General features: G+C 39.6%; 2 protein-coding genes and 1 pseudogene across 2 annotated transcripts; all 3 read left to right on the top strand.

The window, feature by feature from the left end:
- Positions 1–773: 773 nt before the first annotated feature.
- LOC139732129 (ATP-binding cassette sub-family C member 9-like) lies at positions 774–35,123 on the top strand. The gene is made up of 32 exons (XM_071643001.1): positions 774–811; positions 1,352–1,952; positions 2,785–3,027; positions 3,920–4,108; positions 5,095–5,256; positions 5,618–5,773; positions 6,804–6,938; positions 8,706–8,868; positions 9,232–9,272; positions 9,915–10,151; positions 10,694–10,879; positions 12,078–12,156; positions 14,163–14,265; positions 14,910–15,008; positions 15,438–15,603; positions 16,022–16,159; positions 16,999–17,233; positions 18,588–18,796; positions 19,323–19,489; positions 19,918–19,987; positions 21,215–21,372; positions 23,978–24,070; positions 24,806–24,908; positions 25,896–26,009; positions 26,495–26,606; positions 27,164–27,291; positions 30,626–30,704; positions 31,273–31,381; positions 32,037–32,140; positions 32,877–33,010; positions 33,597–33,659; positions 34,487–35,123. The coding sequence occupies exons 2-32, from the start codon at positions 1,359–1,361 to the stop codon at positions 34,622–34,624; spliced, it is 4,707 nt and encodes a 1,568-aa protein (XP_071499102.1). The 5' UTR covers positions 774–811; positions 1,352–1,358; the 3' UTR covers positions 34,625–35,123.
- Positions 35,124–47,448: 12,325 nt separating this feature from the next.
- LOC139732141 (monocarboxylate transporter 9-like) lies at positions 47,449–51,894 on the top strand. Its single transcript, XM_071643014.1, has 3 exons — positions 47,449–47,746; positions 49,267–50,439; positions 51,767–51,894. The coding sequence occupies exons 1-3, from the start codon at positions 47,449–47,451 to the stop codon at positions 51,892–51,894; spliced, it is 1,599 nt and encodes a 532-aa protein (XP_071499115.1).
- A 3,428-nt stretch (positions 51,895–55,322) lies between these two features.
- On the top strand, positions 55,323–57,058 carry LOC139732142 (uncharacterized; annotated as a pseudogene).
- Positions 57,059–72,089: the final 15,031 nt, after the last annotated feature.

The raw sequence follows: 72,089 nt of genomic DNA on the forward strand, positions 1-72,089 counted from the left end.
ATTAGGGGGAGAATTTCCCTTACAACTGCACCTTCAGCATGGGCAGTTGAGAGTCATATTTCACGACATGCACGTTAGGATTTTACAATGTCATGGTTACAATGACAAACTGCCTTTTCAATGCTACCTTGTCGTATGTTAGACACTTAAAAAAAAAAAGATACCGGTAACTTTGTATGGGAGTGAATGGGACATCTGCTACAAAGTTATCGAGTTACATGCATTTCCCTTTTTTTTTCCTCAACTCCTTTCCCCTGCGTTTCGCACATTAATTTTTCAGACACGATTCCAGTACAGATGACGCACGATTGTTGCACCATAGCTTTGTAAGAAAGCCTTCACAAAAACCACACAGGGCAAGGTTTGGTACTGCAAAAGTCAAGTTCGCGGATCTCTTTGACCTCCGTGCCATACACAGCACACAGTCCGAAGTCCGCACAAAATATCTTTTGCGGCGTCGGTACTGATAGCAGCCGATCGCTGCCCACTTGGGAAAACATTGCAAATCATTTACGCTTCTGTATCTGTATTAAGCGAATGTTTGATGGTGCGGAGCGAATATTCATCTTGAACTTGGTTCTGTTTAGTTTGAATTGAATCGAGCTTCGCTGCATGCGCATTGTCGAGTCGAAGTGTCTAGTATTAATTCAGCAAAAACTGACTCGTTTGTTTATCTACAGAAGTGTAGCTGTGCCTGAGGAGTGAGATGGATGCTGCTGCTCTACAATCCTCATAGCATTTAATTCAAAACACATTTTGTGGCGTCGGTGAGAGTATATGCGCAGGATAATACAGAGTCTATAGAAGAAGTGTAAGAGCGCTCAAGATTTTTGTTTTTTACTGTCGCCCAGACTAGACACGTACCGGGTGTGGCCAGCCACTTACGAAAGTCGTCACTATTAAGCAAGAGCCAGCGTTTCTGTCTCGTGCAGTGGTGTGGGAAAAGTTATGCCGACATAACGTGGTGTAATAGCGTTGTATTCATTGGGCTGAGACGGAATTACTGATTGGCTACCACCACAGCGAATATTGCGCTTGTTCCGATTGAGCCATCATACTCTATAAACGTACCTCATGGTCTGATGGTACAATTACACCAACAAGTGTTCTGTTCCGCTTCTGTTAAGGTCCCTTCGACATGAGGGCCATACAAAGTTCATAGTTACATAGCATTCGAAAAACACGATAAGGCATGGAGTGATCACTTTTGTTGTGAAGCTCATTTCGGAGCAGTTGAAGCTTATATATTGCATGTGCCTGTAGAGTCTGCCTCATCCTCAATCAATTTCATACTTTGTTGTTTGAATGCTGTAACGATAAATGATTTTAATTTTTTGTATTACTTGCGCAGTGTCAAGATGTCTTCTGGACAGTGGGACTGGTTTTGTGGAGAAAACTCCACGGTTGAGCAAGAAAACTTTTTGGACAGCACCTGCAAAGTGAACGCCAGCATTGTGATATCGCAGGTCATATTTGCCGTCGGCTTTCCTCTCATCCTGGTCGTCCTCCAGTGCTGCACATCGTACGGCAGCCTCCCGTCGTCGAAATACCTCTTTCGACTACCGGGCCACTCGTCGCGATGGGTCCTCACGTTCCTCTTGCTCGTCGTGTCGCTTGCGGCCCTTGCCGAGGGCATTCTTACCAACGACACTTTCTTGAAGAACTCGTTGCCGATGCAGCCGTACCTTTTCGTGCCCGGGGCAGTGATGACGATAGCCGTGATCACCTCCCTCGTCTTCTACCACTGGCTGGAGACGTGGCGAGTCAAGCACATGGTATGGCCGCTCCTCCTGTACTGGGTCGCGTCTCTTCTGACGTCGATATTCAAGATGATCCACCTCGAGCGACAAGGCCTGATCGATGTGCACGTGTTCGTCTTCGACGTCGCACTGGCCGCCATCGTCCTTTTTGCCGTCATGCTCATCGAAGAAATTGTCCTCATCCGTTCAATAGTAAGCTGCTTCATATTTTTAGGGAGGGGTGGGGGTGAAATGAAAGGAAATGAAATGAAACGTTTCGCCTATTTACTATAATTCATATAACTTTAATAATGATAATAATATCAATATCAATACTACTACTACTACTATTATTACTACTAATAATAATAATACTTGGATATATATCCCATGGATCGACATTAGGGGTGGCCCGGTAGGCCCATATTATAGCCACCACGTCGGGTCGCCAAATGTGTCTTTCGGTGGCCCGATAAAGGCACTTCAGATTCAAAATGGATTGTCATGTTTTTGTTTATTTCAGGTCAACTGAATTTCAGATGTCAAGATTTTAGTGGTCCGATCAAAGGGTCACTAAAATTGCTCCATATGCAGTCATACCTGTTCGTACCTAGGGTAGAGTTGACGATCGCTGTGGTCACCTCCCTCATATACATGCATAAATATACATATATAATATATACATGTATATATAATATATATATATATATATATATATACATAAATATATATAATAAGTGTGTGTGTGTGTGTGTGTGTGTGTGTGTTATTGTTGTATGCACTTTTGATTCAGGCTAACATAAATATGCTTAAGGTAAAAATAAGACACCTTTAGTTGTAGCTGTCGAAAACTTTTCATTTTTTTATTTCCAGTATAATTCACATTCATTGTCTTAACATCCTCATTTCTTCCTTTTCATATGAGTTGAAGATAGAAATGGAAACCAAATTTGTTACTACATGTATTTTGAGCATTGACCGCTTTCTTAGAACGGCACTCACTTTTTTTACGCCTTGTGTGATTCAACGTGATTTTAACACAAAGGTGTTCCTCGGTTACGACAACCCGCTGTACGCGACATCGGACAGTACCACGATGAAGAAGGACATGAAGTACCTCCACGATCACAGTACTATCCTGTCAGCCATGACGTACTGGTGGGCCAACTGGATCTTCAAAGTCGGCTTCAAACAGACCATCGAGCCTTCCATGCTGGGTAGCGTGCCTGACTGCCACACGTCCGAGTACAATCACAAGATATTCAAGGAGAACTTTTTGAAAGAAAAGGTAAGCCGGACATCTACGCTAAAATAAATGTCCGTAAAGTACATGATAGTTACATTCCTAATGCAGGTATACTCACCTTCGTAATGTAATTATATGTATGTGTGCGTGTGTGCGTGTATGCGTGTGTTTGAGTGTTTGAGTGTGTGTGAGTGTTTTACGCATGTGTGTATCTATTCTCATGTGTAAGAGTACAGTATCAGTAAATTAGGAAGCTCTTCTGTATGTATGATGTAAGACTGAAGAAAGATATGTCTTCCCCTAGATAGCATATCTCAGTCGCGCATGATTAGAGTGAAACTATGAACATGATGCAGAGAATGTATTTGTGTATAGCATTCCATTCTTTCTTCTTTTTTTTGGGGGGGGGGGGGAAGCTTCATTCTTAAAGTTAATTGACAGCCAAAATAAAGAACACAATTATGAATGAAAATTTGTCACAATTACATCGATAGGAATTTAACCTCCGGATAGAATTGAATTGAAAAATGACAAAATTGGATGATGAGGACGGTGTGGAAATCAACGGGAAAACATAATTATTTTCATCTTGATTTCACCACGATTGTTATTATCACCAATATGACATCTTAATTATTGACTATTACTGTCATTATCTCTGCCATCCTAATTATCATCATGGCTATGGAGAATTATTAATCATTTTAGTCGTTATCATCAGTAGGCCTACTCTATAAGTATCCATTAGCATCTACTAATACTCTATTGGTATCTCGGTCATTTCAAAACTAATTTCCATCGATTAAACTCTGAATTCCTCTGAGTAGAATTGTAATGCTCTTTAGTATTTTATAAGTTGTTTATAATCATCTCGGAAACAAGTATATCATTTAATTTGTTTTATCACCTAACTCGTATCTATGGCGTATTACAGGCTAGAGCGGACAAGGCAGGGCAAGAAATCAACATGTACCGAATCTACTGGAACACGTACGGGACACGATGGGTCACTGGAGGCGTGTTCAAGCTCTGCGCAGACTTCTCCGTGTACGTTGCTCCACTCTGCATCAGCGGCATCATTCTCTTCGTTACCGACACCCTGTACGGCTCCGATGACGAAACGGTGAGAAATGAGAAGACATTTCAAGTGGGTATCTCATTAGACTGGAGACTAGTTGGCTACCTAGTAGCGACTCGAGTCTCCCTGGTTGCGGAGACGTCTCCGTGACGTCTCCTGGAATGTAGCCGAATGTCCGGGGAGTCGCGAGAGTATCGAACATGCTCAATTTCTTTGGAGACGTCTCCGTGACGTCTCCGTGACGTCTCCGAGACGTCTCAACGACCTCACGTAGACTCATTTGCGACCTACACCGGGAACCCCGGGGAGACATCTCGGAGACATCTCGGAGACATCACAGGGAGGGCTCCACGGCTTCCGGACGAAGCAGTTGTCATCTTATTTGGAGACGTCTCTGAAGTCGCTCCGGAGCGTCCGTCTTCGTGAGAATGCAAGTCATTTTTTGGTCTCTCGAGTTGCACGAGTCGCGGCGATGACCAGTCACGACGAAGTCTCCTCCTTTGAGATACGCCATTTATGAAGAAAACAAAATCTACTTTCTCGTTGTTACTCCACAGTGTTTTATGACTATACATGATGATATCATTATCTCACTGACAACACCGGAAATCCCAGAAATTACGTGCCCTATATAATCGGTGCTCTTTCTATATATCTCTTATTGAATTTTAAGAAATTTGACGGACTGTAGCACAAAAGGGTATGGAGTGCAAACTGGCACTGAAATGAGCCAGTTAACAAGTAGTGAAAGGCATCAGTGCCCTGTTGCATAAAACCCTTACCGCTGGACTTACCGCTCCTTTCTAGCGGTAAGTCTTCAAATTAGCGGTAAATTTTATAATCCTTGATGCTGATTGGCTGTGACGCCTAATTTTGACGGTAGTTACCACTGAAATTCAATGGTAAGTTTTATGCAACGGGCCACAGGTTGCAATATTGTAAGGAAAGGCGTTATGGCTAGTCATTTAAACATCGTTGAACATGAGTATGATTATGATATAACTGCGCTACATCTTCATCTCATCTCACAGGTTGATGTCACTCCTTATCACGTGACCGCCTCGGAGTTTTTCTCCAATGGCTACGTCCTGGTGGGATGCATATTCATAGCTGCCCTGATGAAGGGACTTCTGGAGCAAGCCTACTTCTACTGGAATTTGATGGAAGGGCTTCACGTCCGTTCTGCTATCCAGGTCGGTACACATACAGACAGTCACGCCAGACACACAGACATACACACTGCACAGACACAAACACATACACACACACCTGCACAGACACACACGCACATATATAGGCCTACCAATACTACACAGACATGACAGGTAGTACAAGAAGACACACTTTTGATTTAAACCTGTGAAAGGACACACACAAAAAGAAAAAGAAATCCTCATCTTATCACCGCTGCAATAATCATATGAGCTGTACCATATCCCATGTACTACTATAGATGATGCCATTTAATATGACTTCCTTGAAAGTCGTTTTCGTCCTGTAATCATGTTGTCCAGGCGTGTTCGAGTTCTATTTTGTCATTTTTTTTTTCCACAGAGCATGGTGTACGAGAAAGCACTTCGATTGTCGACGTACGCAATGTCGGGAGGGATGATGACCATGGGCCAGATCACCAACCACATGTCCATAGACGCCACCAATGTCCAGTTCTTCTTCAACTATGGTGTCGAAATCTTTACAATACCAGTGAAGGTATCATTAGATACTGATGGCAGTCTATCTCCAGATCAGTTCTGATTTGACACTTGGTTCAGACAGTGAAGAAATGAGTGCACACTAAATGCTCTTCATGCAGACAATCGGGGATTTTATGCGGGTCGTTGCCTTGTGTTTTAGAGCAAAAACATGGTACTCTTCATTTATCTTCCGCCATGTGGAATCTGCTGTCTATATACTAAGTATCGGAAAGCTCTACCAAAAAACTTGTCTGGCTAGCGAGATTAGCTAGGATATCGACTAGTTTGGTACCATCTTGAGATCAAAGGGTGATGTAGAGCAATGGATACCGCTATTGCCCGATATATTTGTGATCGATGTTATCGAATCTAAAATATTCCGTAGCAACCACGATCGGGTATCGAAGCTCTGAAACTTTGGTTGATATTTCGCATTTCCGTCATATAGGGCCTACCCAACGGCAATCGTGTTATTTATGGCGGTCTTTCACGCATTTCTCATACATAAGTGTTTGCGTGGTGTGAGGGTCCTTACCTAGTGTTGATCGACTGTGATGTTTTCATGACCATAATTTATTACATCTCATTTGGATTGTTTCGGCAGTTAGAGACGTGTCTTAAATGACTACTAGATATTGCATTCTGCCACATACGTTGCTGATTCTAAACATCATTATCTTCGTCATAATAGCTATTACAATAGGAGTCTTTTCCATATCCAGGCCTTATCTCAAATAATTCATTTAACACACATTTATTACACACACACACACACACACACACACATACAAACAAATACACACAGAAAAGAAGAAACAGTTAATCAGCTATTACATTCAAATCTGTACGTTGCCCTTTTGATGAATTTTCGCATTTGGTCATCTCTTAGCGTATCACATGGCGCATTATTTTGTGCAGCCCTTTCCCTTTTTACGAGTTTTAAAAAAGCATTATTCTGATTTCCTTGTTGACTGATGTGCAAAAAAGAAAAGCAAAATCCTCATGAAACACTGATTAATTTATGTCTTGCATTTTTTTTTCTCTAGATTGGAATGACTCTGTACCTCCTCTACGAGCAGTTGGGGTATCCGTCACTTATTGGCGCTTCAGTCTTCATCTTCGTAATTCCTTTCCAACTGGTCCTTGCATGGTTGACGTCCAAGTATATCAAAGAAGTTCTGGTAAAAAAAAATCACGTAATAGGGTGAACAAAAAAAAAATCGACAAAGCCAGGTAGACAATAACCATTTCATTCCACTTGATTAAAATCATACATTTCATGTCTGATATTTCGTTCATTACAACGCAACGAAAAATATGAATTGAACATCTAGTCATCTCTGCCTTATAAACCAAAATACTTACGCAGTGGCACGCGTGAACGCAAAATGCTTTAAATGTCATAGTGCATGTTTGGTTGTTCCTTGTTTTTTTTTTTTTAATTGGGTACTCAACAAGCAGTTCACACACACAAATAGTACAGGTCTATACAATTAAAATGAAAAATGCAAACTTTTAAAAACGTTGCCTAGTGTTATCGTGCTTAGCAGCAATAAGGTATTCCGATTTATGCTTTAATTTGATAAAAGAAATGAGAATGATGAGAATGGAAACTGGAATTTTCTTTTCTAAACTTACAACGATGAAGGTAAAAGCGGGTACAAAAAAAAACTTAATGCAAAGATGGTCTTTGCTCAACCAAATATTTCTTTTTGGAAAGATAACAATTGTGCTCCTCTCTTTTCACTTTTGAGTTTAAATACTTTTCTGAACATTTCCATAAAGGGATAATAAGTGCACAATAAAAACGGAAATGTTCAATGGAATCTGACATCTGATTGCATAAACTGCATAGGTCATTCTCTGATCTTTTCATCTTGTACAAAAATCGCTCGTGGCTATAGCGTTGTAAAATCTCTTGAAATAAAAGGATTTCAATTGTATTGCAATTGCACATTTGAAATTATTCTTGTGGATAACGGACCATTCTTCACTACTTAGATTTTACCGAAATTTACATTCCACTTTCTACATCATTCATGGGGTAAAAGAGGTTTAATGAAGAGTGAACAGGCAAATTTTGAAGGTTGTTAGCACTCAATAATATTTCCTTTAATCAGTCATATGGGCATTTTTATCGTTCGACCACAATCTATACAAAGGGTTTACCATTATTAAAGAATTGAACTTCCTCTCAACTCGAATTGGAATATAAAATTCCAACAGACTCTAAAAATTCTTTAAAGCGATTATTATTAATTACATCCTGTATTAATTCCTCTAATACCTTTATTATACCAGACGAGATAATATTTTGTTTTGTTTTGTTGTTTTCAAACAACTGTTCTTGTTATACCAGAACCATTGACAACAAAGTTGAGTTCAAGTTTGTTAATATTCTTTGACTTAAGCACTCGCCAAGATCTCAAAGTTTTTGTAAGTTGAAAATTAAGAGTTTAGAGAACACTTACGGGAGCTTGTGCTCCAAATAAGATCATGAAATCACGATATTCAGTGAAATTTTCTTCTCGTTTCCATTCACTATCCCCAACTATGAAAAGTATTATCTAAAATAAATTTGACCCACACAGATTTCCGATATCAACCATTTTCAAACCACATTGCTTAGCATGTTTTCCGCCGGAATAATCCTACTCATTTTAGTTTCACTTTCTATAACTTATTTGTTTCATCATCAAATATACACGAATGAAATCATTAATGAAAATCTAAAGAGTGAGTATGTAAATCAGCATGAGCAATGAGTATACTTGTGTACGGTGTATGGAGATATCTCTTTGTATTTGGGCTCTGTGTTGCGCTGTTTGTATCATACAGTTGCTGATATTGTGTCTGAGAGTTTATGAGTTTACTTTCGTGCATATGGGTTTCTGATGTATTCATCTGTTCTAACTGAAACATTTCTTGTTGATCTTCAATCCCCTCAGCTTCGTTCCGACCAGCGCATGAAGTTTTCTAATGAGATGCTTCAAGGAATTAAGATCCTGAAACTTTACGGCTGGGAACGTCTCTACTGTGAATCTGTAAAGGACACAAGAAAGGACGAGTTGAGCAAGCTTGTCAACGTCTTCATCATTCAGGCTGTGAATTGTAAGACCCATAAGCCCATTCGATTCCGTAAAATTATCTGTTCTCAAATCAAAAGAGAAAAAAAACACAAGAAAATTAGGGAGCAAAGACAATAATAGTAGATTTAAGACTAGATTTAAAACGCATCATCTAACAGTTTTCAAAACCTGCAGGGTGATAACAGTAAAAATTTTATTTTCCTCGATCGATTTGATATCTGCTGTCTGTCATGTATTCCAAATGGTTTCTTCTGGTCTGATTACAGCTATAACGTGGTATCGTAATCCTTGACACTTCCATATTGAGGCAGTAACCTGCAGCTCTCCTTTAAGAGCAGATTTTGCTTTGTGTTGAGAATCGCTTAATTTTCTCTCTCCTATATAGTTGTTGTCAACCTTGGAGTTCCGATCACTGTGAATCTGGTGGTAAGTTGTAAGTTCCTGTCAGATAACCCTGGCGTGAGTGGAAAATGTGACATCCGATGTGCCTAATTCTTTTTTCTTCCACATCGAGTGGTATGGTTTTTCCAGACTGCGGAAAGCTGATGAGGCAAAACAATAGTTGACATATCAAAGACGGAATAAAAAGGGGGGAGGGGGACATATCATAAAACAATATATCTATCATGCTTCTTAAAAGAATTACATATATTTCTTTTTAATGTCTTTGACCAATACAATCATGTTAAGAGAATTATGACGTCAATTGTAGCCTATATGTTGTGTGTCCGTGGTGAATATTAATTGATTATAATTTTAACATATTGAATATACTGAAATACTTAAATTAGGTGTGCAATCTCGACCCTGATGTCTCTGTCAAAGGCATTCCCCCACCAATCATGTTTGGAATTTTTTAGTACTTATTCGCAGTGTTCACCTTGTTTTTACTGTTTGATACCAGAATTAACTTTCAAGTTGTTTTCGTTGTGTGTAAATAACTCATTACTTTTATGGCTAAACCATGACCTGCAACAAAATGTAAAATGGCCTATTCTTCTTGCGGCCATGTATCTGTCACGTTCACACACCTTTCGCCTGTCTGCCATTTTCACTATCCTTCTGAAGTCATTCAGCATTTATACAGCCATCACTGGCGAAGTTCTTTCTCCCGACGTCGCCTTCTCTTCGCTCTATCTCTTCAACTCCCTCGTGGACCCGATGTTCGTTTTCCCTTACGTCATCAGTCTCTACGTCAGCTCACACATTAGCACAAAGCGCGTGAAGTTCTTCCTCGTCGCTCCGGAGGTCGAGGGAAGGGAACCCCAAACTGCTCACCATCAAGACAATAATGGGTCGAACAAGGTATTTCTCTCACTTCGCAAAACAAGAAAGAGAAAGAGCGAGAGATAGAGAGAGAGAGAGAGAGAGAGAGAGAGAGTGAGGGAGAGGGGGGCAGGGAATTAAGCTAAGACTATTGTAGTTCATTTAGTTTACCCTTTCCTTTATGAATACTTGGACAGCTATGATCGAGGTTGATAGCTATCATTAAGTACAGTGAAACAAAGGCAACGGTTACTGTTTGGAACGCAGTACTCATGTACTTATCAAAGCGTTAATTTTTGACTTATTAGTCGACACTTTCCTGTAAAAAGATGTGATCACAAGCTTCATGGATGAACATAGAAATAGGAAAAGAAATTAAATGAAAGGTAGTGATTACATGTCAGTCCTAAAATCTTAGAAAGAACGATAAAAAAAAATCCAATGATAAAATCGGATTGTCAGACGGAGCAGGCCTAGCCCAGTGGATGTGGAGAAAGCTGGCGAAATAATGTCGCCCTTAAGAGTTTGGTTTACACTTTGTAGATCCCAAATCTGAAATGTTTGTGTATGTGTTATTTCAGGATATCGCTGAGAAGCAAAATACTAGGCAATCCTATCGGGACTTGAGGCGGTCATCAATGGACGGAGAAGCGAACGGATACACGCCGTCACTGTTGGCAGAAAACCCTGCCATGAAGACCTACGGAGCGATGGACAGCTCTCCAAAATCTTCGGGATCGACGTTACCGGAAGGTGTTGCAATCCAGGTACGTTTTCTAAGCGCATCGGTGAAAATATTCCGCTTTTAATCTCCAACGAGTATAATCATTAAGCGATATGAACAGATGTTTATACAGTGCACTCCCGTTACAACGAACACGGTTATAACGAAATTTCGTTATAACGAAGTAAATCTTCTGGTCCCAAAATTATCACCATTAAAGTCTGTGGTACAAAATTCGCCTATAACGAACACGGTTATAGCGAAATTTCCGTCATAACGAAGTCTTTTCCGAGCGCCACAGACAAAGAAAAACAAAAGAAATGTGCTCCGTTATAACGAAATGCGAATTGCTTTCGAAAATACGTAGCGGAACAAGCATTTATAGCGTCTCTGCATGGGTGAATGCTTCACACCACTGTGTGTTCGCTCCTTGTGTCACGCACAGTTTCTGAGGGGAACTTGCGTTTATTATTGTAATACAGTTATCCCATCACATTTCACATAGCTTTCCAGTGTATGATGAGTATTCAGCAAACAGAATATGACATATATACATGGTTTCATTGTTTTTGTTATGTATTGTATTTGTTCGGTTATAACGAAATTTCGTTATAACGAAAGAAAACTGCCGGTCCCGAGCATTTCGTTATAACGGGAGCGCACTGTATATAGAAAGAGAGTTGTGCACATTCTCTATGACTGTGTCCATGGTTACAATACTTAAAACTCAAACTAAAGTTTATAACGAAGGCGTCAGGGCTACTGAGCTCAGTCTGTATTATATGCCACAGAATCATGCACTTAGCTTTAATAAAATCCGTTGGTTATATTGAGTTGTGCCATCTGCACGAAATCATATTCATATATGGACGTACACGGTCCTCATAGATTGATACAATCTAGTATAGTATACCCTATACAGTGATTGTAGATGAGTTGATGAGACTGTTTGCACTGTTACTGTGTCATGATGGCAGATGGTTTATTGTGACTTACATTATGATGTACGCGTGTTCAAACAAGTGATGTACCCCATGATAGGTAGAAAGAGTGTTTTCCTCATGATCGTTATTAGTATTCTTAAGTTTGTTTGAATATTTCTGTTTTCGCGCTTATAAAAGCATCAAGAGTAAACCTGTAAGTAAAATTGTAAATCTAGCTGACGTGGGTCACCGTCCGTCCGTAGCAAGCGTGAAATGTCAGCTTAAAGTAGTTTCATTTATTAATCCACATTAACTTAGATTTCGAACGGTTATTTCACGTGGGATCCGGACTCGGAAGAGCCAATCTTACATGACATCAATGTCGACATACCAGAAGGTAAGAGATCTAGTTAGTGACTTGATAGAATTCAATTCCGATCTTCTCTTTTTATGCCTCCGCCACGAAGTGGTGCCGGAGGCATTATGTTTTCGGGTTGTCCGTCCGTCCGTCCTTCCGTCCGTCTGTAATGAATTTTGTGGACAGGGTAACTATCAAAACCTTTTGAGGTATCCTAATGAAACTTGGCATGTATGTGTATTAGGGGGTGAAGTTGTGCCTATCAACTTTTGAGTGCACATGCTAAAGGTCAAAGGTCAAAAGGTCAAGGTCAAATGCTTAAAATTTCACTATTTCCCCCATATCTATGCAATGCCTGAAGATATTTTCTTGAAACTTAGTGTATACATGTATTACCCAATTAAGATTCTCTGGTGAAAGTTTGAGGTCATGAGGTCAAAAGGTGAAAGGTCAAAAGGTCAAGTAAAATGTTAAAATTTCACTTTTTTCTCTTTATCTTGGAAATTGTTCAAGGTATCTTTATGGAACAAAATATAAATGCATGTACTGACTGGCAGTGGTTATCTAGGGAATTTGGGGTTCATGGGGTCAAAGGTCAGGGGTCAAAGGTCAAGGGTAATACTTCAAAATTGTACTATTTTCCTTATATTTATGCAATGCCAGCAGGATTATTTTTTTTTAAACTTGATGTATGCATGTATAACCCATTAGAGATTCTCTGGGATTTTTTTTTTTTTTTGGCCAATAAGGTCAAAGGTCAAAGATCAAGTGAAAGTGCTGAACTTACTTCTTTCTCCATATCTCGGAAGTGGCTCAAGTTATCTTTAAACTTAGTATATATTTATGTATACCTGCCTGACAGTGATTCTCTTATGAATCAAAGGCCAGATGAAAATGATAACAATTTACTATTCAATACAGAAATTGCACTTTTTTTCCATACCTTGAAAATTACTCAAGTGCGTAAACTTATGAAAGGGTCAAAGTCGAAGTTAAAGTTCTTAAATCCCCAAATATACATGCTCTCCTATTCATCCAATTAAACATAGGTCAAGGAAGGTGAACATTCAACACATTTGTGACAAACATGTCATTTTAATATTTTGCCAATTTTGTGAAAATGTAACCACACATTGTCCACATGTACTATAGACCTATTAGGAGAATCATGCATTATGGCGGAGGCATACCTGTCGCCATAGCGACATTTCTAGTTCTCATATGTTATCATGGTTACTGGTTAGCTGAAAGACCAAAATGAAGAATTTGCTTTCAAGTGGTGAGTATATTAATCTATGAAACAATCAAGCAATCAATCAAACAAACAAACCTTTGTTCTTATACGCACATATTATATGCACACATACGAACAAACATACATAATCAAATGACAAATTAGACATATACCTATACACAAATACATTGTGATCACCCCCGTCCTTTCGACTGGAAGAATTTCAGGGAGGATCCCTATGGAGCTATTAAAAGGGCATTAGCTTTTATTTTTTTTTCCCGATTTTCAATTTCTTTGTAAATGGTAATATGGTAATTGGTAATTAATCAATAAGGATGGCTGAAACCATGTAGGCAATATGAACTTTGCTATCCAAAAACAAGTGAATCTCAGGAAATGTGCAGCAATCACGATTTTACAAGACGTTAACTTTTCTTCCAAGATCTTATTGCATTTAGCTACATTAATCACCTCGTAATTAATGCATCCTACTCACAAACACTTTATGCAGATTGGTATATCCTGACTAGGTTTGGCCAGCAACTTGAATATACCACACACTATCTTCCGATACCAAAAATACCCCTCCAAAAAAAAAAGCAACAGCAACAACAACATCCACAACAATTATTTTAAAAAACTCCGCAATAGGAAAACAAAATACCGAATTAGTATGTTGGTTTTCAGATGGCGTAATCTCTGAGAAACTTATGTTCGCTTCGTCTACATATAGATATATCTTTGTCTATAATATCTCTCAAACTTTTTTATATCCATATCTGTGCAATATTCTCCGGGTCATTTTTAAAAGGCAAACTGACCATCATCGTGGGTACGGTTGGGAGCGGAAAGTCGTCCATCCTCCAAGCCGTACTGGGAGAAATGACGACACTGAGGGGCAGGATACAAATACGGTAAGGACTTAAAGCCCGTCGTCGAATGCATTATAATTTATTGGGAACCCAGATCATCGATATAACTGAGTATAATTCTTTATTTTTAATAGAATGACTGATATTACTTCTTTTTAAAAAGGAATATTCATTTGATTTCATGTGATAATTCATTATTTCATAAATCATAAGAATTCTCTTGAATGAGTGTAAAACAGGCAAATTGAATTTTAAGCAAATTTACATACAGCATTGTAAAAAAGAAAGATCATTTGTATATAACCAAAGTAGATCAAATATAGTCTGCCCTTCGCCAGCAAATTCCTTCTCACCATCCATCTCCACCGGTTCACCTTTTTACAAGGAATAAACAGACCACCCCCTACACACACACATAAACACACATTACCAAACATCTTACAGCCTTACATTATTAATGTAAAGTAGATGCAATGTACCATTAATACGTTATATATTCTAACAATCGAAATTCTTCTTTTAGCCTGCATACACTTTATATACACAACTATTGCACAATAAAGGGAACAGAGAAGATGTACAGAAAGAGAGAAAAGAAATTATCAACCTGTATACCTTTCCCATTTCAGCATGTACATTCCTAAATTCATAAATTTATGAAACGTTCCTGACCAATCTGTTCGCAGGGAAGGAGCGAAAATAGCACTTGGTCAACAAAAAGCTTGGCTGGTGAATTGTTCCCTCCGGGACAACGTTACTTTCGGTGAGCCGTATGACAGTGACAGGTAAGCCTGACTTTATAGGAATAAAAAAGAGAGAAAAAGGAGTGGATAAGTTAATTCAAAAGTTCGTTCATTTTGCGTTTTTGTAAAGGATAGTCACGATGAAATAATTGAAGCCGTCTCAGCTTCAATTCATTTCGATTCTTCAGTGCTTTATTGTATGTGAAAATTTGTCAAGCGCATGGGTAACTTTTTCAACAAAATGTAATGAGCGCGTGCGTTGGGTTGTGATTTTTGCTACATCCCAATTGGATATTAAGAAAATGCAATGAACTAGGCGGTCTGAAGAAAATGTTGCATTATTGGCATCTCCCGATTTCCTTTGTATTGCTTTCTCTACAAACTGGCCGTCTTCATGCTAGCGACATAGGTGTAATCTTCCCCTTCCTCTTTCGTTTGACGGTTTAACGGTTACATTTCACGTTTCTATAGGTACCGAGAGGTAATCGACGCATGCGCACTAACGGCTGACATCGAAATGCTTCCGGGTGGAGACAATACCGAAATCGGTGAGAAGGGTCTCAATCTGAGTGGTGGACAGAAGCAGCGCGTCAGCGTGGCGAGAACGATGTACTCTGGACGAGACATTATCATATTGGTAATAATATTCTTACGTCATTGTAAAGTGTAAACTGTTCAATTACAATATTACTTCGTCATCCTATACCCTCTTCCCTTCAATGTTCGTCAAGCGACCACATACACTAATCATGAACTTTTAAATTCATAGATTCTCTGTCAAGTTACGAGATCCTTTTGATTTCACCATCATCCACTAATCGCACCACTTATTTTTGAACCGTCCTCCCTTCTCTCATTAGTTCTGACTTCCTTTTTTACCTGTCTCGTCCATACTTTCTCTCCCATCCCATACTTCTTTTGTACTATTTTTCACTTTTACTTTCCTATCCGTCTCTTCTAACTTATACATAATCGTATACATTTTCATCGTTTTTCTATAATAATTATGTCCTTACTTGTTTACTTTTACCCCTGTTTCTTTTATTTTTTCACAGGATGACCCTCTGTCTGCCCTTGACATGCATGTTGGAAGTCATCTATTCGAGAGAGGAATCTTGAAAATACTGAAGAAGCGCAAACAGACTATCATTCTCGTCACGCATCAGCTACAATACCTACCGGAAGCTGATAAGGTTTGACTTTTTTGCTATTGAGGTTTGGCTATAGTAATAATTGTTAGCCTCATAATAGCTGCGATGTTATACTATTGAAGCTTATTCAAGAAGACGGTTTCAAATAGGGAGACAAATTGAAGAAACTCACACCTGAACCTTCATTCCTCTGAATAACATCTTGCTTTCATTTAATATGCCTTGTCCGCCTTGGACTACTTAAACATAACGAAGTCGGAATTTTGGAGCTTGGGTATTTGTTCCATGTTCATCGTGTCACTGCGGGCAACAAGGGACAGCCTAGTGGTAGTGTCGCTGCCCCGAAAGCAGTAGATTACAGGTTCGAGTCCTACTGGTTCCTTTTTCCGACACGTTTGTTAATTTACAGATCAGCTGTTGCGATCTTAAAGGGATCGTATAGTTTTGGTTGAGACCTAACTTCATATTCTGATATATTTGGTGAGATAATGAGAAGACTCACAGTTATGAAATATGAAAGAGCATGTAATTCCATGAGGAATTCAACGTTTATTTGATGAAAATCGGTTTTGAAATGGCTGCATCCAAAACAGAGCAATCCTAATAAAATATGGGACCCACCTTTTATTACAATAGCTTTGTTTTACTTTGTTTTTGGATGTTTCAGCCATTCCAAATCTGATTTTCATCAAATAAACTTTAAATTCCTCTTAAAATGGTATGCTCTGTAGTATTTCACAAATGTTTTCTTGGTATCTCGCAAAAAAGTTAAAAGCCCAATTCTCATCTCCACCAATACTGTACCATCCCTTTAATTTCATTTGTAGAGGGAGACAAATTGAAGAAACTCACACTAAAACGTACTTTCTTTTTATCTGTAGATCCTCATCATGAAGGATGGTCGAATTCTTCACCAAGGAGATCCGGACGATATAAACCAGGCTGACCCATCCATTATGGCCGAGTCGCAGAGGGCACTGAAAGTGATGACCGAATCGGAGGCCGAATTGTCTGGTGGCGAGTCCCAAGCCACCCTGGAGGAGAGGAGATCGTTGAAGAAGCAGATCTCTCAGCTTTCTGCGTCGATGAAAACTGCAGAAGATAAAATCGATGAAGGTAATTGCCTATAAAGAATTACGATTGGAGGATGTGCAATGTTTCACTCTAAACTGGTTTGAACATGATTTCGTAGTCATAGTAAGTCCTTTAGGTTTAATTGGGGTGTTGTCTTTGTGAGTGTGTGTGTGTGTGCTTGTGTGTGCGGTTTTGTTTATTTATTTATTTATTTTTTATTTTTTTTTTATTTTTTTATTTTTTTTTTGGGGGGGGAGGGTCTTTCCTGAATATCGTCACATTGATATTTCGATGAATGTTTGAGGCTTATTTGCTTTCTCTGAATTGACTCAACCTATAAGCCCTACTTAAAAGCTAGCGCGGACTTGTGGAGGTTCCTGCTGTTCCTATGAACACAGTCAATGCCCAGCTTTCTGTAGCAATGAGCTTCCACGGCTACAATAACAGCGCGTGTAGTTTAAAAATGTAGTTGTGGTGTTATGTTCCGGTGTTTGCTGTGTTTAAGGTGATTCTAAAAGACCTAAATCAATTACTAATTATTATTCAATGTTAAGTGTAAGATAAATGGCCCATGGTTTTTCTACGTGGTAAGTTATCAAATTTTTGTTATGAATTGGGTGTTATAATTTAATGTAAATGTTTAATCTTGTGTAGAAAAGGTTTCAATTTTGCGGCTCCAATGAGTTTTGTTAAGCTCACACTCACCACAAGCTGTAATTTTAATGTATTGCAACGTATTACCAGACTTGTGAAAAGGGCAAGTGAACATAAAACTAAGATTTACATTATGCAGAAATGAGTTTATATTAATAAGTCCGTGTTCTTCGCACAGAGGTTGAGTGCGGTGCAACAGTGAAAAAAACAGTGCCATTATAGATAATACAGCATAATTATACTGTGAAAGAACGAGAACATCAGTAGGATTCTAGGTGGTTGAATAGTTCAATTATTGACGATGAGCTAAATTTGGAGACGGCGATACTAGTCAAGTTCAAGCTCGTAGTGGAGTATGGGGCGCCAAGTGTCACATAGTCCCTTTCATATCACGAAATCAGTCATTTTTCGTTGGCTTTGTTTTTTTTTCGTTGACAAGTGACGACGTCAATTTCTTGACGAAATTGTTATTTCGTTGTCAAAATTGTAATTTCGTGACGAAGATGACGTTGACGCTTGTCAACGAACAAACAATTTTGTTCCAAAAATGTCATTTCGTGATGAGACTGTCATTTCGTGACGAAATGACCGATTTCGTGACGAAAACAATGTGACACTTGGCACCCCATTCTTGACTATGAGCTTATCATTGAAGCTAAGGATAAGCATCTGAATGTGATTAACGAGAATTAAGTCTTAATTGATACAGCCGTATCGAAATGTTCCTATTTCACTGCTGTAGATGACGTAAGAGGCAAACTGGTGGTCAAGGAGGACCAGGAGACCGGATCCGTGTCCTACGAAATCTACTTCTTCTACCTGAAAGCCATGAATTACGTGGTTGGCATCACGGCGGTGCTCACTGTGCTGGCAGGGTGCGGCTTTGAAATCGGAACTAACTTTTGGCTGGCCACGTGGTCCGAGGCTAGTTTGGAGACTAACAATACTCAGGTAAAAGAGGATACATTGTAAGTATGAGACGCCAAAATGTAGTGTTTGCCTGATGGGTGGTCACCCACAATGTCATGTACAAGCAGATAATATGAATTATGATATACATTATATACACGCGCGCGAGAGCGTACACACGCACACACACACAGACACACCACTCACTCTCGTTCACACACATACTCACATAGACATACACATACACATTAAAAGTTTTCCCATGATTACATAATTTTGTTCTTGAAATGTTAATTGACTAAACGAAGTCTTGTAGAGTTTAATCCGCATATGCTACGTCAAACTTTGGTCAAAATCATACGTTTTGGATGATTTACCGGCCTGGTATAACATTACCAGGACACTCGTCAGGTATTCGATTTGCCATTCAACTGCTACGTACATCGGGCAGTATGAAGTATATGGAAATTCTCATTTTTATGTCAATTTTCGGACTAGGTCACAATTATGGCTCTGACGTAACCCCTAACGCTCATATTTTTTCTGTATTAATCCCTGTGTCCTATAGGATGTTCTCGACGACACGAACTATTACATATCGATCTACGCCGCACTTTCGGGATGCAATGTATTTTTCAAAATTGTATCCGTGCTCTTCCTCACTGCTGGTGTGTACTACGCTTCAAAGAATTTGCACTTTGAGATGCTCGACAACATTATCAGAGCGCCAATGAGGTACGTTTCAGTCATGTAATGTTATTGTCTTACTTATTAATGTTATTCTTTTTCAGTGATAGTATGCTGTGTTCTTCAATTGAGGGCCCCGCCAGCATTACAGCATTGCAAGGTTCCATTCTAAAGACATACATAGAGACACAGAAACCATGGTAACAACTAAAGTTTCCATAGGGTGATGCCGTTTCGACAACTTTTGATATGATGTCAGACATAAGTAGTGGTGCCTGATAGCTGATTGGTTGTTTCAACGACAGGTGCTATCTTACCAAGTTTCATCATGAAGTCGTTAATGCAGCGTTGTGTAATGGAGATCGTGGTAAAGTTAGATCCAACATTTCACTTTCTGCTCTGAATAATCCAGTCATGCAAACGAGATGTAAACAGACGTATATCATCTAATATTTCCAATCTTTCACACATCACAGATTTTTCGACACGACCCCAACAGGACGGGTATTAAACAGATTCTCCTCGGACACACAACTCATTGACCAGGTATCGTTTGAACATAATTATTATCACCTCGCCTCGGGGAGGGGACGTACTGGTACCCGAGGCAGACCACGGACCTACTGTATCCCTAGAGTCTAATGCTGCGTTCACACCATGTTCCTGGCGACCACGGCAGTCATGTCCGAAATGTGTACATCGCGCCGTGGGTGCATCAGGGACTTAGTACCGGTAGTTACTTTTCACACTGTCTTGAAATAAAGCAAAAATTAAACACACGACAAAGGAAATGTCCAAATTAGGCTCCGATCGTATAAACATCGGGCCATGCATGAAGGCATAACATTGAACCATCGTACAACCGCCGGTCTGCGGAGCTTCTCAGGCTCCAGCAGCAATTTCGTGAGCGGAGGCAAATTCTTCTTGCGCACATTGTCTTTTCTTTGTGTTTCGTTCTGGTAAACTTTTCAATAAAGTTTCACATCATCATGTAGCCTTCGTATGTGGTGCCATTGTGTGACCTTCTGTACTTTCTTTGCTGTTGATTAGCTTTTGACCCTGCTCGAGACAAACTTCCCACGAAATTAAAAACTCCATCATTATTCGTACCTGCCATCTTATATCAAGTTCGGGACAGTGTGACGTCACTCTTCCGAAGACTGAGACGGGCCGTGAGCAGAATGATCAAGACCTAACAAAGTTGAATACGGAGAGAAGAAAATAATAGACAAAATCGCATGATGCACTACATTTTGGATAATAGGGGCTGCCGAGACCGCCGTTAACATGGTGTAGACGTATCGCGTAAAGAAATCAGAGCTAGGTTGTTACAACACAATACTTTTATGCGAAAAATCGGTACCCTATACATGCCATTACTTTTGGTCTCATTTCAAAGAAGGTAAAATAGTGAAAATTCATGTGTAGGTCGATGGAAGACCTGCCGAAAGATGAGATTATCGACTCCATTAATTTGGTTGTATTGTTACGAGTGATACTATTATCTTTGTACAAAACACGTGAAACTAGACAATCTTGTCACTTTCTAACAAGACATGTTCCATTGGAAGTTTGACAAATTTGATTGTGTGATTTTGCTCTATTAATCAAAGTAATCCTGACTATTGATATGGAGTGACATGTGCTTAAAATAAAATGTAAGCTAATCGATAGGGGAAGAAACCGGTTTCGATATCATTTGGATGAAAAAGTAATATACAAGTACGAGATGAATGTCTGTCTCAATGTCTTTGTCGACCGTCCTCTTTACAGCGTCTCATTCAGACTCTTCGAATGTTTCTCAACCTCGGTTCCATGGTCCTTGGCGTATTCGCTGTCATCATCTCCGTCGAAGTCTTCTTCATCTTCTTCATCATCCCCGTCGGCATCGTCTTCTTCATACTGGCCGTCTACTACGTGACCACGTCTAGGTAAAGTGGGAGAATTAAGACATTACACGTTATTACCCTCATTTCAGTTCGGTTCGGTTCAGTTCAGTTTTCATTTTTTTTTCCCATCCAGGAAGGAATGAACAAAATATGTAATACAAAGCATACTTAAAACAATCACATAGTTTGATTAATTTCAATGAAGGAAAAAAGAAATACAAAACGAAAGTGCACTCGCATAGTATAAGATATGATATAAGTAGTATAACTGAGAACATCTAGGCATGCTTTGGAGGATAACAATAAAGTAGGTACGGAAGATTATCTAAAACTTTGAGATGTTGACAGTTTTCAACGAGTTATACCTGGGACAATGTGCTTTTTTTTTAAAGAAGAAATTTATAGGAAATGATATATAAATTGACTGTTTTCCATCATTTAATGTTATTTTGATTAATTTCTGACATAAATCATGCAATAAAGTTGTCTCTGCTTTGAATATAAGCATCTTTATTTTTACCAAATTTGAGCACTGGAAAAAGTTCGATGCGGCTACGAAAAGTGCCAAATCTGCGACGTCACCAAATGTGTATGCAACCCAGTGGGATTTACGTATCTATAGGCAAACTGTGTGCACTTTTCAGGAAATTGGTGTATAAGTTGTTGTCAATCTAGAATAAATCGTCCGCCAAAACTATATATTCACGTCGTGAAATCGTTTGTTTGTTTGTGTTCATTGGAATCATTTTTTACACCCATAAATTTACGGAAAAACAAAGTTTTAATAGCACAAAACCCATCGTCAGCTCAAGATTCACGATTGCCGTGATCAGCTGTTCCTTCGTACAGCCACAATTTGCTGTTATTATTGACACAACAAATCGATCATTGTGGGGGAATTGCGTATAGCTGAAGTAATCTTACATACTCATGAAGGATGATAACTAAGTCAAAGAGCTGTAATTGTTTGGAAATCATTTTTACACCCATAAATTTACGGAAATACGACGTTTGAAAAGCACAAAACCTACCGTAATCAGCTCAAGATTCGCGATTGCCGTGATCAGGTGTACGCACAACAGTACCAGGAGAATCGGCAGTGAAGAGGTATTCCTTGATGCCGTGATTTCAGCATGATTCTTCTTCGAAATGGCATGATGAAGGTTTGTTAGATAAATGTGACCTTCTTTTTCTCTTGTGTGTTGGTTTAAATTCTAATTTCTACCTCAACTTGCTAAAAAAACAGTCTAACAAAGCGGGAAACTGCAACATTTCCGTGCTGAGCAGCAGTCACGATACACGTGTTGCATGCAAGCATGCACCGCTGCTGCAGCGATCCCCATAGTATAACACGTAGGTTGCTTGTAAACAAGGGGGTCCTCGGCGCAGTTGGCCAATCGTGAACACGTATTTCGATCACGTGTCTTGGTAAGCAACAAGGCTGTTTACGCGTCTGGGAGACGATTTACATAAACTTACGCATGTTTCAGACGAATCTATGAATGAAAGTGAGTAGCATGACATCATGCCATGACCATATTTTGGAATAAGCAGAGGTAGAGCTTTCTGTAGGTACCAAATGTGTCAGGGTTCAACGCAGAATATCTAAGACACGATCGCCAAAAGAACAGTCATTTTCGCCGTAAGCGTAGGCGATTTGGTCTTTAGACGTAAGATTTTGGCCAACTTTTGAGATTGACATCCCACTTTTCTCTTCAAAATTCCACATTTTGTAGGTTGTATTTCGAAATGTTGTTGGTATCAATCAGAAACTAGAAAATTTCCCCTACAACGTGATACCAAAATGTCAATTTGGTCCCTGAGGTAGGTCATTTTTTGACCTTTTTCGGGCTGTAGCGCGAAATCACATTTGCCGAGAAGTTTCGGGTTTTGCCAGAGCGGGTCTCATATAGCCGTGTGGCAAATCAGCTCATACACATTTGGTGACGTCGCTCAAATCCGATGTTTCTTGTAGCGAACGGAGCTACGTGGTCATGGAAATTGTGTGTTTTTTCAATCTCAAAAACAGCTTGGGGGTAAAGTTACATCGTCTAAAAGATATCCATTTTTGTTAACTAGCTTCTTAGCTTTCCGTAGATATCAAACTTGTCATATTTCTAGATTCTCTATAAATTTCTGCTTTAAAATTTCCGTGCATTGTATTGCATGATAGAGTGTTGATAACTTTTGTACCATATTTAGGAGATCATTGCAGTACTCTGCTCTGCTGGAAATGGACATCTATGTGCAATTTGTTCTTCACCTGTGATCGGATAAAGGTCAAACCACTCTTAACTGGCTTTTGTCAGCCAACTTAGGAGATGATAGACCCTTTACAAGTGAGATAAACAATACACAAGTAATAAAGACGATGAGCGGTATTTCACAACAGCTGATTATCAGGATCAAGACTTAGTGTCTGTCTCAAATGTGATTTTGTATAGAGAGAAAAAAATATACTTTGTATTTTTTCCAGGTATTTTGCAAACGGCAGCGAATTCGCAGGACATAAAAGAGCGTAATCATTTCAAAAAACAACATCTGCCGGCAAACTAGTTCTGATGAGACACTGAAAGAGTAGCATAAGTCCGACAACTTTCTCGCCGCATTCATTGATCTAATTTTTTTTTTTCGATGTTTCATACAGGGAGCTCCAACGATGCGAAAGTGTGACGCGTTCACCGGTCTTCGCTCACTTCTCAGAGACTCTAAACGGGTTGCCGACCATCCGATCGTTTGGGTTCGTTGAGCTTAACATTCGAATGTATACATAGATATTGTCCATATAAGATGTCGTGGCTATTCCTCGCTGTAAGGTCTCACGCGAAGCAGTGGGTACTTAAGATCTGAATGTCATTATAATTCAGTTTGTGAACACTTTACTCAACGCTGAGTGACATAAATAAATGTATAGTTTAGCTTCTCAAAATGCGCTTATTCATTTCAAATTCCGGATTCATTGCCAAAGATGGTAAGTGTGTTTATATTGATTCTCATAGGCAAATTTTTACTTCATTATTTTGCATATGTGTTTCCTTTAATACACTTATTCGTTTGTTTACTTCACCCCATAATAAAGAAAAAAAAAGAGCATGCAAGGAAATGAAGTAAAAACCGAAATTTTTAGTAGACAATGACCGGTGTCTTAAAAAAAAAAGATGACATCATAGGGGACAAACAATTATGGAGCACAAAGGAGAAGAAAGGGAAATTTGCATGTAGTTTCGAGAGTCAAACTGGTCAGATGTGACATAGTGAATGGCGTATACTGTACCTGAGAAGCTGCTATTGCTCCACTTACCCAAATCCACGTTATTTGTGTATTTTCCCTTCAAAAAGAATGCCATTAAAGTGTCAAACCCGTTGTCATTCCAAGGTAATGTTTCATTCTCTTCGACATCACCATCCAAGTTTCTCTTCTGAAAACGTCTCTATTTTGTCATGTTTGTATGGTATATAATTCTTGTGTGTGCAGGGACCAGAAGAGGTTCTTTCAGACTGCACTCGACAGAATATTGGTCAACAACAGAGTGTATGCCTACCTTATTATGTCTCAGCGCTGGATCGGCTTTCGTCTGGTATATATTTTGTCAAAATTATATTTACGTAGAAATAGCCTCTGTTACAGGAACTGGCCGCATTAGCATTTGTTAAAAGAAATAATCAATATTTAGGGTACAACACTGATAAAAACTCAGCATTGTAACATACACTTCCTGAACTATCCCAAGTTGTATATGCAATGTTTATACAGATAGTTTTGATATCTGTTCGAAATAACCCGACGTCGTTATTCCCACTCGAATAGAGGGAGCAAAGCCTAAGTCCGTGTAATATGCTTGATCGCATTATATGTAGTTTGACTCAACAAAGAAAAACATTTCACAACGCTGATAAAAAGGAGATTTGTTTAAACAACCGACCCTATTGAAAACGGAACCCCCCTCCAAAAAAAAGAACAAACAAAACGCCTTTTCTTGTTATCTTGAACCTCAGCATAAATGCAGCATATATGAATTATAATAGTTTATATGTATTAATGCACACCATGCTGCTTACGTATGGATATCACTGTTTGAATAATTCTAGTTGGTCAAGACATTCATATCCGTCCTTCATAAATTTCACACCCATGAATTTTGGGACCTATAGTTTTTCAAGCTAGCTTGTGTACGCCCTATGATATTTCTGTTACTTCTTTGAGACGCCTTCATACTATTAACACGACCATTGATATTTATTTTGTGTTTATTACGTTCTTTATTTGGGGCAATCACAAGATATGGTTGTATGCATTTTGGTATTCCTATTTGTTGAATCAATTTCAATTAATTAATTGGTTATTCCTTTGAGAAAAAAAACCCCGGAAATGTGAAAATAAGTTGAACTAAACAACATGGTACCTTGCGTGGAAATACAACGCCGTAAAAAAAAAAAAAAACACACACACACACACACACACACAAACGCAAAGCTCTAGGAGAACATCGCATATCATAAACAAAGGAAAAAAGTGACTAATATTGTAATCATTCCGCTTTTCTTATTGTGTCCTTTTCCACAAGGAATGGCTGGGTGCCACAGTGGTCTTATTCTCCAGTCTATTTTGTCTATTGGGAGCGTTCTACTTCGGTATTGAAGCCAGTTACGTTGGACTGGCTGTTACATACTCACTCGAGGTAACCACCAATTCTGCAATAACCTTCTTGTTCCATTCTAAATATTCAATTTCGTTCACTGTATATCTGAGAAAAACCTTTCAGAACATCGATTTGCCCCCCCCCCCCTGCCTATAGCAGCGTCCAACTATATCTTACTTTGAGACCATTTGATTTAAATGAAGGACTTTACGACAAAAAAATAAATAAACAAACTGACGGCTTACTCTTTGAAAATCAGGAACTGTATCGTGTTTACTCCGTCACTAGGTGATACATGCTCACTTGAGGTAACCACTGTTTTTCATTAATCTTTTTGTTTCACACTGAATGTCTACCTTCATTATAAACTCGCTGTTTGTCTGAAAATAAAATATAATACAAATATTCTCCGGAGGCAGGGTATCAGGAGAAAAGTGATACTGTACGAAAACTACGAAGAAGTTGCCAATTAATTATATATGCAGGATAATGCTTCATGATTCCTGTGTACTTTCTATGTGTAGATATCGCTGTACATGACCCTGACGGTTCGAGCGGCGGCAGAATTGGAGCTGCAGATGAATGCCGTAGAAAGGGTCAAATTTTACTCCGATATTGAAGGAGAGGACTATGGAGGTGGGTGAACTTTCCTGCATTATGCATCATATCACTTTAAATGGAACATGTTGAAATTTCGATCATTATTTTCCTTTACCCTTGGGCCACCTTGCCTTAGCCTCTTAAATGAAATACAGGAATGTTGAATTGAGCCGAAAGTATAGTTTAACCCTACAGGACGTTGTATGCTTTCGGGGTATTGTGTTCGTATACCCTTTGGGATCGACCACCCGCCTCAGGGGTATTGCCCTAGTACTAGATTCTGATAAACTTTTGCACACTGTTTGTATGCTATTTAGCTAATTTACAGAATCTCTTTTCCTCCCTTGTTTATCGAATTTCTTGCGATTTAGGTGAGTGGACTTATTGTTAAAAGTGCTGGATCAGATTATAACATAAGATTGACTGGACTGAGAAAGACATCGTGATAGTACGGTGTGAGCATTAATATCATTGTACATATACACATTAATATACACACCTCCAAAGCTAGAGACAGAAAGACAGAATGAATGATTCTTTCTGAACAGCATTAGGCGCTAGTAGTAAATGCTGATATTTTCCTTGGTATCTAGGCATTGAGCCTCCTCCCTCGTGGCCACAGAAAGGCGAGATCCAGATAGAAAACATTTGTGTACGGTACGCTCGCGACTTGGACGCCGTGCTGAATGACGTCAACATCAATATCCCGTCTCAAGACAAGGTAGGCCTCCACTACGTGGAGCAACGGCGTAGCCAGGATTTCATCTTAGGGGGGGCGGTTAGTCTGCGAGGGAGCGAAGCGACGGAGCCCGAGCGAGCGGAGCGAGCGAGGGGGGGAGGGTGTGGGAGGGGGGTGTCCCCCCTCACACGGTAAGAACTTTTTGCATTTTGATGTTGTAAATGGTGCAATTTGATGCAGGTTTTTGCGCGTTTCATCGACGTGAAACAGTCCCACTTGTTTATGGTAGCAGTTTATTTTGATGTAGATTATTATTGAACAATTTGCCCAAAAAGGGTATAATTTAGATACACTTCTTGTATTAATTCTTTTCACTGAATATCATGAACGCGACTGAACCCGAGCGAGCGGAGCGAGCGAGGGGGGGGGGGCGGAGGGTGTGGGAGGGGGGTGTCCCCCTCCCACGGTAAGAACTTTTTGCATTTTGATGTTGTAAATGGTGCATTTTGATGCAGGTTTTTGCGCGTTTTATCGACGTGAAACAGTCCCACTTGTTTATGGTAGCAGTTTATTTTGATGTAGATTATTATTGAAAAATTTGCCTATAAAAGGGTATAATTTAGATACACTTCTTGTATTAATTCTTTTCACTGAATATCATGAACGCGACTGAACCCGAGCGAGCGGAGCGAGCGAGGGGGGGGGGAGGGTGTGGGAGGGGGGTGTCCCCCTCCCACGGTAAGAACTTTTTGCATTTTGATGTTGTAAATGGTGCATTTTGATGCAGGTTTTTGCGCGTTTTATCGACGTGAAACAGTCCCACTTGTTTATGGTAGCAGTTTATTTTGATGTAGATTATTATTGAAAAATTTGCCTATAAAAGGGTATAATTTAGATACACTTCTTGTATTAATTCTTTTCACTGAATATCATGAACGCGACTGAGCGAGCGAGGGGGTAGGGGAGGGTGTGGGAGGGGGGTGTCCCCCCTCCCACGGTAAGAACTTTTTGCATTTTGATGTTGCAAATGGTGCAATTTGATGCATGTTTTTGCGCGTTTTATCGACGTGAAACAGTCCCACTGGCTTGTTTAAGGTACTGTAGCAGTAAATTTTAGTGTAGATTATTATTGAACAATTTGCCTATAAAATAGTATAATTTAAATACACTTCTTGTATCAATTCTTTTCGTTGAATATCATGAACGCGACTGAACCCTAGCGAGCGGAGCGAGCGAGGGGGGAGGGGAGGGTTTGGGAGGGGGGTGTCCCCCCTCCCACGGTGAGAACTTTTTGCATTTTGATGTTGCAAATGGTGCAATTTGATGCATGTTTTTGCGCGTTTTATCGACGTGAAACAGTCCCACTGGCTTGTTTAAGGTAGCAGTAAATTTTAGTGTAGATTATTATTGAACAATTTGCCTATAAAATAGTATAATTAAAATACACTTCTTGTATTAATTTTTTTCGTTGAATATCATGAACGCGACTGAACCCTAGCGAGCGGAGCGAGAGAGGGGGAGGGGAGGGTGTGGGAGGGGGGTGTCCCCCCTCCCACGGTGAGAACTTTTTGCATTTTGATGTTGCAAATGGTGCAATTTGATGCATGTTTTTGCGTGTTTTAACGAGTTGAAACAGTCCCACTTGTTTAAGGTTGCAGTATATTTTAGTGTAGATTATTATTGAACAATTTGCCTATAAAATGGTATAATTTAATTACACTAGTCTCCTTGTATTAATTCTTACACTGAATATCATGAACGCTGTCTGTTCAGCAATCAAACAGAAAAAGCATGCACACGAGGGTGTAGATAGGGGCAGATAGGGGCATAGGTGATTTTGCGTTTACAGACTTGAAATTCAGCGATCTGGTGCAAATTTTTGGTGCAATACTTTTTCATCGAAGTGTTAAAATCACGGAATTTAGCTCTTATTCCGAATGTGCACCATCTGTGTGTATGTATAAAGTCTAGTGAGGTAGAGCTTTAGAGGGGAAGGGGGATTCCCCCTCCCGCTCGTGGAGCTTTTGCGTTTTTAGAATTGAAATAAAGCGATCTGGGTAAAGCCACAGTCTACTTCTATGCATGGCGGGGGGGGGGGGGGGGTGGTGGGCGGGCGAGCAGGGAGAAGGCATGGGCAAGTGTTATCTCCACCCTTCCCTTCCGATGGAGCTTTTGCCTTTTTAAGGTTGAAATTGAGATATCTCGTATACGCATATTTGATGGAATCAACATTTGGGAAATCACAAAAAAAAAAAAAAAACTGATGGGGGGGGGGCTGAGGGAGGAAAGGGTCGATTAAAAGGGGAAATTCCCCTTATGCATGAGGGAACCTTGAGTTTTCGGAATATAAGTGATAAGTCTTGTGCACTCAGAATTATTCATAATTTTTTGTAAATCTAAAAAGTGTACTTAGCTAGGGAAAGAGGCACAGAGGGGGAGGGTTTGGGAGGGGGATACCCCCTCCCAAGCACGAGAGATTTTGCATATTTTGAATTGAAATTCAACGATCTGGTGCACACTTTGAGTGAAAAATTAAAAAAAATATCTTATTTGATGAAAGGTTGCAAAGGAGACCCGCTTCATGTGCATGCATACAGTATACACGCATTTTTTTTTCCGCCTCCCAAATCCCCGGTCCAAATCTTAGGGGGGGGGCGACCGCCCCCATCGCCCCCCCCCCCCTGGCTACGCCAGTGCTACGCACGAACTCTAGGTGTCCCTTTTGGCTAGCAGGAATAATGTGCCTGTGTATAACGCAGCCCGAGTTTGAATTTCGAGTTGAGCATTTGTCATATTAAGTTGAGTTCATTTCTTTATGATTGTAAGAACGTATTGATGAAGACAAAAATGTAGAAGTGATACAGGTAGCAGCCCATTGTAGTGGCGACTACTGTTCATGTTGCTATTTAGTCATCTGAGAAGTTGGATTCAAGAGGCGCTACTGGATGGCGTGTTAATGCTGCGCCGCGTATACGGCATTTGTATCTTGTGATGATCCACGCAACATATATAATTTGCTTGGTTCATGCAACAGCGCCTTGTTCAATCCCTTTTCGTCATGAGAGTTATTCTTAGTCTTTAATGCAAGACAAAAATAGTGCTGATTATAGTAAAATTGTATCTCAATCGCTGTCTGAGACTAACTCACATTACACTGTCTGATAAGCGTAATGTTTACATTCCCCTGCATTGTTAATCTGTTTGACGTGAAGACTGATGACTAACGTAAACTATACTTAGCTTCAAATGTTACGAAGGAGACGATACAGAAGAGTACATGGATATCAATGTCCGAAAATAATGTTGCCCCAGACTTTTTCACAAATTATTTTGGTATCATGCTGAATTATCATTTATTGTGTTTCTTCGTCATTAGCTTGGAATATGTGGCAGAACCGGCAGTGGAAAGTCATCCCTCACGCTGGCGCTATTCCGAATGATCGACACATACCAAGGTATCTTGTTACTTCTGGTAACAAATGACATGGCTGCCTATTGCATGAACACGGAGCTACATATAGCTTCATGGTACAAAGAATACTAAAGCTTCCATGCTACAGGGATGGTGTATTTAAATCTTAATTACTTCGCATATCTGCCTAGGACATCACCATTACCACGACCATTACTAAACAATTTCTTTTCCGGATTCGGATGAAAGTTCATGCTATGAGCAATTACAATATGCTGACTCCTAATCTGACTATTCGTCTTATAGAATTCAAAGTCCATGGTCAACCGAGAAAAAAAAACTACAACAAAGGATGACAAAAGAGTCGTTATTATGTCGTTGTCACTTGTTTTAATCCAATACAAAAACAACAAAAGAAGATTAGAAGACTTGCTTAAATATGAATGATTTTCGTTCTCGTTTGTAATATCTTTTTCACTTGTGCCATGACGGCGTGTTGCGGATCGACAGTTTGGTATGTTTTCTTGAAAAGGTTTGGAAGCGGACAGTGTTATCATTTACTGACTGACTTGTCCACTATGTGATTTACTTCCTTTTGGAATGTGTTTCAGGTCGAATTGTGATCGATGGGATAGATATCTCCACTGTTCCACTGAGAACTTTACGTCAACGTCTCTCCATCATTCCACAAGATGCCTTTCTATTCACGGGCACAATAAGGTTTGTGTCAAGCAAAGTCTCCACTCTAAAGATTCTCGAGTTCTTCTCGCGGTCTGTCGTGTATAGCATGACCTTTTTTTTAATAATTAAGCGAATCTGCAGTTTCTATGCGTCGAAATGTTGGCTGAAATTGTAGTGCACTCCAAACTTTCTACTGCAAGTTGTAAATGTCCTGGAATCTCAAGCTTTAACGTTATTTAAACTGCCGTGACATGTATATCCCGAGGTATATCTCACTGCACGATTACAGCCTGTCTACAGCAGGTCCATGCCCTTACTGGAAATATTATATCTCTTTGCGCCATGAGCGATGGCTGAACTTGAAAGGCCATGTGAGATTATAGTTTACTTTAGTTTACTTATAATTGTTGGGCAAAACTTGAAACTATTTGCCCTGCCTACCTCCTCATCACTAGCAAATTTCGAAGGAAAAATATTCTGTCTTGTGAAAAAGAAGGTAATGCACATGATGGTCTAAAATATTATCCTGGGGGGTGTTTCATGAAACTTTTTGTCGGTGATTTACACCGACAACTGTTAAAAGCTACTGAAATCCTTGCGTCTGATTGGCTGATAGCAAATTTGTCGGTGAAAACCTCCGACGAACTCGTTGATGAAACGCCCCCCTGATTTGATTTAATATTCAAACCTGCAGGAGCAACCTTGATCCTACCGACACGAAACGGGATGAGGAGCTATGGAAAGCGTTGGAAATTGCTCAACTCAAGGATATAGTCTCCGGCCAAGAAGAAGGCCTTGGTGCGTTCAGCCAGTCCTTGCAAATACTTCATTTCAATTTACATGTTTCATACAGTTCTCATTATCACAGTGCAAAGATTTGATAAATCCTGTCCTACGTACACTACGGTGGAGTGAGCAAAAATGATGTGTATAATATCATCATAGTACGGAGGTTATCATCTAGGAAATTAGAATTTCCAAATGCTCCAATCTCTTGATCCATTTCTCGGCCCAAGGGGAGTTAAGTATCTATCGAAAAAGACTTTAAATCCTGTGGTTAATGTTTCTGTGGTTCTCTATTTTGAATGTCAGTTCGTATTCTCTAGATAGCTTGTGTGTAATCTTGATACTTTTAAGTGTAAGGCCTCAGGATTTTATCATGTCAATTCATTTTCACTTTTACGGACGTGAATCTGTGGTTGACATTCATGATTACTTCAGGACAAGAAAAGAAAATAAGAACACGTTAAATCATTCGGATTCACAATAATCTAGTTAACCTTTGTGAATTTACGTTTTTGCAATCATTACAAATATGTCTTGGTTATACATTGTATATAATTTCTCTGTGTATTTGATGGAAATGAAACTAAATTTGAGTTTTGAATCTTGAATCTTAAACACGTAAATAGATTTCAGTTTTATTGTAATGTAAGAGGGCTGAGGGAAAGGGTTTGCCTGTTTTCAGGTCCCCTGTTGTAAAGTTTTGATTAACATGAATGATGATAAACCTTTCTATCACTCTTGTGCAAAGACTACCAAGTCACTGAAGGCGGTGATAACTTCAGCGTGGGTCAGAGGCAGCTCTTTTGCCTCGCCCGAGCTTTCCTGAGGAACTCACAGATCGTAGTCATGGACGAGGCTACGGCTTCCATCGATCACGAAACTGTAAGTTGACTTATACCCAAGCTAATACTGTCATAAAAAGGACAGAAAGAAAATAACTCTGTTTTCCCCCGTAATAGGGTCCTACATGGCCTAAGCGCATAACACTCTTAATTTTCCACATTCTCCACACATCACCACTAAGTAACCAATTTCTTGGTCACTGCCTCTTGCACGCTAGTTTGTAACTGATGATATTATCAAGACAACGCATCTTTTAAACTCGTGTCACTGACAATCTCTCAGTTTTCATGCCGCCAAATTGTAAATACAAGCATAAATGCTAAGGGGTGATGTGGACATAATTCTGGTATAGGAATGCCGCTATTTTTTTTTTTCAAACACATACTGTATATGGCGCCGTACAAATGTTATGAATCATCAAAGTCTCTGTTAGATGTCCACCAGTATATAGCGTAGAAACATACAGTGGTATACTTTTAATTACCTCGTGAATGATACTCTCCTATACGTCTCGTTACCCTCGACAGATTACCAATAAATAATACTAATGCACTATATCTAAGTCATCACATAGAAAAGAAAAAGTGTTCTGGGCTTCACATTTTTTTTTCGTTGTTCCTGCTAGGATCGCATACTGCAAGACGTCGTAGCCGATGTGTTTGAAGATAGAACCGTCCTGACGATAGCGGTAAGTCGCAAAAACTCTCTCTTATCATTCCACATGGATGATTAAGTGGGTACACAGTTTAAATAGTAACTTCATTCTGTAATCAATATGTAAAGAAAATATTAAATCCCCCTAAGGTGCCATTCATCTGCTACTTTGCAATATACTTCGTCGAATCCTTACGGCAAGGAGGGTACGGATCAAGGAATTCTATAAAGGGGGGCGCAACTAATATTTCTGGTGGCACTTCCGGGTTTAATTTCATTTTTCTTTTTTATTTCTTTTGCTTTTTACGAAAAATAAAGGGGGGGGGGTTGTGTGCCGGTTGCACCCCCTCCGGATCCGCCACTGGCAAGAAATTCAAGCAGATTTGAACCAGACTGACAAACTTATCGATGGTGATGGAAACGTATTATTATTCAGCGACATATTAATGAAGTTTTTAACCCCGGGATAATTATAATGACAATTCAATTAATTAATAATTATCTGTGGGGTAGATTATTCCCCTCATCAAATTGATACAGTGATCAAGGTGAAGATTTATATGTGTATATAGACATTGATATTGATACACACACACACACACACACACACACACTCACATGATATATATATATATATATATATATATATATATACATATATATAGTATATATATATATACATGTATATATACATATTGTTGTTGTTGTTGGTGTTGTTTGATGGGCCCGTATAATAATTCATAAGACAGCATAAGACAGCATAAGACAGCATAAGACAAATTCATTGGGACTGGTGTGACATCGCCCAATCCAAACGGAAAATAACTAACCAGTTTGATCTTCACTTTCATGTACTGACAGCATCGCGTCGGCACCATTTTGAATGGAGACCATATCCTCACCCTGAGTGACGGTCACGTGATCGAGTACGACACCCCAAACAACCTGTTGGATGACGAGGACAGCATGTTTGCGTCCCTGGTTAGAGCCGGAAAGTGAAAGCCATGCTTTCTTGAATCTACCAGTTAACTGAAATAAAGGGCAGTATCATTGGTGGTCTGCTATGAAGAGGTACATGACTACGCGTGAGCAGAACACGACAAACCAAGTTTTTCATTTGTCGTTTAGAAATCATTATCTTTTTCCACTGAAATTTCTGGCACACCTATGGTTTGTATAGGTAACATGTTGGCAGAATGCCAGCACTGCATTTGATGCCTTGTCTGTATAAAGCTGCTGCAGACTTCAAGAAAGAATTTCAAGAAGTTCAATTTAAGAATGAAGACATAAAGTTAGGTGTTTTGCTTCATCATGCGCGTATATTCAGGTATGTTCATTGTCCATTCCTCGATTTCTGAAATACGTTTCATGCAACTCAAACGGTAGTATAACAGAAAAAAAAAAAACCAGCATCATACTTGATACGTAAAATTTGTTTTAAATTAGTTGTAAATTAAGTTGTATCGAAACAGTATCTTTCTCTTCCTTATACATGTCAAGCACCCCCCCCCCCCAAAAAAAAAAGGGGGGGGGGGTGACACGTTTCTAAAAGCAACTAGCCCAAACCTGTTTTCAACAGACAAGTATGCCTATAGCTAGCTAGGAGACTGCGAATATTCAAGTGACTGCTCAGCCATAATCTAACCCTTCTTCCAGTTACCAAGTTCAGATCTTTCCTGAAAAATTATATTCGCGCGTCTTTCGAAAATATCTATCACCTTCTATCTTTTGCATCTCTGTGGGGTTGCTGTCTATATCACACCTCTCCTTCCTTTTATAACAGTTAATAACATAATAGCAATAAGAACATATAATGTGGACCTGCTACTAATAACTATGGAGCCATGATAATGCATATGAATGAAGTACTGGACTGGATCAGGCAGTCTGTCAAGCTAAAATGTTTGTAACGGAAAACAATATGTAAAGAACACCGAATCATGCTCTGACTAAGAATTTGTTTACCACCATGCCGACTATATCAAAAATATATCTTGGTGATATAACAAATCGAATTTATGCTCTATTTGAATTCAACGGGGTTTTGATAGAAAGCAGGATTATTATTCATTAAATGTTACACTGTAAAAACATCGGTGTTAGATTTAACACCATAGGTTTTAAATGTAACACCGATCAAGTGTTAATAGAGGACCACACCCACGGGTGTAGAAAATGCATTGTGATGGTGTTGAAAATGTTCACTTGGCACTTCGTGGTGTTAATTTGACACTATCTGGTGATATTTTTGACACTTTGCTGGTGTCAATTCAATAATTACACCGCATGGTGTTGATTTGATATTGCTCAGTGTTAATGTCAATGGTATGACACCTGTCCAGCTCCAATAGGAGACCACACCAACTGGTGTTACTGTGGTGTAAATGTGTTTACACATTTTTTCAAAAATCAAGTACTTTATCGGAAAATTAAAAATCAAGTACTTTATCGGAAAATTCTTGATCGTCTTGTTGAAATTAAAAATCAACAAGGAGTGCAGTTACTAAGAAACTCTTCAAAAAAGAATTTTGTATTTTGAAATGACACCCGGAGGTGTTAATCTAACATCATAAATGAGCACCGAAAATTTAACACCAGCTCGGTGTTTCATATTTAACACCGGACTTTTTGCAGTGTAGAGAACAGTTTTTTTTTCCTGGGAGACGGGGGAGGGGGAGGGGGAGACAGAGAATGCAATGAAATTCGTGAAATATATTTGTGAACTTCATATTCATTGCATTTTGCATAGGGTGAAAACTATCACTTCCTGCCCATAACTTTTCCCATGCGTTACCTTGATTATGTTTTGTAAACCTGACCTTGTTACTATACCGAAAGTTAAATTCATATGGAAGTGTCTTTTTATCACATGATATGAATGTATGAAGCTAATATATACAAATCAGCTGTGTCTAGTGGATATAGTTACACTTTTTTTTTTTTCTAGTCTTATGTGATTTCCATGCAGCTGTCGATTTCGGTTTCTGGTCTGAGACAAACTTTGTGGTTTAAACATAGAGAATGGTTTAAATTGGCTTTTCTCATTGACAGTCTGTGATATGGAAGTTGGGCAGGTTCGTAAAATTTTGGAAGATACTTTCATTATTGTTGTTGTTGTTGTGTATTGAATAATGTGTTTCTGTCAATTCGAGTAGAATATTTGGAATACTCTTTCAATTCAATTCAATTTAATTCGATTTCATTTTCCATTTCTCTTGTTTGCATGCATACATAGAACCTATCGGTACATACGTAAAATGCATACGTGAGAGACACAGGTATGTAGTATAGATGTTAATAGGAATACAAGAAATGATATCGATATCAACGTATGAAATACATGACAATTAAAAAACTATTGAGCTGTAATGGGTCAAATTGTGCTAATTATGATGTGCATGGGTACAGGTGTGCAGGCCTACAGTATTGTGTCAAAATAAGTGACTATAAAAGATTTAAAATGATATGATTTGGTGCGGGTGCATGTGTGTGTCAAAATAAGTGAATGTGCAGTAGTTTTAAATGTTATGGGAGAGTGTTAGTGTTAGTGTGTGTGTTAGTGTGTGTTAGTGTGTGTGTGTGTGTGTGTGTGTGTGTGTGTGTGTGTGTGTGTGTGTGTGTGTTTGGGGAAGTGGTTGTATGTATTTTTCTGAAGTATGTACACGCTGTGTCCATGATCTTTAAATTCAATTCATTTCAGTATTTATTTCCCGTTCATGGGTTGGAGCATCCTCGTCAGCTAAGGCTGGTATGAAGACAGGTCTACACAGATTTGAGATACAGAGCATATTATTACAATCGTCACACAGTACACACATAATACACACACAGTTACAAACAGAACAGACGAAAAGAAAGACAGACGCACGTCGCACGACGAACCATGGACGCCAGACGATGAATGATTATTGTGTTTGGTGAGCAGGTTATGTGTTTAATGCTTCTGTGTGCGTGTGTCTGTGTCTGTGTGTGTGTCTGTATGTGTGTGTGTGTGTGTGTGGGGGGGGGGGGTTATGCGCTTGTATCTGTGCTTATATTGAGTGAGGTATGCCCTGGGTGTGCCTAGGTGGGAAATGTTGAAGAGGTGGATTCGGGTGAACGTTGGAGTGGTAATTTTCTAATAGGCATGGATCATGTAGGCCTACAAAGACATTGGTTATGAGCATTAAGCCAGTAGATATATATATATATATATATATATGTGTGTGTGTGTGTGTGTGTGTGTGTGTGTGTTTAAATGTATAGACTTATAGGTTTTTAGTTGGCCCTTTATCAATAATTTATTCTATTATTCAATATAATGATTACTGCTGTGGTGAGTATATGAATGCAGTTAAAGGGTATTATATTTGAGTTATGTGATAGGTTTTGTTGACATATTGTCAATGATTAAGTCCATTATTCAATAATTAGTGCGGGGATGAGTATACATGTAATATGAATGCAATTACTGTGTATTGTTTTTGTAATGCTAATAATTACACATTCGGTTCAATGACAGTCCCATTGAAATTATTTGTAACATTTTGAGATGTCACTCGGCTAGCAAACAATAACTCAATGTCCAATTTATTGTAATCAATCGAAATGAAATATTGTTTGAAATAAAAAAAGAAAAATAACTACTATTTATATAACACGGGAAGAACTACTGTAAATATAGACACAGAAAAGTTGTTGAACAAACCAAAGACCAGACATGAAACCACTGAATGAGCACAACCAATACGTTGCTCATTCACGTCAGTCTAGTAGTCTAGACTCTAATATAGCGTAGTAGAGGCAAACCACGGAGTCCCTATTGGATAGGACATAGAATGGAGGTCCCGTGTGTGAGAGAATCACAATCCACCCACGTGAAAAATCCCGCTTCATTAATGCATCGAAAAGTCCATGGTGCATGTTACTATTTTAAGTGGTTCAACCTTCGGTTCAACCCATCGTGCAAGTTACTAGTAGTATGTAGATGCATTTAGGGCCCAAGGAAGACCAGCTCATGCACTGATGCAGGTGACTATGGGCTATCTAGCCATTTTGTCCGGGGGAAAAAGAAAACAAATGAACAAACAAACAAACAAACAATCATAAATTCTCACCAACTATGCTGCTAGCGCGACTACCCGTATCTTTGGTATATTTGGGCAACAATCAACATTTTAAACAATGTTGTAAACCAATAATTAGCTAAAACGTTGTCTGTAACCCAGATTACAAACGATAACGTGATATCATTTTATTTGGCATTTCTGTTGAGCATACCTTGGGTTAAAAAAAATAGAAGAAGCTAAGATCTGGTCGCCAGTTTATGCAAATTAGACGTTTTAACGCTTTGAATTTCTGTCTGCAAAAAAACGAAATAAAGATAAAAATAAATGAATAAATAAATAAATACATAAATAGATAAATGAATATATATATACCCTATGGGATCCACTATACTTGAATTACATACTGAAGGAATGGTTTCCAACTTCAGCTTCTAAAATACCTCTTTTATTCACGCTTCGAAAATCACACTAGATTATCATGTAAATAATGCATTTGCGCTTTTTTTATCACTTTCTTATCTTATCCCCCCCCCCCAAAAAAAAAAAAGAAAAAAAAAGTGTACAATAACATTCAGAAACTCTGGCCTCGGGGCTCGGAATTTTGTTTTTTCAACGTTGCCACACTGCATAATGTATTGGATGTTGCGCCTGACTGATAATATCTGACTATGCAAATAACTATAGAGCAGAACCACAGGAAATGAAGGGATGCACTGACGCGTTGTTGATGAAGCCAGTGTCAACCTCACCTTGCTCTTTTAGATCAAGGATAAGTTCTCACCAATTATGTGGCAGCAAACAGACAAACCCATATCTACATTTTTTTCCTTGATATTTATTGCTTTCATTCAAATAATTCATTAATCAACCCATTCTGGGTGTAACATGAACAAAAACAGTACAAATGCAATTCAAAACACAGACAAATTCATTTTTCAATTTATACTGCAAATAATATCTCTTCAACATAAATAACTCGATTATGAATCAGTCCAACAGGTAATTCCTTCACGAGAAAGTATTGACATATACCAAACCTATATCCCGTCAATATATTGAATCATGTAACTCATTCTCACTTACAAGAGCATATTCATAAAACAACAACAACTAGAAATGTCGCTATGGCGACTGGCATGCCTCCGCCATAATGCAGATTCTCCTAATAGGTCTATAGTTCATGTGGACAATGTGTGATTACATTTTCACAAAATTGGCAAAATATTCAAAATGACATGTTTGTCACAAATGTGTTGAATGTTCACCTTCCTTGACCTATGTTTAATTGGATGAATAGGAGAGCATGTATTTGGGGATTTAAGAACTTTAACTTGACTTTGACCCTTTCATAAGTTTATACATTGAGTAATTTCAAGGCATGGAGAAAAAAAGTGCAATTTCTGTATTGAACAGTAAATTCTTATCATTTTCATCCGGCCTTTGACCCTAAGATTTATAAGAGAATCACTGTCAGGCAAAACATACATAAATATATACTGAGTTTCAACATAACTTGAGCCACTTCCGAGATATGGAGAAAGAAGTAAGTTCAGCACTTTCACTTGATCTTTGACCTTTTGACATTTGACCTTCTTGGCAACAACAACAAAAATCCTAGAGAATCTCTATTGGGTTATACATGCATATACCACGTAAAAAAAAATCCTGCTGGCATTGCATACAAAAGAGAAATAGTAAAATTTTAACCACTGCCAGTCAGTACATGCACATATACTATGTTCCATGAAGATACCTTGAACAATTTCCAAGATACGGAGAAAAAAGTGAAATCTTAACATTTTTACTTGACCTTTTGACCTTTGACCTTTGACCTAATGACCCCAAACTTTCACAAGAGAATCTTAATTGGGTAATACATGTATACGCTAAGTTTCAAGAAAATATCTTCTGGCATTGCATAGATATGGGGGAAATAGTGAAATTCTAAGCATTTGACCTTGAACTTTTGACCTTTAACCTTGAGCATGTGCACCCAAAAGTTGATAGGCACAACTTCATCCCCTAATACACATACATGCTAAGTTTCATTACAAGACCTCAAAAGGTTTTTTAGTTACGCTGTCCACAAAAATCATTACGGACGGACGGACGGAAGGACGGACGGACAACCCGAAAACATAATGCCTCCGGCACCACTTCGTGGCGGAGGCATAAAAGATATATTATACAAATCTACAATAAAATCATTCATAAAAAAAAAAACTCTTACCATCCCTTCTCCTCCAAACCAAAACAAATCTACATCTATCCTAAAGGCCGTGTCACACCAGCCTTGCGTGCGACTTGCAAAGATCAATTTTGACTACCCGGAGGTCCCCGTAGATGATCCGCACATGACAGTACCTAGCATGTATCTCAAAAGTAGTCGCCCGGAGGTGCGCACGCATATTTTTTTACCCGCAACCGTGTTTAGGCCCTGTCACACCTGTCCGGGCAAGCTACACGGGCTTGTTACGTTTCGGGATTTTCTAGCATACCGGACATTCCTGAGGGCGGAAAAGGATTTGTGCGAGTCAGCGCATGTTTCTTACTTGCTGGACGCGTTATACTTGCGAGTATACTGTGTGACCTTTGTACCAGTCGCGTGGGGGCTGACAACTCAGTGAAGGAATTCCTCTAATGGAATGGCTGAAATCTCACAGAATTTCATTCTCTTGGCTGCATACGGGACTGCGAAGTACCTGCGTGGGAATTGCCTGGGAAGTACTGCCGCTAAGGGTCTCCTACTGGCGTTCTGCGTGGACCTCTACGGGCATTCCCGCGACTCACCCGGAAAAAGTTTTGGTCATGCTCAAAACTTGGCTGCGGTTAAATCGGACTTGCATGACACCTCCGGGCAACTACGCGCTAGATACTGTCAGGTGCGGACCAACTGCGGAAAGGGCCGGGGAGTAAATTTGTTTCCCCGCAAGTCAAGCCGCAGAAGTTCCCCCGTACGGTATGACAAGGCATGAATGAAAATTGCAAACATTCTTGTTCTCCCGCTTAAAATCTTCTACGTGCTGGAAACTACCTCCTCGCCACAAGCCCGCGTAACTTGCCCGGATGGTGTGACACGGCCTTAAATATCAAATCCTATCAATATCTTTCGTACAATTTATAACATTCTTCTTCAAATCAAATCCCAATCCCACCAACCCCCCGATTCATCAAAACCAAAAGCACACCCACACCCACAACCACTAACCCACATACACACATACACACACACTGACACACACACACACACACACACACACACACACACACACACACACACAAACCCGAACCGATATCATCTTCCTTCCTGATGAAGCAACTTCCAAATGTTATATAAAACATAATGGACAGTATGCATAAAAGCAGCATACGCCCGCACGCAAGCACCCGCTCCGTATTCAAATACAAGTGTACAAATCCATCAAACAAACTCATCAGACTCAAAGCTGTTGACAAAATTAATATAACCTTTATGCCAGCAGAAGCAACAGCTTACCCCTCCGCGCGCGCGGCCAGTAACACATAATATTGCCTTCACCAATGGTAAATACTAAAGGGAAAAAAATGCTTAGGCCCTTGTTTCAGAAACATTCTCCCATTTTCGCAAATGTAATCGCAACTTATATCTTTTTAAAGCAATTTTTTTCTTCATCCCGAAATCTGAATATTCTCTTATAAATTTCCCCCAAAGTAGCAATTTCCCCCTAAAAATGATATATTTCTAAATGATAGTTATTTTATTATAATTTTTATTTTAGGGTCCCTTCCCATAACACCAAAATGAACATCTTCATTAAAAACTTTCACCAATGAATTTCTTATCTTTATCCTATCTTCCTATTCAAAGGTAAAACCATTTTTCCAGGTGATTTATCTATTTCATACTTATTAACGACTCCCAACATTCTTCTTTAGTAATTTTTCCTTCACAAAGACTCTTACTTTCATCACTTAATTTGTGAATATCCTTACAAAATACACTTTTTCTAAAATTATCATACACTAATCCATTTTTTGAGTACAAATTTCCATAAAAATCTCGAAACAATCGCATTATCACATTTTCTCTTTCATCATTTCTCCCTTATCATCATACATTTCCCGTATAACTGTTTTCTCTTTATTTGACTTAAGCAACCCTGCTTGAAATACTCTTCATTCTGTTCACCCTCTTTATACCAAACCACTCTTGACCTAACTTTCGATCCATCCGTATACACTTTATACAATCTCTTCAATTCACTTTTTTTTCACTCTCTATATATCCTTTAAAATTTCACCATTATCAGGAGACGACAAAAGATCTTTCTCCAATTAACTATTTCATATTCAAGTTGCTGTATATTTAATCTTCTCTCCTTTGATTTTTTCTTCGAAAATTTCATTGCGAAAATTTATTTTCATCTTTAAAAAAATCCCACAAAGAAGATTTAGTATCAAATTCCGTCAACCACTGTGATTCAATACTTCTTATTTCTTCATTCATTCCCTGTACAAATCATTCCTTAGCAAAACACAAACTATTATTAAATTTCCAATATAACTTCCCATATCTTTCATTATGTCGAATAGGTTTCAGTTGTAGAAGGTTCCCAGAATGATCAGGGTGCTATACTGATGATATAATCTCACATGTTCGTACTGAACTTTCCCATTCCTTTGATATAAACCAGTAGTCTATAAGCGACTTTGAACCAGCGGAGCAATTTGCCTGAAATCTCTTTAACGCTTGGTTCCGTTTCCGCCATATGTTAATCAAATTTATTTTTAAACCCTTCTTATTCTTTCCTAACACCAATTCTCAAATTAGTACTTACATCCATATAATCCAAATCTTTATTCATTACTACATTGAAATCTCCCCCTAAAATTAACGAATAATAGAATATAGATTTGACAAACAATTACCAAAATTCACTGGAAAATCAATTTGTCGATGCACCCTATCCATAGTTTAGGAAAGAATTCAATATTATAAACATGTATTTCTAGTTTCTTCGTAATGCGCAAATCGAAATGAAATGAAAATTAGGCCCTCTTAAAAACCTAATATTTTTCAATAATGCGCACATTTCCGCATGTTAGTTTTCTATAATTTAATCTGGGATATTTTGATCTCTAAAATAAAGTACTCCGCTAAAGCGTGTTCCAGCGTGCTTTTAAACTATTTGCTGTTAAAATCGTTAGTTTTACACTGCATTTTGATTCGCTGCTCCAATTCAAGGTACACAAATTCATTGTTGCCATGACATTGAAAGAGAGAGCGAATTGCAGTAGGGGCAAGTATTTCTAGATGTGACAGCACTAGTCCCGATTATTGATGCTCTCTTTTGTCAAAGCACATGGGTAACACCTGTAGTTGAACGCATAACTTCTCGGCGGTGCCGCGCATGACTTCAAAGGAGAGCAGTAGTTGTCTCTCCTTCTCTAGCACCTCCCTGGTATAACCAAGGAGGTTCGAGAAATGGAGTCACAACAGTCTTATTCGCTTTGATCCCATGCTCGAAGCCGCCACTCAAAAATATTTGAAGTATGTGTCAAACTGGATATGCCGCTCAGATGCGAAGACAATTGACTCGTGTCTCATTGTATAATCACAAGCTACTTTCCAAGGAATATAATGTCTTTGTGATGGTAATTACTTTTCGCTATCCCTATAAACGATGGGCGGTAGACAATGATAAAGGCACGGGGGTGCGCGAATAGAAATTACTCAAATATTGCTGAAATAGATATCAAAATTACTCGACTGTACGTGTCTGTACGCTAATCTGACATATTAATTTATAAATAACTATACTTGAAGATGATACCATATTGTTAGTTTCATTTGGCGGAAATAAGGAGAAAAGTGATAAAACCGGCTTTCCATGTGGGTAAAATTTCAAATACTTTCACAAAATACAGCTCAGATTTACACTTTTGCACATACATGTATTTTCGAACGGAATTGACTTTTGTTTTATATGCTTTATCATTAGGTGAAATTTCATTGCATTTGATACATAAACGAGCAGCATATACCCGATATTATGATAGCGTTTAAAATGAATCTTCAGATTGCTTAGAAAGATGGCGGCTTCAAGCATGGAACATCAAAGGCACAAATGCACCTGTGGAATTCTTTTGTCCATCCATAGAAAACTGACAGCTGATTGAATAATTATAGTCAGCAGAAACTCATCTCTTGAACCTCCTTGGTATAACATAGCTCGTTTGGCAAGGGCCTATACACAGAACCACACTTTGTACATGGCATATCCCCAGATTGGATATGCTCATGAGAGAAAATTCGTCAATGAAAAAATTGTATGATTCTATGGGGGGGGGGGGATCAGTTAAATTACGATTTTGTGGGACATGGGATTGTGTAGTACTGTACACACAAACAAGAGTCACGATTCAAATTGCACACACGAATTCCACATTCTACTCGGGAGCTGAATTCTATAGTGAAAAACAATCGTACTCTGCCAGATAATGCTTGCCAGTTCTTTGAATGATGTAGCACAAAGGATTAACTAGGACGCGATCCCTTTCAAAAATGCACACTTGAATCACCATTTCCGAGGTACCTATGCTACAATAATCATTCCAGACATCAGTGCAACAACCTTTTTTCTCTCATGCGTAACCGCTCGCTGAATATACAACAGTAATCGATGCGCACCGCTGATGGAAGCAAGATTTACCCGTGTTAATTTGGATGAGTCCGGGAAAATGACTATAAAAGAGTATAGTTCAAATGGCATATACGTCAACAATAAGTGAAAAGGATTGGTTTCCACGTGAAAAATATATACGCCTTGATGTTTCCAGATGTATTCAGACATCTCCCAGAATTTTGACTATTGCGAACGTACTCAAGCCATTCACCGCAGGTCTACTGTATACGTCAATTTCTAGTCGACGGCGAGTATTTTTAACTCACTTTAACCAGCTGTTAACAGGTTAACATGGATTCAGGTATGATTATTGCACATAAATTATCGCCTCGTATGTCAAAATAAAATTGGATTCAAATTTGTGCCCATTCGTTAATCATGGATTTCCTGATTATCAAATGTTTCATCAAATTGATATGTCGTATCAATATTTCGGATAAACTGATTGTGATCATAACACGATTTATCAATGGCCTTGTTTGTAAAATATGAAGAACTTTGCGATGAAATGAACTTGCATGAATTGTGATTCTGGTAGATGTGTACATGCAAACCAAAGTCAGTGGGTGGAAAATAATCCAGTAATCAGGCTTTAGTTTCAGTGGTCAGGCTGAAAAGAAAGTTTATATATGGTATATATCACAATAGTACAGTTCATAACAACCAATCTCCACAGAAACACTGAATTAAGTTAGGATTTTCCCCCATTTCAGGGCAGGCATTATAGCAGCGTAAATTGCAACTGATCACAGAATGATTTCTTCAATGCGGTCGTAAGAATTGAGAGTGTGAGGGTGGTTTGTTTGTTTGTTTACTTGCTTGCTTGCTTGCTTCCTTGAGGACAGCTTCAAGCCCTAAATTGCCAAAGTCTGATAATGTACAACAAGTTGTCAACCTTAGCGTCACGATCACAACTTTCTTTCTTTGTCTCCGAGTAGCAGATCTTATTTCACTTTGAAGGAATGCATTCAGACATTAAGCAGAGAAAAGAAAATGTCGTATTAATAGGTGCATTGTTGCAACAGACTCATCTTCCACCTTAACTAAAATTTCCCAAAAGACTGAAAGAGCCTTAAAGATTCTCATTCTCGAAGTATAGCAGAGGGAAATTCACAGTGGATTGCAAAATATTCCTAATAATGTATCATCATACTTTTGCTTTGCATTGGTGAGCTTGAGTTAAAGTGTTGTTCCCGGCGGCCACAGCAGTCACGTTTCAGGCCATTGTGGACAAAACGGGGTTTACATGAGACAACGCGCTGCATGGGAAGGAAAAGGCATGTGTGACAGGCCGTGATTGCCGTGGATGCCGTGTCAGGTTTTTAAACTGTCAAAAATTTGCCACGGCAGTCCCGGTGCTAATGAGAAACTTTGAAGGCGTAATAAAACAGGGTGAACACAACAAAACCGACGGCACGTAGCAGGCCGTAGCAGAACTTGAAGGCGGTCCGTAATGGGACGCGACGAAAATATCGTGTAGTCTAGGCTGACCAGACTGCCAGACGCCGTGACAACGGTGGCGTCTGGTAGCTACATGCTCACCTTAGCGAGGACTAGAACGACAAATACAGGGGGGGGGGGGGGGAGGGAGAATAATACCCCATCTATACCCACGGCGCATTACGTATAGCAAACGGGGATGAATAAAATAAAAGAATATAACATACTATACAATCACGTGTAAAATCTCAACTATTATGTATCGTTACCAAAGAACCTCATTCAAATTTTGAATTAAAGGGCTTCCATTTATTTTCTGATGAACGATTTTTAAAGATTCATTTTTTTTTTCGATTTTACAAACCCTATTTTATTTGGACATGACAAAATCTGTTTAATATTCGGAGAAACGACCACTGTTTCATTTCCGGAGAAAGAATGGACCTACAGAAACTACATGGTCTACAGAAACCAGTTTTACAAGTTGTGTGTTTGGAATATAAAAAAAAAAAATCTTCAAAGTGATAGAGCATCAACCGTAAAAGTTACAAGACAGAGATAACATATATATTTACTTTATTTACTTTTGTGAGGGAGACCCGTGTAGGCATATTAATGGTAAATCATATAGTGTATTGTTGTCTTTCGGAATGTTAACGATTTAATAAAAATGTTTCGCTTTTCATCGATATCAGCAGAGAGCTCGAAGAAGTCGTCATCGCGAGGTGCCAACCATTCAAGGGAGTTCAACTCGCAGAAGGCTCATGGGAAACGAGCTGACAAGGTCCACGGTCAGGGTCTGAAGCGCTGGTTGATCCTTGCTGGAGTCTCCCTCAACTCTTTCCTTGAGAACGGAGTCATCCGATCGATGGGTCTAATCTTGAATGACCTCACCTTTCAGCTTAATTCTTCCACTACTTTTGTCGCCACAATGATCAGCTTGTCTCATGGGGCCGTGTACTGGCTAGGTAAGAAGGATTTAGTGAAAGTTCTCAAAGTTAAGCGGTTTCATCATAATGTCTCATACATGCACATTAAAAATGTATGACGATGTACATGTATATCTAATTATAATGTATCAGTAATACCTCATTATATCGAAGACAATGTGTATTTCTGTTAGAAATTGGACGTAACAAGAAGAAGCAGATTCGTCCAGATGTGTCTTCTTTCAGATGAGTAGGCGTGAATGCAACTTTCGTTTCATGTCATTTTATTTCCAAAAAATAACAATGTGACATTTGCATATGCAAGCGAATTCAGTACAGCTCATTTTTTTTTTAATAGCATTAGTTTAAATGGATAGGTAGGCAAACTGTAACTGAACTGTAACAATTAAAAGTTGACGGAACTTTTTACTACTTGTTCTCACCAAGTCACCTCTCGTGAGTTTTGTGAAGTCACCTTCTCACGATTCCTTGCCTTCATTGGAAAGGCGCCAGAACGACTTTGAACAAGTCGTCAGAGTTTAAACTTTGATAAAGTGTACACTACTCTCGTGTATTACACACTCTGCTATCACAGCCCCATTCAACACACCACTACTGAAGAGATTTAGCACGAGACAGCTGGCCATGACGGGCGGGGTTTTGGCGTCGTTGGGGTTAATCTTTTCTTCTTTCGCTCGCACGGGACCCCAATTTGGCGCTTCCATCTTCATGTTCGGTGAGTTGAATGATCGACAAACTTACTAAGCTGAAGTTTCCAATTTCCTGAAAGGAAAATTTATTCATGTTCACGGGACGATACTGTAAACTGACATAATGTAGACTTGTGATTCTACATTTCATTTTGTATTCTGGAAGGCCAGAAAGCCAGGTAGAATACGTCAGTAGCAGCGAACCTGAAAATAGTTAAAGTAGTTTGAGTATGTAAGAATGAGGCGATATATAGGGTCATGAATAATCAATTACAATCCGAAATTGTAGTTGTCATGTCTGAGAAAAGATTGAATATAACAGAACACAAACATATTTACGCGCTTGTCATATCCTTTCCTGATTCCAATCATCCCTTTAGACCAATCATCGAACAGGATTTCTTTAATGAAGAAATTATACTCTTCACTAGTCACCTGTACAGTCGCTTCCACTTCCGTTTTTGCTTGTTTGTTCGTTTGATGAGCTGTTTTTGTAATTCAGTATGCTTTCTTTAAATCTAAATTCAACTTATCCTCAAAACTTAAAATTTGCCATATCATTTTTTCAGTTGTTTCATTGTCAATTTCAGTTACACAAAAAACACAGTGCAAGTTAACTCAAACTCATTTCATCTTCATAGTCTCCTCCTTTTTACTTGAAATGGGCTCATCATGACCAAAACCAAAAGGCAATATTGACCAATGAATAAGTCCAAAAATTAGTAATGAATGTATAAAATTAATAACAATGATAACAGAAATACACTGAAATCATACCCGAAAGATTAATACTTTCCTTGTTTTGCTATCTTTATTTGGAACTGTGTGAATTTCCTTTAAAATTTGCAGGACTTGGCTTCAGTAACGTCATCCTGATTTCCAACTCCAGCCCCGCCCACTACTTTCCTGACCTGTTCGAATTTGCTTCCGGTATCAGTCTATGCGGAGGAGCTGTTGGTTTGATGGTTCTTCCCATCCTTTTCGAGGTGTTCTTCGAGAGCTTCGGTTGGCGAGGAGCTGTCCTCCTCCTCGGGGCGCTCACCGTGCACTCGGTCGTGGTCGGCGCCCTGCTTCGACCCGCGAACCAGGCGGCCGAGGAAAGTTTAACAGAAGTGAAACTGGATTCGAATGATTTCGAACCAAATACAGAAGCTGGATCAAATGTCACCTCGAGTCAGACTGCAACGCCAACGGATGACGAAACTTTCGACACAATGGAGGACAACAGGGAGCACACAAATATTGGGTTCGAAGATGACGAACAAGTAGAAAATAATGCGACTAATGCAGAAATAATAAGGGAGAACCAACCCTCTCTGGTTGATGCTGATCAGAGTGAGAAGCAGCAAAACGTCTTTGATATCTGTAACTTGTCGGAAACTCCTGACGATAGTATAAGCATGAGAGAGGAAGTGTGCGGGCCAGGCCTTGACGATCCATCAGAATGTAAATGCACAGAAGACGTCAACTTGAGAACCTCTTCACACAGCGAACAAGATGAAGACAAATCATCTACATTTGTCCTCTGTCGTGTCTTCACCTTTATTGTCAAGACATTTGAGCTGCAGCTATTCCGAAAGCACCCCCTTCTTATTGTCTTGTGCATCTATTCAGTCTTCTTCGGAATGACCTATAACGGCCTCATCCAGTTCGCCATACCAAACGTTCAGGCAAAGGGCCTGGGAGAAAAGTCGGTCTATGTATCTCTTGCTGGTGGTATCGGGGACGCTTTGGGGAGGGTGGGGTTTGGATTGCTCGCATCTCGGCGATGGATGCATATTGAACAACTTAACTTGATCTTCTGCCTGCTTTCTGCTGGTGCCTTCTTTGCCAATCTCTTGGCTGAGTCGTTTTGGCTCCTAACAATCTTGGCCTTCGTCAACGGATTGACCCTTGGAGGTAAGCTCTCCTCTGTACTCATCCTTCTGAAAGAAGCTGTGGGGATTGATCATTACAAGGCCGCAGCAGCGTTGATATATTTCACTGTGGACATTGGCTCACCAATCGGCGGAGCCATTCTAGGTGAGTGTATGTAGGTCATTCAACGACATGTTGTACATGCATGTCATAATACATAAAGCCGGAATTTATTTTGTGCAATTACAGTGCATGCTTTGTATAAGGAGAATCAAAACTATCGGCAGTGCCATCTGCATTCAAAAAATGAAAAAAATAGGAAAAAATACATCAAAATTAGAGGTTTAAATAATTTCTACATGGGCCTATGTTGTAAATTCCACTCTTCTATTATCGTTGGCCAATACGAAAAAGCATAATTATTTCATAACTATCAAACATCATACTGTCCATGAGCACGTAATTTCATTCATTGTGTACTCCTTTTCTTGTCTTTATTCTTAATTTCATTGTTTTATTTTATATATATATATATTTATCACTTCTGGAAAAGCTGTCAAACAGCTGACAAGTACATGTACCTGCCAACTGCGTCCACTGGACTTTAGAATCATTCTAGAATTTGCTTTACAAATAATGTCGACATTGGTAACCCTGTGCCACGTGGGCAGTGTCCAGGCATTATCATAACTGCTACGTACGTTGTTTAAAATCAGTTGTTGAAGTGTATGAAACATGAAAGATGAAAGCAACGTAAATCAAATTACTGCTCGACTAGAACCGACAAGTACAAACATGCAGGTAATCCTAAATCCTGCATAGAGACTCGTTGATCACGGTTGAACCTATCAATGAAAAGTAAACAAACAAACAAACAAAAACAAAACAAAAACAAAACAAAGCAATAAAAAAAAAGAAATAACAACAGACATTCTAATGAATGTGGTGTACAGAATGTTCAAGATATCTCTTTATGCAGATGGAAAAAATTCTAAGCAGATTCAATATGCTTGATAATATTATTATGATTATCATTATCATAATCACCCTGATTGTTAAAAGAATATTGTACTTTATTGCGTACCTGACTGCATTGACATCTGAAAAATATTAGGGTTATAGTACATGACAAGCGATCTGCGAGGGCATTACTTACTCTGCAAAGGGTACCCTGGTATCTCTCCACGTTTCTGTTATCACCATGACAAGTAACCAAGACCCAATTTCACGTATTATTATTATTATTATTATCATTATCATTATTATTATTTGTTATCATTATTATTATCATTATTATTGTTATCATTATTATTTGTTATTATTATCATTATCATTATTATTTCTATATTCTTGGGGTCAGTGATTTGTTGAATGCAACTGAAAAGATAAGGCAACAAAATCGGTCTTTCCCTGCCTCTTTTTAAGTTCCTCGGAGTTTCAACATTATTACAGTACTGCAAAATATTGCTCTTATCCCCTTCCCCCTTTACAGGGTCTGTATTCGATGCAACTCAGTCACACGACGTGTCCTTCAGTGTGCTAGGTGTCATCGACATTCTGGGAGGCTTGCTGGTCGCTCTTTCATTCACGTGGTCACTACGTCGAAAATCAAGGAAATAATCGTAGTATATATATATATATAACATGAATATATATGTATATATATATATAATATACATATGTACATAAAGTATATATAAATAAACATATTATATATATATAATATAATATATATGTATATATATATATTATATATATATAGTGCATGTATATACATTGTACTACAGTAACATTGTACATGTAGTTATAACATTGTAGCAGGAGCAATGGCCACAGACAAGACAAGAAAACAGACGAGAAGAGACGTGTGTCGTATGTATTCTAATGGATTTTTAATCCAATCAAACTACATGTACATGTATATTTTTATACAGGGCACCAAGACGTGCTTCACCATTTATCATCTCAAATGTGAACAGGTTCTACACATTATATAACAGCTTTTTAAAATTGTACCTTAAGTATTACCTTATTTTTAATACAATCAACACATTGGAAACAAAAGTGTACATCATTCAATTTCGTTATTGCACAACATGTTATAGTACCACCCTCAATATTTATGTAACTCTTTAAATGTGCACTCAAGAGAGGTATCGTAAGATATGGAAACTTAGTTTTGTGTTTATATGCAGGCTAAAAGGATCACATAAATGTGATAATTGGTGCATTTTTATCTTGATATACAAAATACGTCGATTCAGAATTAAAGTGGATATTTTTATGTCTACATCACTCTCCTTGCATCTTTATCATGTGTGTTTTGTTATGCTCACACAATTTTAATAATGTAGTGTATGTCATTTCAAGTATATATCCATGTTTTGAAGCCATGATTATGATTATTTTAATAGTTACATTGTGATAAAATTCAATTCGATGTTACGTTATTTCATTATCATTTTCCAAAGTCATTATGTCTCGCCTGCGTAGGCGTCCTTTTCCGTCGTCTTCATTGGTGACGGCATCTTCCACAATGTGGTGTACTCTCAATAACTTTCCACTGGTTTGAGTTGTAAGGACTATCAAACTCACACCACAAGTACACAACCTAAAAGTGCAGGTCGCGTTCGAATATGAGTAAATCCGAGGAGGCCAAAGTTTAAAAGGTCAATGAACTTTCCTTGATATCAGGGGACAGAATTTAATGTTTGTGTCTTTGTTCTAATCAGTTGAACAATATGGGACCTCAGTTTGGCCATTTCTCGATATTCACCTTACAATGGGAGTGGAATACATAGACATGGACCGGGCTCTACGGTGGATATCACTGACGATATGCTTTAGATAAACATAGAAAAAGGTCTGAGCAATGTCTGGGAAGTGCAGGGAGGTCGCACTGATAGGGACCAGCTGGAAGGGTTAAGTCAATAGTGTGCATACTCCTGATGATGTGGCAGGTCAGGAGTAGGCACACCCCTGATGATGTGGCAGATTCTGCTTGCTCTATGGAGGAGGACTAACTACATGATGTTACATCGCCCTGTAAAACCAGGGAGGGGGTAAAACGTAGTGCCGTGAGAATTGGTAAATTGTTGAAATCTTTGAAGAAACAATAATTTTAAGTGAATGTTTCATTGAATATGACTTACAACATACAGAGTATAAAAGTTGTGGACTGAGAGAGGGATCACTTAGTGTAAGCTGGAATGATATATGTTGAGCACAAAGAGGGAGAGAAAGGGCTGTGAAGTAACAAGTTTCTGAGGAGTTAATGGGGCATTGCAACCTTTGGTTATCGACGAGAGAGGACGCAGTCAAGAATAAGTCCCTGAAGGAGAGATTTGTTCGAGGAGCCCGACAACAGTGGGTTCAACGAGAATTGAGGAGCATCGAAATGAGCTTCAAGAACAAAGCTTTCTTGGAAATGAGAAAGGAGGTCTTGAACTTCTTCGAAGATCAAGAACCAGTTTGCAGACCTCGTGTACAAGAAGTCTTTTCAAAGCGAGTTGACATGGGTCCTACTCAGCAGCAGGAAAGGAACGGTCTGGACTGCCAGAGGGAACTAGGGGTTAGATCTAAAGAAAGATGTTGCCCAACTGACAAAAAGTAATCAGGATTTGATCCAAGCTCAGTCTTCCAGTGCAAGACCATCTGCTGGGACAGATGGACCAGAGCTTACCTGCTGCACTTGTCTGAAGAAGGGACACATAAGGCTGACGTGTACAAAGGAAATGATTTGCCACTAAAGTGTACTGCAGGCATGCAAACAAAACAGGTCCAAAGAAAGATACGGGAGCCACCTCTGGAACACCAACACCATCAACTCGTCCCGAAGCCAACCCAGGAGGTGTGGTGACGGAGAAAATAGCATCTACGAGGAAATGAGCTGAACGTCTCGTGGCAAAGAGCCCTTCCTTGTACTGCACTGATTGGGGGGATGGAAGTCGGTTGCATGGTAGACACGGGAGCTGAAGCATCTATCATTCCTGCCTCATCATACCTGTATCATCAAAAGCTGAAAGTGCAAACTTAAAGAGCTGAAGGACACCACTGGCCTCTTTCTTAATGTTGTGGGCGTTGTCAAATGTATCTAAATACCAATAGCAGGCTGTGAAGAGAGACCCATTTTGGTTTGGGAGAGACAGCTTTAGGGTAGCTTCTTGGTGGTGGTGGACCAAGCAATTAACTAAGCATGTTCTACGCAGCATTCTAGTTGCCCACTTCTACTCAGGTGTAATATTCTGAAACATCTTACGGACGTGTCCATCCTCGGAGATTTCACAACTGCTGAGCCAAATAAAGATGGAGAACTGGAGGAAGCCAGTATTAAAGTTGGCCCCATCAAAATTCAACCAATGCATGATGAGGTTCTCCTGCTGTTACAATATGAAGAACAGATCACGTGCCACGCACTGACACTTCTTTTATGCTGCGCATTGCGAAAAAAGACAGTAGCTTCGGAAAGGTACTTCTTGGCGTGCACATGTGTCATTAAGTTGTCCAACTATTCTCTTATCTGTACCTAAGTATTAACGCTTACATAACACCCGCCTTTCTCAGTGAGACGGATTGTCTGTGAATGGAGTGCTGATGATTCTGCTCTACCCTCCAGTAGTGATTTTGTTGTACACTACTTCAGCAACTCAGAAGGCAAACATAACAGTGTACGAGGGGTTGCACCAACTCAAAGCAGGTGAATCGTTGGATGAGCTGTTAGTCAATGATACAACGAAGGAGGTGCAGATCACACCAGGGATGACTGTAGCTGAAGCTTCACCCAGGAGGAAAAATCTGAGGTAGTGCTTGATTTAGAGGAGGACAATATCATTGAGTCCTTATGTGAAAGTTGCCAAGAGGAACATGAGGTACAGTTGTAGTAAAGAGGTTGCTGCCTCACGAGGAACAAGAGGCCAAGCCAGTGATGGGAAGTTTGCCCCTGCCACCAGGTATACAATTAGATGGATTTCCTCAATTGGAGGAATATAAAGTAAGACAGCTGCTAGAGAAGCATGAGACAGTTTATCTATAAGGGGACATGCATTTTGATGTTGGCAGATGTGGTATCACTCCCCACCAAATACTGATAGAGGACGGAGCTTTGATTAGCCTGCCGTAACGCATATTACACCCAACTGTGATCCCCTGGTTGACGAAAACGCTGCAGGAGATGTTAGAGCAGAAAATAATCAGACCTTCGAAAAGCAGCTCTGCAAGCCCCATAGTTCTTGTTCGCTAAAAGCACACGAGGATGAAATGTCAGCAATAAAATAGGTGGTTGCCATGGATGTTGCACAAAAGGAAGTGGACAATGCAATATCTGTAAAGAATTCAAAATGAGGTGACTGAGATGCGTAGGGCAACAACAAAATCTGCATTTAGGGGCTCATCTGTGGATGATATATGCTTTCATTTGATTTACAATGAGCGGGAGCAGGAATTAAAAGAAACTGCACCCACATTTTATGCAGCTTTAGAGACTGCTGCTGTAGCATTACGTGTGGAGAGAAACATCAGAAAAACCAAAGAAAGCCTGCAGCCAAGAGTGGTAATTGCTGCAAGTGTACTGCTGAATTGTAGAAACCAGAACATGAATGCTCATCAAGCTCTGAATGCCCTGACTTTGAAGGAAAGTGCTGCAAAAAATCTACTTTCAGATTAAATGCCAAAGGAATTAATAGTTCGTCGTAAGATACAACACTTAGAATTCAAACAGAATGCGGCAAAGACTATGATGTACCCCGTAAGCAGAGGACTCTGGAGGTTCATGAAGACAGTGAAAAAATATAGAGTCTTCAAAACAATGTGTGACACAGAAAAGATAGATGAGTTGAATGCTACCCGAACAAGCTGTTACCAACTTGTGATGGATAATGTTGACATGGTGGTTAGAGCAAGACACCCTACAAGAGAGAACTATGGGAAAGACTATCACATGGTTCAGCTGATGGCAGTGCAGCACCGAGTTTCTGCATGGCATCTTCCCAATACACATCCAGCTGCCACTTTGGAATCATTCGATAACAAAGACTTGTTACCAAACATGCAAGACAATGCACAGTTGAAACATGACTGGATGGTTTTATCAGCAAGAATGACTGCAGAGCACATACCATCTCTGAAGTCCATGATGGATCTGCTGCCACTACATATGGTAGTTATAGTTCATGACCACATGACTGAGATGAAGGAAATATCAAAAGTGGTAAAAACTTGTCTTTATTTGTTAAGTGGTGACAGATGGAATTAATGAAATGTAGACCTGACTGTATGAATTATATATCAGGAAATAAGTTGCATACCCTGGCCTTTTATAATGTCAAATTGCTTTTATAATTATTATTTTGTTAACATTTAACATGGAAGCCATGAATATCTGGAGTTGCACAAAAAATGTTTGATTAAATTATTTAAAGAGTAGAGTTTGAATTTATAATAATCATGAAAATCATACTATAGTAAACAGTGTTTAAATCTTTTTTCACTTTTATCATGAATATCTGGAATTAAAACGATTTGTTTAAGATTCATATCAGAGTAAATTTCCATCTATTTTTTTCAGCGATCTACACATGCTACATTAGAGCCTCACTTTCTTTGATAATTTAGCGTGAAAATAAAACTAAATTGACATGTATTTTCTTGGAATCTCTTTGCTCTTTTTTTAAAATGCCAGGTCAACCTTGGGGTGCTAATGGAAAATGAAAACACATCGGGGGGCAGCAGTTTGTGGACTCGCGCGATGCGTGTCGCAATCGAGAAGACTTCGCGCTACCACCAATGAGGGCGTATGTGAGAGTGAGAAAAAAACAATGAGTCCCGTATTGGGACTACGCTTTGGGCGGAGTATGTTCGATTACTGCACCCATTTGGGGATGCTGGTCTCCAATGTACACGTAAGCTAGTCTTAGAGGCCAGACTTTTTGTCCCGTCATAGTTCGTGAGGGGACTATATGAAACAGGCTCCGTACGCAGACACGTGTGTGGCAATTTCTTCAAACACACACACACACACACACACACACAAATGCTACTTCTAATCGATTGTTTTATCTGATAGGGCTTGTTGGGAGCTACCAAATTTTACATAATTCTAAAATTCATTAGGCCTTATGAAAATTTCTCCAAAAATATGAAAATGCTACTTTTCAAGACATTTTACAGTGGATTTTCATTCTATTTGTTTTATCTGATAGGGCATTGAAGGAGCTATTAAACGTCTACACAGAATTCTGAATTAATTATGTCAATTTATGCAAATTTATGTCAGTCATGGGATCTAAATGTCCCATGTAATTTGCTGAATCATTTATCAAATTGTGTTGCGTTTGCTTCTAATCCAAAAAACAAAACAAAACAAAGTACCAAAACAAACAATAAAAAACTGTCAAACGTACTTAGGCGGCGTGGTTAATGGTGGTAAGACTTGTTGTGGTCACGGTATCTATTATTGCCTTTAAAAATTTGTAAGAACGAGTGAGCAGTAGCTGAAACAAAAGGCCTTCTTGCAGAATTTCTTGTTTCTTGTAAACAAGGCCTTGCAGAGGCAGTGTGCAAACAGCGGGAGAAAACAGGCAACTAAAGGCAGGGGTGTTGATAATACAAGCGGTTGTGGAGTAACAAAAGTAATCAGAACACCTTGTACCGCCCAGCCATTTTTTGTGGCTAGGAAGGTGGGTCTCATATGCCGATGTTATGGATGCAAGACAAAATTTGAGGAAGAAATGAATGTATGAAGCTATAGATTTCCGTGAGTGGATAGACAAGAATAGTGGAGAATTGAGGAGAAGTCAGAGTCTTGTTCCGACCTATTTACCACCTCAGAATGGACTGTGTATGCATGAGATACCCTGTCACTCAAATTCAGGATATTCTCCTGCACAACGAAGTAAAAGATCAGCTAACAGAGCAACATTTTAAGCAAGCTCATTCGTTTTGGCTTACACATTGATTAAATGAACAGGCATACTTGATCGACTGTCTACCACCGAGCTTCTCTTTATTGCCTTAATTGTCAATCTTCTATTCTGTCTCGTTCACTTTCCGCACAATTTCATTACCGGTATTTTTGATCCATTCTTGCCATCACGGCCACATAGAGGACCGACGTCGACAACATGAAGTTTCGTTATGCCTACGTAAAATTTCGGGATGACCACGAACTGGCGATTATGGAAACGAAAGACATAAGCAATCAATTATTGGTGTCAGGCGACAAATAATTTGAGCAAACTATATTGGACCAAATGGGTCCAGAAATCAAGCGATGGTGAAGGTGTTGATCGTGGAGATGCAGATGGGATGGACGTTGACGACCAGTTTTACAAGGCCCAGATTTTGCTTCTTTCAGGTAGGCAGTGCGATTCGATAATGCAATCTATCATTAGCATCAGATCAGATCAATTTCATTACCGGTATTTTTGATCCATTCTTGCCATCACGGCCACATTGAGGACTGACGTCGACAACATGAAATTTTGTTATGCCTACGCGAAATTTCCGGGATGACCACGAACTAGTGATTGTGGAAACAAAAGACATAAGCTATCAATTATTGGTGTCAGGCGACAAATAATCCAAGCAAGCAATATTGGACCAAATGGGTCCAGAAATCAAGCGATGGTGAAGGTGTTGATCACGGAGATGCAAATGGGATGGACGTTGACGACCAGTTTTACAAGGCCCAGATTTTGCTTCTTTCAGGTAAGCAGTGAAATTTGAGTGTATGATCTATTGTTAGAATCAGATCAGAGCAAAAGTAAGTCTCAATTAAGAAAGTAGATAAACTCTAGACAATTCTAACTTTGCTTCTATTCCTCACTGAGAATCTCAGTAGACAGTCTAACCTGTGTTAATTTGCAAATGGATTGCATATTACAAGAAGTATTCAAAGCAAAAATTGAGAAAAGTCACCTTCGATTCGACTAAAGTACCACACACCCTCTCTCACCCGGTGCCATATACCGAAAAATCCTGCATTGTGCTACACCCAGATCCAGACCCAGATCTAGATTACGAATGAGAGATTGTAGTGAGTGGAGGTTCTACCACAGCCAAGACCCTTTTTTAAACTCTTAGTTTATGTAACTAAAGATATTTGCATGTACACTTGCTTTTGTTACTGAATTTTGGACTCTGTAGAATCAAAGCCCTATAGGAAGAACTGGAAAAGCACATTGAAGGAAAGGTGGGACGCATCAAGATTCCTAAGATTTTAGACCCCAGGATCAGCAGCATGGAGTCCAGTGATGACGAGAATCTCGCTGCGGTGAAGGCTCAGAGCCGAACCACGAGAGCATATGAGCTGTAAGTTATGTTTTTTTATATATGTTTCTGTGGAAGTATTAAGAATTTCATATCTAGATCTTAATTGTATTTTGAGCTGGTTCCACTACACAGATATCATGTGTACTAGATGAAAAATGGGGGAAATTAACGTCACCAAACTACATGTATCAGAATCGTATATAGTCTGTTGGCCCTTTTGCAGTGTGTGTTTATCAAGCATAGATTTACTACAAACAAGCAATATTGGCAAATTCAATTTATTTGTTTTCTCTTTGTTTTCTGTTAGTTTTTTTTCTAAAGAGATAGCCTGCTGACAACCACACAAGCATTTTAAACATTTGTATGGACTCGTAGTACTAGTTGTAGTCTAAACGAAGTTGTCTACCAAGAGATTGTGAAAACAACTCTGGATTGGAACTCCAACTCTGGCTTGGAACCAGCTCCCCACTGAAGTCGTCATAAACCATAAAGGGCCAGATCGCTAGGTGGATCGAGGAGTTAAGCCAGTACGATATGCAGATAGAGCACAGGTCGGGCCGGAAGCATGCCAACGCAGACGCGTTGTCTCGCATCCCACCCGAACCGGATGGGTGTAGGAGTTTCCAGCTGAACTTCTCCCCATCGGATCCACCATGTGGAGGGTGCCGGTATTGCCTGAAGGCGCACAAGGATTGGGCTGCATTCGTGGAGGAAGTGGATGATGCGATACCCCTGGTGAGTAAGCCAGAACCAGACTACCATCAGGAGTGTGTCGCAGAAGTCCCCTCCAACGGGCATGGTTTCTGAGTGCCCTACTACGCACGTCAACTTGATGGTAACATCCACGGGCTTGCAAGTGGTTGCAAAAGTGGGATTGGCCAGTGTCGAGTGGGTACACCTGGTCACGGAGGATCCAATCCTATTACCATCAGCGGTTCTCGCCCGAGAGCAAAGGGCGGACAAACAGCTCGCTCCATTGAGGGAGTGGCTGAAATCCAAAATTGCTCCGTGTGAGGGCACGCAGATGCTGTGGGGAAGTGCTGAAAAGTACTATTGGATCAACAAAGACAGGTTCTCCCTTCGTGATGAGTTATCTGTCATCAGGAAGGAGAGAATATGCAGGTGGTGGTCCCAAGCTCGTTGGTGTCACAGGTGCTGCAGCTCAATCAGGTGGGTATCGATCGCACACTGGCTAAAATCAAACCCCGGTATTTCTGATACCATAGAGGGAGGGACATCCGCCAGTACGTATGCGAGTGTCCTACTTGCAATCGAAACAAGAGACCTACACGGCATGCCCGTTGCCCTATGACGAATTTCCAAGCAGGAGTACCGATGGAAAGAGTTCATTTGGACTTCCCTGGACCCTTGCCAAAGACGAAATTGGGCAATGAGCATGTGTGATGATCAACCATTTCTCTAAGTGGGTGGAGTGTGTCCCGCTGCCATCCCAGACCGCAGAAGTCACAGCTCGCGCAGCGGTGAACAAGTTTTTCTGCAGGTTCGGCTGCCCTTTGGAAGTGTTCACGGATCAAGGACGAAATTTTGAGAGGAGACTTTTCAGTAGTTTCTGTCAGATTCTCCATATCCACAAGGCGAAGACCACTACCTATCGTCCTGCTTCCAATGGACAGGTGGAGCGGTGCAATTGCACATTGATGCATGCCGTGAGATGCTTTGTGGGCAAAACCCAGAACCGCTGGGATGAGCACCTGCCTCAAATTGCAGGAGCAATTAGGTCGACAGTGAATCGAAGCAGACAAATTTATATTCAATTACAAATTTCATGGCAACAGGGCACTGTGACACTGACACCTAATTTATGTGAAGTTATATTACAGCATGGTAAATGACGAAATATAAGTTTTCATTGTCCATATGACGTTGAATATAAAAGAAGGAGAAGACCGTCACCCTCGGAGTGGCGAGGAATACCCAACTTTAGAAGATCATGGCAAAGAAGATGGAGAAAGCGGGCTCCAGTGGTGAAAATATTTCAATATTCTTTAAAAAATGTATAACAACTTATGCTGCATATACGGGATAGATATCATGCACATTTCATCTTTCTTTCCTTGTCATATTCTGTCATAGTGCAGGTGGTAATTGGCAACAACATCGAAGTGGATAAGGACAAGTTCCACCTTGTATCTTCAGAACAGAAGAACTCAAGGTTCGTGAAGGAGCTAGGTGTGCTCCTCTTCGGTTCAGAGGTGTTAAGGTCCAGCTCCATAAAAGGCAAAGTTTGCCTTCGATTCAAGGATCGTCCTGTGAAGGTGCCCTTGGATCCTGAACGGATGAAGCATGCTAAATGACGAAATATAAGTTTTCGTTGTCCATATGACTTTGATTATAATCTGGTATGTACAATTACACGTGCACCTTGATTTTCATTTTTATTCTAAATTATTGAAATGCTAATGGTATGAAATATTTAAGGTAGTTTGCTGTAAACTGTTCTAAAATCTAAGTAATATTTCAGTATTTAAAAAAGAATGTATAAAGTCTTATGCTGCATATACAGGATAGGTATCATGCACATTTCATCCTCCTTGCCTTGTCATATTTTGTCATAGTGCAGGTGGTAATTGGCAACAACATCGAAGTGGATAAGGACAAGTTCCACCTTGTTTCTTCAGAACAGAAGAACTCTCGGTTCGTGAAGGAGCTAGGTGTTCTCCTCTTTGGTTCAGAGGTGCTCAGGGTCAGCTCCATAGAGGGCAAAGTTTGCCCTCAATTCAAGGATAGTCCTGTGAAGGTGCCCCTGGATCCTGAACGGATGAAGCATGCTAAATGACGAAATACAAGCATGCTAAATGACGAAATATAAGTTTCATTGTCCATATGACTTTGATTATAAAAGAAGGAGAAGACCATCACCCTCGGAGTGGCAAGGAATACCCAACTTAAGAAGATCATGGCAAAGAAGATGGAGAAGTGGGCTCCAGTGGTGATGCCAACAGCTGCATGTAGCCGTACGACCTGTGCCTGAGGCTGAGCAGGATGCCCTTAACCCACTTGTGAAGGCGAACAAGCGCCTCAAGATAGAACTGCCGTCTCTGCGCACCGAGGTGAAGAGCCTCAGAAATCTGAATCGTTGCCTCCAAGAAAGGCTGCTAGACTGCTTGGAAGCCAAGCAGGACTGTCAGGACTGTCAAACTCCTGGTATGTACAATTACATGTGCACCTTGATTTTCATTTTTATTCTAAATTATTGAAATGCTAATGGTATGATATATTTAAGGTAGTTTGCTGTAAACTGTTCTAAATCTAAGTAATATTTCAGTATTTAAACTAGAAATGTCGCTAAGGCGACTGGCATGCCTCCGCCATAATGCATGATTCTCCCAATAAAGTGGAGCGGCATAGCTTGAAAAAACCAAAGAATTGTGCATTTTATGATAAAAGCACCAAATTTGGCATGCATGTAGACCAAGTCATTCTGAACAAATTCAGATATTGGGCCATCGCGAATACCACCCTCAACGGCCATGGCAGCCATTTTCAAAATGGCCGCCATATGAACTTTTTGTCCTTCACTTTTAGATCAATTCTGTGATATTTTATGAAACTTGAATGTCCAGACATTATTTTTTATTTTCATGGGATATCAGGTTATTTTGAATACCAAAAATCATAATTTTTGAAATGAAGAATCATTGATTTCTAATAGATTTTTGCCCATATGAGACCAGAATTTTTACCAGGGGTAATAAACATGCTCCTTTTATGCATTATTTTCAACTATATTTCCTTTTTCTCATTGTCTAATTTGTCCTTGTTACATCTGTTCAGGTTTAAGGCATTTCTCTCATTGATTTTTGTGTTTAAAGGGGCATAGTCCCGGTAGTGTAGATGGCGCTGTTGATGATACTGCCGAAGATTACCGAAGTAGAGCTGTCATCAGGAGTAAAGTGCGTAGGTGTTGCTAAGTAATGTTGCCTTTGTTGTCTTCTCTGCGCATCGCGCAGTCTGTGGTAATGCCAGGGTGCGTGCATATGTGCTTGTTATTATGACATCACAAAAGAAGTTTGCTAAATCTGTCATCCCTCTCGGCCGAATCATGAGCCGAACTGTGATCGGACCACTGACTACAGTGAATCGGACTTCTTCGGACTCGGGAAAGTGGGCCAAAGCGTAAGCGCCAAAAGAAGTCGATAGCGTAGGTCTCTATAGGAAACTTGCGCCGTGCACCCGCGTACGCATTTGACTAAAACACGGGGACCATGCACCTTTAAATGCCAAAAAGTAACTGAATGTCCCTTTTGAAATAAGAAAAAAAAAACATAAAAGAGCGCCCTCTGTGGTTGAAATTTGAGAACATAGAGAACTTCAACATCTAACTCAGATGAAGCTAGACAGGATTGTACTGATACGGTCTGGTACTACTGCATTCTTCCCCTTTGTGGACATGAGAACATCTCATGTAAGTTAAATTCCAATGTACAGTCTAACTTTTCCAAGAAATTTAGTTAGATTTATCTTCAAGACTGCTTTTTTGCCCTGTTAAAAGCAATTTGCTCTACAAGATGTTAGAGTAGTCTAGATAAGTCCCATACATTGCATTCTGTGTATGGAGGTGCTCAGCAGTCTGTATAGAGTAGGCACTACATTTGAAGTCATCTAGATTTATTTCTATAAGCAATGGATACATAGCATGCCTAGGTCTACAAGAAAATGTTATAGTTTTAAAAGTCAAGATAATCATCCTTGATAATGTGAACTTATGGATGGCTTAAATTTGAGCTTAAAATATCTTCTGATATTTGTAATTTTGTGTGAAAATCTTATGCATAGCCATCCATAGCATACTTTGTCTAGGTAGGATTACTGTTTTGGTAGCCAAACTAGGCCTAGCTGCATTTAAGTGCTAACATACTTTCCTGGTGTAGGGCTTATCTTAAAGTCAATAAGAAAAAATCTATATCTATTAAGAATTCACAGGCAATATTCGATATATTCTTTTCAATATCTCACATTAACTAGAACTTGAAGCTTATCAGTTATCGGAAACCACTAACTGGTTAGACTAGTCTATATCAGTGGCGGATCGAGGGGGGGGGGGTGCAACCGGTGCACGCCCCCCCCCCCCCTTGTTTTTTTCGTGAAAAACAAAAGAAATAAAAAGAAAAAAAATGAAATGAAACCCGGAAGTGCGATCAGAAATATGAGTCACGCCCCCCCCTTTACAGAATTCCTGGATCCGCCCCTGTATATCGATATTGAATTGCATTGTCTTTACGTCAGCACAAATCTGCAGTCAATATCAAACTGAAGTGAGTCATCTAAGTTAATTGTTATTTTCTGTCATGCATGTGTGTGTATGTGTGTATGCATGTATGTGTGTGCACGTGAGTGTGTGTCAGTTTGTATGCAGGTGTTTTGAGATATCTACATCATACATGGACATGTAGTCTACATACATTACATAGTGTAGTGTTAGCATTTGAAATAAGATTCTAGTTGCAGCATGGATTTATTTGTCTCGACTAAGCACTCTAGATCAGTGTAAAAACTAGCTAGGACTGGTCACAAGTGGTGAAAACAAAGGCAAGGCACGAGGTCTATCTAGTTGAGGTAAACTTATAGTATGGATCTAGCTTGCATCAAAATATAGTTCAGACCTGACCAGGATATTTTAACAGTTAACACGCGGTCAGTAAATTACTTAGTACATTTGTTACAGTTTCTTTCACTTTTACCTCGCCTGCACAGACTTGTACTCATAAATAAACCTCTTATTCATTAATTCTACTTTACACAGACTGAAAATGATTTGGTTTTTGTGTGTGTGTCATACATCTATTATGGAAACGTTTGTCAAAAAAAAATCATCTATTGAATCTATTGGAAATGGATACATTGTAATGATAGTATATTCGGGATTAGGCGTGTAGTATTTAATACACATGTGTTTGTTAGTAATTGTGGTTGTGGTAGTGTTTGTCGTAGTAATAGATACAACTAGTTGCAGTATACAGTCAAGCCTGTCTATAGCATCTACTAAATGATAAAAATGGCCACTATTGACAGGTGGTGACTGTAAACAAATCGGTGAATATCAACACACTTTGCATTGTATAGCATTAAATACCGCACCTTATTCTAAGACAAAAAAAAAACAACAACAACCGCGAAATAAGTTTGCATGAAGAGCAAATAGATGCAGATTTTTTTAAAAATACTTCCCATCAAATTTTCTTTTAAATAACAATGTACTTCCATTGTTTTGATTGTGTAAAAATAACATTTCCAAGCCTGAGCCTGAGGTATTAGTTTTGCATGAATGAGGTTCAAGAGCGAGTTTGAGGGAATCAATAACGGCGGAGCTGACGTAGGCTACAAACACAAACCCATACAAGTATCCCATTGCAGTTTAATATTTGAAGGGATTAACCACTAGTCGGCATTTTTGGTAAAATAATCAAATGTTATTAGGAGCTGTCTTTGCCTTTACAGCATCTATTCAGGGTAGCATAACTAAAGCATACAAGTTAGTGGTGATATGGTACTTTGTGGCAAAGAGCGGTGTTTGTCAATCATGTCTGCATGATTGTGACTGATCTGGGACTCATTAAAATTCACACAATGAGCGAGCATAAAAGGCAACATATCCATGGCTGATTTAACAGTGCAGCTTTATTTTCGTGGCCGCTTTACGCAGTTAGATATTCAAAATGAGCGGACGCTGGCTGCGTTAGGCAGATGACCACCATATTCATGTATAAAGGGTATGTAATACAGCAATTTTTGAGGAGGATTTTTCAGTAGCCGCTTTAAGCATGTAGCAAATATGAAAAGGTGGCTGCTAAGACATGTTTGACTGTATTACATACACATGTAGTGTACGTATAGACATCTGATTCAAATTTAGATTCTTATGATTTTTTCTTAGGATCTCCTTGAGGATGAAAGTGTTGTCTTCAGCAACGGTGAGGTTTGAAAACTAGAGATGCAGGGATAGTAATAATGTAATAAAAAACAAAATGTCAAAAAGTTTCAGACTCAGAGAAGCCGGACAAGATCAATATCAGCATTTCCTTCTGTCAAGTAAAACTGACTGGACTTTGTGCATTATTTGCCAAGAGGAGACTGAAGAGCCATTGACATGTCCACAAAAATCGAAAAGGAGAGACTCTACTTGTGGCTATTCAACACTTGCAGAAAATTTGGTTAGATTTCATGAGCTTGGGGATTTACCATTCCAATTGGAGAGACTAAATGATGGTAATGGAATTGAAGAATCCCTAACCGCCAATACTGCTCAGTATCATCAATCCTGCAAGCTGAAATACAACAACACAAAACTATAGAGAGCAGAGAAGAGAGCACTGTATACTGATGGAGAATGTCACGAAAGCGTTGAGAGCAAGCACACACGATCAAAAAATGTACTCGCCAATGATGAAACGGACAAATGTTTCTTCTGCGGATTGCCTTCAGGTAGTGGTGGTCTCCACCATGTAGCCACATTGCAAATGGACAAACGAGTACGGACATGTGCTACTCTTCTGGAAGATACAGAACTGCTTGCAAAACTAAGTTCTGGGGATCTGATAGCCCTTCATGCAAAGTACCATACCAAGTGCGTAGTGAGATTGTACAATCGGGCAAGAAAAGCAAAAGCTGATAGATCAAGAATCAAAGACAAAGATGAAATAATTTCGGCCATTGCCTTTGCAGAGTTGGTTTTGTACATAGAATCATGCATGGACGAAGAAACAGCACCCGTATTCAAATTGGCTGATCTTGCACGACTGTATACATCAAGGCTTGAGGAGCTTGGTGTCAAACTAGAGGGAAGGGTACATACCACTAGACTCAAGGAGCGTCTTTTGGCCCAGTTTCCAGGCATGCGTGCGCAGAACATAGGACGAGATGTCCTGTTAGCTTTTGAAGAAGACATTGCCATTGCATTAGCTAGAGCATGCAAACTTGATGAAGACACTGATGCAGTTCATCTTGCACGAGCGGTACAGATTGTACGACGACACATCTTCGAGGGTGGTACAACAATTGCTGGGTTTTCAGCAGAAAGCCAAAAAGAATCGGTGTCATCTTTTCTACCTGCTTTCATTAGCATGATACTCGAAAGTCCTAATACTAAACACCAAGCTAAAAGGGTGAACCCTGCAGCACTATCAATCGCCCAGCTTTTGAAGTTCAATAGTGTCAAACACACCAGGACGGAAAACACAACTCAATCCTCCATCACAAGACATCACATTTGTCAAGAAACGCCTGTACCTGTATACATAGGACTTATGTTGCATGCTCATGCTCGCAAGAGGGAATTGGTAGACAGAATTTCTCACCTTGGAATAAGCATTTCCTATGACCGCGTTCTTCGTCTTTCATCACAAATAGGAAGTCGTGTCTGTCAGCAGTTTCACAAGGAAGGTGTTGTCTGTCCTCCAACATTGCATGAGAAGGTGTTCACTACAGCTGCTGTTGACAACATTGATCACAACCCCAGTTCAACAACGTGAAAGGACTCGTTGCATGGCACTGCTATCTCCCTTTTTCAGCACCCCACTTCTGATAACAGAGGAGTAGAACGCAAGGTGGATACAGCCAAGGAGTCAAAGTACACAAGCACCAAATCAGTTGATTACTTGCCACACTTCTACACTGATGTGCCCCCTGTCGCAGGCAGTGTCAAGTCGTCATCCGTTACGCCAACCTCTGTGACATCTTTAAAGGACAAGTTCACCTTCATAAACATAAGGATTGAGAGAATGCAACAATGTTAGTAGAACACATCAGTGAAAGTTTGAGGAAAATTGGACAATCGATGCAAAAGTTATGAATTTTTAAAATTTTCGTGTTGGAACCGCTGGATGAGGAGACTACTAAAGCTTGTGAGTCATATGCGTACAACAGTATAAAGAAAATATAAAGAAAATTCAACATATTTTCACTTTTTTCACATAATAAAAGAGCACTTGACTTGGCTCTTTCTAAAGGCAGGGGGAATAATATTACCCATAACATTTGTCGGTAACGAGTCGGGGGAATGTGAACTTTTTTCATAAGATGAAATTTTGTGAAATTCTCTTTATATTTTCCTTATATTGTTGTACGCATGTGACATCTAAGTTATTCATACACTGCAGTAGTCTTCTCATCCAGCGGTTACTGCACAAAAACTTCAAAAATTCATAACTTTTGAACGGATTGTCCGATTTTCCTCAAACTTTCAATGATATGTTCTACTAATATTGCTACATTCTCTCAATCCTTATGTTTATGAAGGTGAACTTGTCCTTTAAGCCGGAATGGCTTCAAGCTGCATGTTGAGGAAGAACACAAGTGGCTTGCTCATACAAAGCTTCATCTAGAAAGCAGCACCAAAACAAAGGAAAATGTGACCTGGGCTGCATACCATGCAAGCAAGCAGCCAGTAGAGGATCATGTCATCTGTCGCACTGCCATTCTTCCCCTGTTCCATGAAAGTGCACACACAGCGGCAATGATTAAGCATGCTATGGGTATGGTCAAAGCTGCAATTGATCATCTTTGCCCTGGGCAGACACCAGTAATCACCTTTGATCAGGCATTGTTTGCACTGGCAAAGCAAATCCAGTGGAAGTGGCCAGAGAAATACGGCGAAGACAAGTTTGTGATCATGTTCGGTGGTCTCCACATTGAGATGGCAGCTCTGAAAGTCCTCGGAGACTGGTTACAAGGCAGTGGCTGGGTGGAAGCACTTGTACAAGCACAGATGGCCACAAGTGGAACAGCAGACTCGTTCTTGAAAGCAGCACACATTGCTCGTACAAGAAGGGCTCATCAAGTTACAGCTGCTGCATTGTACATTCTGAAACATCGTGCCTATGAAAGATATGTTCTATCATGTGAAAGAAATGACCAGGAAACAACGACAGTGGAAGAATGGAGCAATCATCGACAACAAACCTGCCCCCAGTTTCACTACTGGGCAACTGTGATGGAACTACGTAGAGCTGTGTGTGCTGGTCTTCGTTCGTTCTTTGAGACAGGCATCCTACACGATGTACATCGATGCTCTAACAGAGCTAGCCCCATGGTTCTGTGCTCTTGATCACACAAACTACGCTAGATGGATACCTGTTCATCTCAAAGACATGGCTGAACTACCAATGAAGCATCCAGAAGTTGCCAAACAGTTCAGTGCCGGTAACTTCGTAGTGAAGAAGACACAGCGGAAGTTCTCTGCTATTCCCATTGACCAGGCTCACGAGCAGAACAATGCCTACATCAAAGGAGATGGTGGAGCTGTTGGTCTCACGGAGAACCCTCAAGCACTCCGACGCTGGATGGTTGCAGGTCCAGAAATTGCCAGGTTAATCGCAGAGTTTCAAGATGGACAGCACGGGGGAAGACAAACGATGGACAGACGTCATCACGACCAAATACCAAGCATGCAATCGTCATTTGGTAAAGATGTCGGCGCCCTTGTCAATGTGATTGAGGATTTGGGAAATCCCTTCGAAGAAGAGAGTACAGACTTGCTCAACCTCCAAAGCAAAGAGATTGCCAACAATGCAGCTGTGCAGACAATCAAAAATGTGCGCAAGATTGGCCAAGGCCAGTTTCAGACATTTGTAAAAGAATGTCTGGTGGAACGATCTAAATCCATCAATGTCGCCATTCATCGTAACCAGCTGAAGCTGTTCAAAAATGCTTCAAAACAAAGTGGAAGCAAGGTAGGAAAACACATGGCCTCCCTAAGAAATGATGTCCAACTTTTCTCCCGACTGTACATTGGCTGCCAATCACGAGATGGAAATCTTGATGAATTCTTTCACCACGAAAATCAGCAATGCCTTCCGTCTCTTTCTGATGGTGAGAACATCCATCTTTGAACGAAAAGTGATCTCGTGAAATGCTTGGAAGAACTTAATGTGGCACAAATTGAAGCTCCAGTGACAAGTTGTGTAATACTCGATGGAGCAGCCATTGTCCAAATGCTGAAACCGGCCACGGCAAAGAACTTCGAAGAATATGCTCATCACATCTTCATCCCGTACATTTCCTCACAGTTTCGAAATAATGTATCTCGGGTTGATTAAGTGTGGGATCAATATCACGTCAACTCTTTGAAGGGAACGGCACAGGCCAAGCGAGGCAAAGGAGTATGCAGAAGAGTTGTAGCAAAGGCTGCTATGCCAGGGAAATGGCAAGACTTCCTGAGGGTGGATGAGAACAAGATTGAACTTTTCACCTTCCTTTCCCACACTCTGCTGGAAGAATTCAAGCACAGTGAGCTCAAACAAATAGTCATACCTGACAGAGAAAGTGTTCTTACCAAGCCCAAGATGACAGATCTTGCCTCGCTAACTTCTTGTAACCACGAAGAGGCAGATAGCAGAATGCTACTACATGCCACCCATGCAGCATATCACGGTCATCAGCAAATCCTAATTCGGTCGGTAGACACAGATGTTGTCGTCCTAGCAGTGTCTGTGGCAGAGCAACTTGGCGCAGGATTGGAACTCTGGGTAGCATTTGGAGCAGGCAATAGACTTCGATACTTAGCAGCTCACGAGATAGCACAAAGCCTCGGACCAAAGAAAGCACGCGCACTACCCATGTTCCATGCTCTTACAGGTTGTGATACGGTATCAAGCTTCGTTGGACATGGTAAGAAAACGGCATGGGCATGCTGGAGGGCATTCCCAGAACTTACTGATGCACTTCTGAAATTGTCTTATGCTCCAAATGACATTCCAGAATGTGTTATGCAATCCATTGAGAGATTTATCATCCTGCTCTATGACAGAACCAGCGCATGCACAGACATCGATAAGTGTCGAAGCAAATTTTTTGCAAAGAGAAACGACGTGAAAAAGATCCCTCCAACCAAAGCAGCATTGCAGCAACATGTAAAGAGATCAGCGTACCAAGGTGGTCATGTCTGGGGCCAAGCACTACTGACAAATCCTGATCTTCCTTCTCCAACTGACTGGGGCTGGACGATATCAGCAAATGGCCTGTATGAACCAATGTGGACAACCTTACCCGAAGCTTCTGAGGCCTGTCGTGAACTATATAGTAGCATGCAAATGCAAGACGGGGTGCATGGTACGATGCAAGTGCAAGAAGGCGGCTCTTGAATGCACAGCTCTGTGTGCCTGCCAAGGGGAGTGTTTGAAGAACTAACCTTGAGATTTCCTGTCACAACACAGAGAAATAGGTATGCATGTATAGCATATGTGATTTCCAAATTTTTAATGCTATACATACAATTTTACCCAAGAACATTTTTTTTTCACTTTATGCTTCATGTCAATAATATGGCACAAGCACCATTTCTTTATTGTTGTTGTTGCACACTGCAAGCAAACACTCTGAAACATATCTCGTTCATATTTACCTAAGCAAATTTCATACGAAATTAGACATGTACAACTGTGCACTGTCATTGACTCCTACTTTTGGATCTTGCAAATTAAAAAAAAAAAATGCTTATGGCAGCCATTTTTAATAACTTCTGTGGCAATTAGGGAGCCCAATTTATGATGGTCCATAATGTAGATTTCGTTTAAACGTTATTGTGATCTTGT

This window comes from Diadema antillarum, unplaced genomic scaffold, assembly GCF_040938485.1.
Source record: "Diadema antillarum isolate AM-2024a unplaced genomic scaffold, OU_Dant_1.0 seq00000400_RagTag, whole genome shotgun sequence".
NCBI lineage: Eukaryota > Metazoa > Echinodermata > Echinoidea > Diadematoida > Diadematidae > Diadema > Diadema antillarum.

Bases quoted from the DNA above. Each gene is read 5' to 3' on its own strand.
- LOC139732129 (XM_071643001.1), top strand. From the start codon at position 1,359: ATGTCTTCTGGACAGTGGGACTGGTTTTGTGGAGAAAACTCCACGGTT. The intron at 5,257-5,617 runs GTCGGTACACAT...TTTTTTCCACAG, and splicing joins ACGTCCGTTCTGCTATCCAG to AGCATGGTGTACGAGAAAGC. The intron at 30,705-31,272 runs GTATCTTGTTAC...AATGTGTTTCAG, and splicing joins AATGATCGACACATACCAAG to GTCGAATTGTGATCGATGGG.
- LOC139732141 (XM_071643014.1), top strand. From the start codon at position 47,449: ATGTTTCGCTTTTCATCGATATCAGCAGAGAGCTCGAAGAAGTCGTCA. The intron at 47,747-49,266 runs GTAAGAAGGATT...TAAAATTTGCAG, and splicing joins TGGGGCCGTGTACTGGCTAG to GACTTGGCTTCAGTAACGTC. The intron at 50,440-51,766 runs GTGAGTGTATGT...CCCCCTTTACAG, and splicing joins AATCGGCGGAGCCATTCTAG to GGTCTGTATTCGATGCAACT.